Source organism: Canis lupus, chromosome 24 (assembly GCF_003254725.2).
Source record: "Canis lupus dingo isolate Sandy chromosome 24, ASM325472v2, whole genome shotgun sequence".
In the NCBI taxonomy this organism is placed as follows: Eukaryota; Metazoa; Chordata; class Mammalia; order Carnivora; family Canidae; genus Canis; species Canis lupus.
Window position 1 is genome coordinate 28428355 of NC_064266.1, and position 72089 is coordinate 28500443.

Sequence of the window (72089 nt, forward strand, 5' to 3'; positions counted from 1 at the left end):
TACCCAAGAGTTAGGACAAGGGCATTGTTGGTTTAAAAAAAAAAAAAAAAAACATGTATAGACTATAGAGTAATCTGCAAGATGTCAGTGTTATCATCACCATTATCTCATAAGGATCCAGCCCCTCCTGCTAACACTGCCGCTGTGTCAGGGGGACTTTGAGAAGGAGACTGGACCTCAAAGAGCCTTCCAGGTCCAATAATTCAGAATTCCATAGGTACACTGAATTCCATTAAAAAATAAGTAAACAAGATGCATATGCAAATTAGGTAAATTTCCATTTTCTAAATTCATTTCAATATCATTTGATTTAAACTTCTCTTGAGAGGCTGTTTGAACCTAGGTGGTATCAATAAAAAAGATGAAGAAGCCCACATTTTGTCAGCTGGGGGCGGCCTAGCCGTTTTTCACCAAAACCAAAAAGAGTGGACAAATAATAATATGAACACATCTGTGAGTCGGCAACTCACTCACTCCGTGCCACGCAGAAGGCTAAACTACTCTACTCAGCTTACCTGTTCTCATGACAGACTAATAAGTGAGTGCTATCATCATCCCCATTTCACAGATGTGGAACCCAAGGCATAGAGAAGTCAGGTAGTTCATCCGAAGTCACAGACCCAGTAGACGGGAGGCAGGATGCAAACCCCTAAAATCTAGTCCAGCAGCATGCTTTTGAATCCTACTCTCACACGTGAATACGCCTGCCCTCGCCTCCCCAGGGCCCCTGCGGGGTGTTGCAGGGATGAGATGCAGCTCGGTTGCCAGGCAGACTCTCCCTGCCACTTAGAAAGCCCATGTCTGGCGCGCTCACAAACCTGGATTTTCCAATTGTGCTTGGCTCCAGCTCCCCGGAGAGAAGGCAGCAAACCGGGAAGGCCAGAGCTGTCTCCTGCCCGCTCCTGCTAATTAAACTCCTCCAACTGACACTCTTTGGCTGGTTCCAAGTGGATATTATTTTTAGTTTGTGAGGGTTAAAGGGGAGGGGAAGCATGCCAAATTCAGGTTGTTAGAGAGGGCGAAGGAGAAGGGAGCTCAGAAGGAGGCCCTGTGATTACGACACCATTTAATAAGAAGATAGGAAAAGTGGGGAGCTCCTGGTCCTGCAGGGGGGGCTCCCGAGCTCCGCCAGCCGCCTCAATGACTGCCACATTGGAATGGGTGGGATATTTTCCTACCCACACAGGCCCAATGCAACAGAAGCTATAGATACTGGAAGGATCCAGAAGTTTCTTTTTTTTTCTTCTTCTTCTTTTTTTTTTTTTTCTTATTCGTATTCAGTGGAATGAAGGAAGAGCAATGCTTTGCAGGCTAGGATAGAAGTGACTTCCCACCTCCCCCACCCGGTTCTCTTTTGTAGCGTTGGGGCCCATCCTCAGATGTAATAAATGATGTACCCACACAACCCTGATGAGGAAGCTGGGCAGTTAATCTGGGGGGATCCTTTTGATAAAAACCAGGTCAGACCCCACAGCCTAGCTCCCCAGATTGATGGACCCTGAGCTTGGAGACTGTCAGAGGTGTATGGTCTACAGTTCTGCCCCCCAGGACTCTATCCACCTAAGACCCGTTCACTCCTCCACCCCTTGGTCTCTGCCTCTGCCTCCGTTCCAGTGATTAAGGATGCACGTTCCCTAGCCAGGGACCCACACTGCCACAAATGGTCCAAATCCCTGCAGCTCAGCCCCATTAAGTTGAGGCATAAACCCTACCAGTGATACAAATCATGAAACCTTAAGACTCAATTCATGGGAAAAGAAACGCGTTTTTTGTTTTGTTTTGTTTTGGTTTTTTTTTGTTTTGTTTTGGTCCTGTTGTTTATGTGATTAATAGCTGTCATTGTTTGGACTGACAGCAAAGGCTCCATTGTATGACCGGCTAAGTTTCACTCCTGGACAGAGCAAAGAGAGAATACTCCTGACACTCAAAAGATCATTTTTCTCAGGCCTCGACGCATTGCCATTTGGTAAGAGCATGCTGGTGGAATTTTCAGCATGTGATAAACATATACTGTAGAACAGAGGTTATGGACTAGTGTTGAATGGCAACTAATGTGTATTGCAAAGGGGGCTGGGAAGTGTGCTAATTAAGAATGGGCAAGAGCCAGGGGACAGAGAGAAGTCTGAGGCAGGATCAAATCCACAACCTCATCTTTGGCATGAGGTAGTATATTTCAAATCTCTATAACCAGCTTCTAATGACCCACAAGTACATAGCACAAAACAATGGGGATCGGTCAAAAGCAACTGTTCATTGTTGATGATGGTAAAAAACAAAATTCATATGAATAAATTTAAAGCTCAAATTGGCTTTATTCAACAATTCAGGAATCAGGCAGTGTTCCTTCTAGCAAATGGAAAGGAGCTCCATCGAGTTGCAGGAAAGGAAAGTTTTTTAAAGGCAGAAAGAGAATGGAAAAAAGGAAATTATTACCAAAGAATGCATTGTTTTAGGGAAGATTGCCCTCCTAAGTGGAACGGAAAAAGGTGGACTACCTCCTAGTGTTGACCAGGAAACTCCAAGTTGGCTGGTTAAAGGTTACATTTCGGAAGGGAGGTGGTTAAAACTGTGGTTAGGTTAGTTATTAAGTCTTGGTTCGCTGACGTGAAGACTTACCATCACTGACTCCATGTTGGGCATGTGGGTTTCTTTTTTAACAATGTCTCACTGTTCCTTCAAAGAGTAACTGCTTATTTAAAATGTGCTCCCCCAACAGTAAATAATGATTTTTTTTTTTTTAGGATACACTTGTAAAGACTACAGTAAATTAGATCTTAATTGTGGGCAGTGTGTTAGCATGTTACAGATTTTATAGTAAATGAAATAATGGTTTTATTCTATGTCTCAAAAGGGAGTGAGAAAAAATGCTGTGACTTGAACTTTGTTTTTATGATTTGAACATTTTGAATGATGCTAAATCAAATGCTTAGTGGTTCTCGATCTGGGGTGATTTTAATGCCCCACAGGACATTAGATGATGTCTGGAGACATTTTTGGTTGTCACCACTAGGGTGAGGGGCGTTTCCTCTGGCATATACAAGGTAAAAGCCTCAGATGCTGCTAAACATCCTACAATGCCCAGGATGTCTCCTCTCACAACAAAGCATTATCCAACCCCAAATGTCACTGGTGCTGAGGTTGACAAAGCCTGGTCTGAGCAAACTTGTGGGGTCCTGGGGTGGGGTATCATAAATAACTTTTTACCATGAAGGAAATTCAGCTAAAATTCAAATCAGGGGCATTGAATGGAAACAAATTTCACCTAATAGAAAATTGAAGAATTATTTGTAAACATTATATGTAGTTCTTGATTAATTTCATTTTTCACATTAAAAATATGTTTCTCCCAAATACAACATGCAGAGGTCTTTTGGATTGTCATTGTTTCCAAGGTTGCTTGAGTTGGTTTTTATGATCCCCTCTTCCAAGGAAGGAATGGAAGTCAGAGGCTGAGCTAATGTTGTGTCCATCATCACGATGGAGCTTGTCCCCACAAACTCCTTCCCCTGTGAGAAAAGCAAAGAAACAAACTGCGAAGATTTACTTATCTTAACTGTACTTGAAAGATTTTTCTCCTTCAAGTTCACTGCTCATGGTCCCTCCTCCAAGGATAGGATTTCCCCAATGGCTGCCAAGGTAGAAATCAAAACATCCAAAAGTACGAGGAAGAAGGTAAAGGTCCCATTCACTGTTTCATTTTCTTTACCTTCCATGCCCACAGAATATGGCTTTGCCCATCTGAGAAAGTCATTAGTGGGGGAAGAGACTATATAAGCACTTCCTTGAAATTGGGGCAGGTTTGCTGTTTTTGGAAACTATCAGGCTGGAAGAAATCAAATTCAATAAGAGGGAAAAGCTACTAAGGTAAAATTACACGATTCTCTGATTTCAGAGGCTCTTGGTTAGAATTTGGCTCTGCCCCTACCCCAAGGCTCCCCTCAACTCGCCATGGGTCAACCAAAGCCACAACATGGTCCTGAGAGGCGCAGAGACAGCCTGAGTTCCACAGGGCACAGGCAGGTCAGACCAGAACACGAAGGGAAAACCTGGTATTTATTAAGTGTGGATGGCAAGCCAGGAACTGTGCAAGGTGTCTTAAAGATGTGAGATCCTCTGGAGGAATTTCAGAAGCCATGGTTAGGTTAGCATTGAAAAAGATTCTTGTTTAAACTAACACAAATCCAAATTTGGATTGATGAACATACTTTAAGAAAAAACGTCAGTGCGGTCAGGAAATCACTGTCTTAGGTACATATTATCCGTGGCCTGTTCCCTCCTTCATGAGTCTGTGATTCCCTTTGAACCAAGACTTCTTAAAGGCAGGGAATTTGTCTGCACCTATTTATCTCCACACAGAGAAGAATGTCTGACTTATGCCAGGTCCCCACAGATTCGTGCTGAATGATTGTATTTTAGTCCCAACATGGGTACAGGTTTCACATGATGCCAGGTGCATAGCATGAACTCCAATACATAAAATATTTAAATTGAATTTATCCACAATGTAATAAGATTAACAACAGCCATACCATAGGAAGGATGCCAAAATGTAAATGGACTAACAGCAGAGACAGTGCCCAGCATGGTAATGGTGGATAGAGGGGATTCATTTAATGTTTGCAAGGGTGGCATTAGCACAGGGAGGGCCTCCTAGCAAAGGATTTTCCTTTACGATGCAAAAGCTATGTATTTGCACAGGGTGCCAGCCAAGAGTTGCTGGCACTGTGTCTGCTCTGAAAAGCTCTCTGGGATGCGGTCGGATGTCCACCAGGGAACCCAGCACTTCACCTGAACTCTGTATGGCTTTGACGCATGACAGGTGCCTCCGCTGTGATGAGACCTGCCAGATGTGGGCAATTGAGCCTTCTGAAGTAGTGCGTGCAAAGCGACCAGTAATACCTGATTCCCAGGAAGTAGAGAGCAATATTAAACACACTTTTAAAAAAATAATAACTTGTTTAAAAATCAGGGGGAAAGCTTGTGTATGACTTTCCATCCCTTTGACATCTGGATGTTGCTTCGGTTGAGTCCCCACATTGCACACTTTGGTCTTCAAATTCAACCTTCTCAACCTCTCTTCATCTTTACTGAGCATCTCTCAAGTTACTGCATTACTGGCTGAGGCAAGCCACCCCCTCCTACCTGGAGGAAGAGGCTGGAGGAAACAGTACTTACCAGTGCAATGTGACAATGACAATGATAATAGCAATTGCAATATAGCCAGCATTTAGTGAGTCCCTACCATGTGCCAGCCACTGTGATGGGGTTGTTTGGAACAACCCTTTGCAGTCGAGATCCTGTGATGAAGGTTCAATCCTGACTTGATTGGTGTTCTTTCTGAAGTCAGAAGTTACTTCTCCTTATGACCATAATGGTTGTGGAAGACAGACCAAGCACCAGTGCTGTGGCAAGTAGTTTGCTAGGAGCCTTTCCCTATGCTACGGGCTTCAAATAAGCTCTTTGAATCATACAGATTGGGTAAGACAGCAAGAAGAAGTCCATCCAAGCCTCATAATTAGAATACTAAATAACTACATTGATTATGGTGGTCCACTCACTCAGTAAATATTTATTGAGCATGTACTATGTGCCAGACACTGTTCTAGGCCTCAGATTCCTACAGAAAATAAGACTTAAGAAGAATTCTTCCTTCAGGGAGCTGATGGCCCAGTGGCAAGAGATATGAAAGTTGGAAAGAGAGAGGATACATGAGCAAGATTTTTTTCTGATAACAATAAATTCTGGAAAGGCTGTGAGATAGGGCCATGTGATAAAAATTGCTTAGGGTAGCAGAGGGTAGGGCAGAGCCAACTGAGAAAGGAACATTCCAGTTGGAGGGGCCAGACATGCCAACATTGGATGGAAGAATGAGTAAATGGAGAAGCCTAGAGGCAGGAATGAAGTTGGTGATTGAGAAACAGAAAGAAGACCAGTGTGGCTAAAGCACCATGAGTAAGGGGACAGTGGTAGAGATTGAGGATAGAGTGGTCAGCAGGACCCAATCACACAGGGACTTGAGGACCATGCTAAGAAGCTTATAAAAATCATGGCAAGGTCTAAATAAGAGTGTGACCATGACTCTGTTGACATTTCAAAGAGATCACCCAGGATGCCTTGTAGCTGCTATCCCAAGCGGTCAAGTCAAAGTTACCATCTGTTATCCTAAGCCCATCCTTCATTCAGTGACTTCAGAAGCAGAAACTGTGCATTTTCTGTGGCCCAGGCCCCCAGCCAGACTGAACCTGTGAGGGTGAATAACATAAACAAAGTCCTTGCCCTTGTGTAGCTAAACATCTTGCAGGGTTTACGGCCCCATCAATGGGTATTTCATTAAAGTACATTGGTTGCCTCCCTTGTGGGGATTCAAGGGCTATTGAAGACAGAGCCGGAACAAGGCTTTCTAGAAGAACTGACTTCCTGACTGAGCAGCAGGATTCAGGGCAAAAAGTGTTTGTGTCAAAGAAATGTTCTTTCCCAAATCCAGAGAGGAGAGGGGAGGTATCTCACTGGGGCAAGGGCCAGCAGTCCGGGAGGGCGAGAGTGGAGCTCAGGAGTGGCAGGAGAGAGGCTAGAGAAAGAAGCTGGCCCACAGCTTGAGAGCATGGTGAGCCAGGAGGTGGGTTTATGCTGAATGCAGCACTCTGTAAAGCAGGGTCCCAGCAGATCCTGATTGAACAGGGCCAGAAGGCAGCTTCCAGAAGAGAGTTCAAGTGCACGAGAGCACAGCAAAGGGTCCCTCTGGCTGCATATTACTTTAGCATTCAAGGGTGCTCTTCTTCCAAGCACAGTCTCTGCCTATCCTGCAGCCCTTCCCTCCAGGCTCTCTGGCTTCCTGGTCAGTGGGAAGAGCACTCCCTGCCACCCTGCTAGTGTGGAGAAGCCACTCACACTCCCAGGAACCTGTGGCGTCACCTCCATCAGGCTGAACTCTGGCGGCTCTGTGTCAAGCGCCCCCTGGAGATGCAGGAGTTGTGATTGATGCTGCTGCTCCCAAAGCTGCAGGAGAGCTGTTTGCACAACTCAATGGGCCATGCCCCAGCAGCCCCTCGGAGCCAGGAAGCAGCAGCCAACACTGCCAGAAAGGCAGGATCGGAGCTCTGACTCAGTCGGACAGAAGAACCAACAGCAGCAGCAGCCTCTATCCATTAGAGGAGGCAGAGGAGACAGGGTTAGGGTCCTTGGGACTGTATATTTCACAAGATGGCAAGAGCGTATGCTCTTTGCAAAACCCATGAGGCTTTCTGCTCCTGGTGATACAGCACAGTAGGCAGACAAGTAAGACCGGCCACGGAGCCTTGCAGCCCGAATTCCAATCCTGGCTCTGCCACTTCCTAATTATGATATTGAACAAGTTGCTTAACCTCTCTGCATTTCAGTTCCCTCATCGATAGGTTTGAAGCCAAAACAGTATCCAGTATGAGGTTGTTATAAGGACTCGGGAAGTCAGAGAACATAGGTTCTGAGACCAGTGTGTGGGTCACTGGATGTTAGCTATCATCATTCCCTATTCTGCTAAGCTCTGGGGAGTAAGAAATGGATAAACCTAGTCTTTAAGAACCACATAGCCTAGAGAGAGAAAGAGATAGCGTTTATTCATCACCTACTATGCATCAGGTGTCTTTTTGCCTGTGTTAGCTATAAGGCCTTAGAAAACACACTGTTTATTTTTCTCTGATACCAGAGTGGGGAACATTTCTATTAAACATCATAGAGTGAGACAAATTCTATCCTAGAGAGGGAGAAATAATGATATCTGGATAGAGGTGACTGGGGAGAGGGAGTGAGGTGTGGAAGGGCACTGAGATCACAGGGAAAAGAAATGTGCTTATAATTCCTTACTGCTGTCCTTTAGTATTTAATTATGTATTTAGTATTAGAATTAAGCTTTCATAATTGCCCTTAGCTTGCCCCTCCTCCCAATTCCTGATAATGTTTCAGGCTTTTTCTACATTTAGATTTCATCTGGGGGGTTATAGTAGTGAAGCCAGTGGAAAGCCCACTGGACCGAGCCCTGAAGCAGAGACAGCTCAGGCGTGGGGTTTTAGGCACCTCGCTCGGCCCCTCCACTTCTTTCCTCGCCCGCGCAGCACAGCATGGCCACACCTACCTTGTGTGGCCCTCGGACAGTTAAAGGACATGACATGGGGAGGGCCTACAGCATACCGCAGCCTGCCTTCTTCGTTGGCGTGTACTTTGTTCATGCTCACAATTGTGCTAGACATTCAGCATGTGCTATGCGCACAGACCACCCCGTGGACACAGACTCTCCAGAGCTAGGTCATGTGGCTCTGTTCTGTCCTACCCCGAGGGCAGCTGGCCATGTCTCTGACCCCGGGCCTCTGAGAGGTGGAGTGCAAGAAATTCCACAAGGGAAGATACAGGCCCATAGGATTCTCCCTATTATGAAACTGAATCAGAAAATGGATACACAACACAAAGGTGAAAGAACGTGCAGTTCAAAGCCACAAGTTAGGGAAATGAAGACAAGGAGCAAGGTGGCTAACAGGTAGGTGGGAGAGCATAAGGCAGACTCTGCAGCAAGTGGATTTCAGAAAAAGTGCCAGAGCCCCAGGTCCAACACAAGGCCTGGTCGTTCACCACCCTGGAGCCCGTGAGGCCCAGCCACAGGCTCAGATGCCTGGTGAGTCACCCCCATGGGTAGCCAGAGAGCAGTGTCCTCAACCAGGGACATTTTTGCTCCCAGGAGCCATGAGGCGGTATCCAGAGCCAGTTTGGGTTAGCATAACTGGGGTGGAGAGAGTGCTCCCAGCATCTAATGGAGACAGGCCCTGGATGCTGCCAACATCCCGCAATACACAGGACGTGCCCCCGTAACAAAGAACTATGCAGCCCCAAACGTCAAAAGTGCTGGTGCCTTAGATTCAATTTTTTACGTGAAGGAACTGCGACAATTCTGTCCCTTGAAATCTAAAGAATCCATGAAATGCAATGCGTTTTCACTCCTGCTGTATTCTGAACATGTGAGGGCACTTTGGGGAATGAGAGGTCTGTATCCTCCACAGTTCATTGCTGGGGCCTGGTGCAGAGCAGTCACTTAAAACAGTGGATTTGCCTTGTAATTGAAGTTGGATTTTAGCCTATAGTTTAAATATTATAGACAGGGGCACTTGGGTGGCTCAGTCGTTGAGCGTCTGCCTTTAGCTCAGGGTGTGATCCCAGGGTCCTGGGATTGAGTCCCACATCAGACTCCCTGCAAGGAGCCTGCTTCTCCCTCTGCCTGTGTCTCTTCCTCTCTCTGTGTCTCTCTCATGAATCAATCAATCAATCAATCAATCTTGTAGACAAAGGCACCTTCAGAAATCACTCAAATTAGGAACACTACTTTTGGGATCCCTGGGTGGCGCAGCGGTTTGGCGCCTGCCTTTGGCCCAGGGCGCGATCCTGGAGACCCGGGATTGAATCCCACGTCGGGCTCCCGGTGCATGGAGCCTGCTTCTCCCTCTGCCTATGTCTCTGCCTCTCTCTCTCTCTCTCTCTCTGTGACTATCATAAATAAATAAAAATTAAAAAAAAATAAAATCTTTAAAAAAAGGAACACTACTTTTTACACGTGATACACATGGTTTGGGGTATGGACAAAAGGCTAGGCTTGTGTTGGTTTTCATGTCTAAAGCTATAAGGTTTAGCTTATAGCATGGATGGATGCATAGCTCAGAATATTGAGAATATTTCACAGGATGAGCTACACTAGGAAATGTGGGACTTTCTGACGTACTAGGCACTAAATGGAAGGGCTAGGGAGATTTCTGTATGAACTACCATTTGTCCATTTCCCATTTGTTAGGTGGAGCGGTAACAGTAGCCACTACACAAGGAGCTGTCTGGTTGAGTTGGCGCAAGCTACAAGTGGATGCTTTGTATTCTTCAAGCTGCTATTTCTAGTTCTGTATGCTGATAGTAATAGTAATACCTCTTAAAGCCAGACAGGGGTCCCTCAGATCCAGTGTGATCTGAAGCAGAAATGTTTTCCCTATAGCACAGAGTTAGAACTCCAGCACCCATATTCTGGGGCATCCCCACAGCTCTTCAGAAAGATGCTGGGAAAATGAGCCAAGACTAAATTTCTCACATCCAGAAGGAAAAGACTCTTGCATTAAGAGAAAAAGAAAGACCTTCTGTGAGATTTGGGGGTCTGCAACATACTCTAAAAAGAAACGAGGCAGATGAGATTCATAGATTCAAAGAAGGAAGACAAGGGGCACCTGGGGTGGCTCAGTCAGTGAAGCATCTGCCTTCAGCTTAGGTCATGATCCCAGGGTCCCGGGATCGAGCCCTGCTCATTGGAGAGTTTGCTTCTTCCTCTTTCTTTGCCTCTCCCCTGTTCCCTCTCTCTCTCTCTCTCTCTCTCTCTCTCAAATAAATAAATAAAATTAAAAGAAAGAAAGAAAGAGAGAGAGAAAGAAGAAAGAAAGAAAGAAAGAAAAGAAAAGAAAAGAAAAGAAAAGAAAAGAAAAGAAAGAAAAGAAAGAAAGAAAGAAAGAAAGAAGAAGAAAGAAAGAAGAAAGAAAGAAAGAAAGAAAGAAAGAAAGAAAGAAAGAAAGAAAGAAAGAAAGAAAGAAAAGATATAGGGGAAGCCCTCCAAGAAGAATTAATCTCAGGGTGGGACTGTAGGTAATGGAACCTGAAGGAATTTTTTTAAACCGATGTATGAGGATCAGGAAACAGGCAGGAGCAAAATTTTTAAACAAAACAGCAGTGAAAACTATGATTAAAATTATATTTAACTATAGTTTACTCCATACCCTTAGGTTTGGGGAACCAGATTAAGTGCTTCACATTTATTATCTCATTTAATGCTAATAATGCTGGGGCTCTATTTGGAGATCCAAGGGGCTCCCCTCATCAGCTAGTCATAACATTGGAGCACAGAGCCAAGCATCTTCACTCCAAAACCCAAGATAGGATCTTTACCCTAAACCTAAGCCTTCCCCTGCCCACAGCCCAGAAAACTCCATGTAAAATCCATTATCTCAGCGTGGTTGCTAGGCTGTCTGCGCGGAGGAGGAGAAACAGATACCTCCCTGTATCATATTGATAACTAAACATCAGGAAGAAGTGACGAGTATTCTTGAATATTCCAAGCACTCCTAGATGCAGATCTCTGGCTGTCATATACGTACGGGGCTGTGTTCTTCTGCAGCAGCCGATCAGCTGGGAAACATTCAGAGCCAAGCTTTCGTCATTGTGATGTCAGCCTTGCCAATGACATGTGGACTTCCCTCAACTTAGAGATAGCTGGATATGGAGAAAACAAAAGGAAATACAGGGACCAAAAACTACACCTATTTTCTAACGTAATATTTAACCAAAACTAGCCCTCAAAGACTTTCTTTTTATAAAAATTTCCTATACCTTGGGAGAAATCTTCATGAATTCCCCTCTGCCTGTAGGAGGAAGGCACATCATTAGCACGGTAATTTGCCCTTCAATTGTAATAAAGTTTTAAATTGTACCTGTACCTTTCCAGATATGACCTCTGACCTCGAGTTGTCAAGCTGACTGCTCCTCGCTCCCTTCAAGTTGATGGTCATGCCATGTGCTTCCGCGTTCAGAAAATCAAGCCTTAGGTCAAATTCCATACCTCTGTGCAACTCTATAGAAAATTACCTTTCTCAATAACCAGGGAATTAATGTTTTAACTCTTAAATGACTGCTACTTCCTATCAGATGTGGAACAGGAATGAGTGTTTTCAACACTTGCCTGGATCTTATATAATGAAGTGTATTCTTTCTTACTGTAGCAGGTTATTAAAATAGATGATATAATATGTAATCTGTGATATATTAAAGCATATGTTATAATATCTTGTATTATTAAAATTATATTAGTTATAAAGTGATTTTTTAAAAGATTGCTAGGTTTTAGGAAAGGGGTTGACAAAGTATGTTCTACAAGCCAAAGCCAGTCCGCCAACTTGTTTTTGTAAATAAGTTTTAATGGGACACAGCCACACTCATCATTTACATATCATCAGTGGCTGCTTTTGCATTACAACAACAGAGCTGAGCAGTTGCAAAGGAGGCAGTGGGGTCCACTGAGCCTGAAATATTTATGATCTAACTTTTTTAGAAACATTTGCTACTGCTTGCCTTAAAATAACAGGAGAACTACAATATTGAAACTCGGTTTCCTCCTTATTAAGCAAGAAGACTTGACAGGGTGACAGCTAAAATTAAGATCACTTTCCTGCACTCTGATTGTCTGATCAAGTACAAATTTAGAAGCTATCTTGTGGTGAGTTGTCCAGTAAAATGTTAGGGCTATGTCCTCAAATATCCTAATATCTCTAGTGATGCTTTATGGAACCTTACCTTCTCGAAGGCTTTTGTAGGTGAAATTATACCTTTTAGATTATGACCATTATACACTGCTTGGTGTATACATCCCTCACACCACTAAACTCTAGGCATTAAACCTCTGTTCCCCTCCAAACACCCTCACCCATGTCATGGCGACCTCTCCTCACTCCCTATGTGAGCCATAAATCCTAATACCCTGAGACGGAGCAGATGTTTCTATTTGCCAACACGCTTGTGTCATCCACAAGCCAGGTTTGGTGTGCTGTTGCACAGGATAGAAACAAACCCAGTGTGTGCAGCATGAACGGGTAGGTCCACTCCATGCCTACACCTTGCCACCCCCAAGGCTTCTCTATGGGCTATGCTGCCATCCTTCCATTTCTTCTCTGTCTTGATGGCCTGTGCCTCTGGTCTTTCTTAGAGCTGACACTAATGCATAACTAGATCCTGGCCATTTGGTATCTGGACTGACTGCATGCCCCCTGATTGACCTTGATGATCTTACCTCTGGGATTATCCCTACGGAAGACTTCCAGCATGGCCTCATCTGACCCAGCCCGTCTCCCTTATGGTTCTGGCTCCAGTGGGCATGGGGTGAGCAATGCAGAGGTGCTGAGAGGCCAGAGGGTGTCCAGGGCAGCTAAGTAGAGGCAGGCCTCCATATACATAGGAAAATAGCTTTGCCAACAGGACAGAGCCTCAACTTGGAAATATGGAAGTTACAACCTTTTGGCAAACAAAATATAATCTGTTGAAGTCACCGCCTCACTCCTGACTTCAGAAAGGCTAGAGCATATGTGTTTGAAAGACACAATCAGGAAAGCTTATTATGTGGAGTCTCAGTGGGAAGAAGATTGACAAAACAGACCGAGATGGAATTGCTACAAGCCTAAAATGCTAAACCAAAGCATTCCTGAAATTTCTGGTCAGCTAACATGATATGTATTTCATCTTGAAACTTTTAGGTAAAAAGAAAAAAAAAAAAACACAAAAAATCCCACCCCTTCACTTTAATATTTAATGCAGAAGTATAAGCCTGGTAGTTAGGATAATGAACTTTGAGCCAGACTACCTGGTTCCAAATCCAGGATCCATTTCTCATCACATACAATCTTGGATAATTTGGCTTGACTTCTCTGTGGCTCAGTTTCCTCTTTTGTAAAGCAGAAGTAATAGAAGTGCCCCCATCAGATGATCGTGCAGAGCGCTAGCTGTTATTATCTGGTGTTTACCATATGCTAGACACGGAGCTGGGTAGTCCCACTCACCTAACTTTTCACAAAGGGAAGGACCAAGGTAGGAACTATGAGCATTCCTGTTGTACAAATGTGGAAACTGAGGCTCAGAGAGTTTGAATAATTTGTCAAGTACAAGACTGAGGAAATGGCAAGATCCCAAAGCAAACTCCAGTCTGCCCAGTCCCCAAGTCAGGTTTTAAATTTAAATATTTCCATTCTCCAGTACCACTCTTTGCATCCTATGGAGCCTTTTTCCTGGAAATTGCCAGCCATGGCCTGAGAGCTAAAAGCTGGTAGAGTCAAGGGCCAAGGTTGGTTTTTATTGAGTTTGCAACCTTCTCTTGAAAGAAGTCAACCACCAATAGCAGGCACACAAATCTGGGAAACTGAGATTTCTTTTTGATTTTTATATTTTTAACGAGGTACTTGTCATTATGTATGTTTTGCTAATCTAGTGTATTTACCTTGTTCATTTGCTATTTCTCCTCCTTTATCTTCTCACTCTTTCCCCTTAGCCATTTTCCATAATGCCCCTTTGCAGAATACCAGCTATTGTTTGATGGTTGTTACATAAAGAAGAAAATCTGCAAAATTATTAACAGAATCTCTAAGAGAAACCTAAGAAAAGACATACTAGATAATATATATAATATAATATATGATATATATGCACACATTCTGTATATACACACTATATTATACATCACACACACACATACACTTTGGAGGAATCTTGTGGTTCAGCCCACAAGTAGGTATGGATACATATTATTTTCTTATTCCTACTTACTGAAAAGTGGATCCCTATCACAAAAATTTTGCTATTAGATGATATTGAAGAGGAACAATTGAATCATTAATTTATCCATATATAAATCTCATTTTGCTTCTGATAGGGAAGGATGAAAGCATGAGTCACAACCTCTATGGATTCACTTGAACCCATTCAACACTTCTGCTTGAGTTTCCCTGAGAGAGCTTCGTTTATTGCTTGGCTCTGTGTTTGGCTCTGTGCTAAATTCTTTACATAGATTAGCAGGTCACATCAACCCTTTGAGCCAGGTATTATTGTCACTCCCATTTTCCAGAGGAGAAAATGAGAAGCTAAGAAAGGCTCTGTAACTTCCCCAAAGCCATGCCGTTCACCTCTGGCAGACTGAAACAGTGACCCCTGGCTTGCTTGATTAACCTGGGAGGTGGTCTTAAGGTCTTAAGCTCCTAGAACAGGGATTCTCTGAAGTGTAAATGTACACTAATTGGAGTCTCATCCTAACCAGGATTAGCATCTCTGTGTGTCCACATACACGTGTGTGTGTGTGTGTGTGTCTGCTATGTAGGAGCACTTTAGGGATCAAGCAACAGCAATAGTGTAAATGTGTGCTCCATTCATCTGGATCCGAACTAGAAAGAAGGAAGAAAAGGAAGCAAGGAGCAAGGGAGTGGGATGTCACATGGTATTCAATATCAGCAGCAGATACAGTGAGTTTTAAGGACATCTTCAGTTGCAGGAGAAAACCCAATGGAGCTAAATAAATAAATAAGCCAGAAGTATAAGACCCTACATTTGGTTAGTTCAAAAGGTTAAGTCACTTCACCAAAGACCCAAGTGCTCTCCATTTTTCTGCTCTGCTACCTTCAACTTACAGCCTTTGTCCTCAGGATGGTTCCTCTCAAGGCCAGGTGGTTTGACAATATAACCCAGCCATGAAAAACATTCTGAGGATGAGGAAGTACCTCGTCTATTCCAATGTGTGCTTCTTAAGGGTTAGGAAGCCTTTCTAGAATCTTCCATCATTTCTCTCATTGTGTCAACAAAAACCCATCACAGACCTACTTGTGCACCAGCCCCTGTGGAGGAGTTTAAACCTCCATGGTTTAAACTGACTCTTTGACGTTTAAACCTCCATGGTTTAAACCGACTCTTTGACGTCGAATCCATCCTGGAGAGTAAAGCACGTGACCCTCCAAGACAAGTGACACATTTGTGTCACACTGTAACATATTTGTGTCCCATGCCAACAAAGGCACTTTCAGCTCAGTGTTGAGAACAAGGACCCAATGCTCAGCCACCTAAAAGCAGAATCTCCTTGAGAAAGGATGTAGGGCTTGGGAGAGCACAGCTCTGTGTGCCTGTGCCATGTTCCCTCAATACTCGGGCTTTTGCACACTTATTCATACATTGGAATTAGCAGGATGATCAATATGGACCAAGTCCCCGACTTCAAAGATTTTATATTCTTGTGGAGGTGGAGCAAGAAATACAAAAAATAATGAATAGACATAATTTATAAGGCAGCACAGTGCTATAAAGAAAAGTGGAAGGAGAAAAGGAGATAGAATAGAACAGAAGTTGTGCATCCTTCCTTCTAATGGGGAAGACCTCTTCATCCCTCCATACTGTCACCCGCCCAGCTAACTTAACTCCTGTTCTTCTTCCAAGTCTTAGCTCATGTATCATGCTCCTTTAGTGTCTGCTGGACTTCTGAATCTCTCCTTTCTCTCTCTCTCTTTTTTAAGATTTTATTTATTCATAAATGAGAGACACAGAGAAAGACAGAGACATAGGCAGAGGGAGAAGCAGGCTCCCTGCGGGGAACCTGATGTGGGGCTCCATCCCAGGATGCCAGGATCATGACCTGAGCTGAAGGCAGACACTGAACCACTGAACGACCCAGGTGCCCCTCTCCTTTCCTTTTTACAAACTTCTGATCATCAGAGTTGTAATTTCATATTGACTTGTGTGATTGTTTTAGTAGCCCTTCTCTAGATCACAAGAACCATAGAGTAGAAAGTATAGCTATTTGTTCAAGATTCTATCTGCAACACTGAACACATTGCTTAGCACAGAGTCGGTACTCAATGCATCCTTTTTGAGTGGTAGAATGAGAAACTGAACATGTGATATTGGCTTTTCGTGGGGTCACAGAAAAGAGACATCTTTCCTGGGGACCACCTGCCACTCCCTAGTACAGCTCATCAAACCCCAGGCTGTCTCCAGCCTGGTTTGCCTGCTCTGGACTACTTTCCTACATTTGTGTGCTTTCTCTGCCAATAAATGATTTTAAGGTGTACAGAGTAGTTATTATTCTTATATCCTATTCATCACCGGATAGCAGAGTATTTTTTTTCCCATGCAGCTGTACAAGGGGAGGGCACAGGGAGCAAAAGAAAAAAAAAATCTTCTCTTTCCCTGGGGATGCATTTTAAAAAGGCTTTAGAAAATAGAATTGATGGGCAAGACTTTGAAACATCCCTGATGATGAAAACTGTATCCACATATTGTTTATTCATATATAGCAGGCCAGCAAAAATAGTATGGCATACAGGGAAAAAAAACATTGATTATATTTATTACTCTTGGATCTCTTTTTTCTCAAGCATAAAAGGCAGAAAAGAAGTTGTATTCCACGTGTCTCGACACTTTTAATAAAAATACTAATGATAGAAAATAAAATTATTCAAGTACTTGCGGGATGTCACTTAATCTTTATAATGCTTTGACACAGATCTTATTATTATACCCGTTTTACAGATGAGAAAACAGAAGCTTGGGGCTGGGAAACAATTTGCCTCAGATCATATGGTCAGTGAGGAATAGGAAGAGGAATAAGCCTGGAGGGTCTGTCTTCAAAGTCTTACTTAAATCCTTAAACTTACTGCCTTAGTTTGGGTTCCCCAGCAGAAGGCAAAGAAAGAGAAAGAGGTTGGGTGCAGGTGGTTTATTTGGGGAACTATTTCTGGAAGCAGGTATGGAGTTGCTGAGAGAACAAGTCAGGAAGAAGGAGATGCCAGCTACAAGGGTACTTTCTGGGGTATCAGGTCCTAATTCCCTGGACGTCTGGGGAGAAGGAGCATTTATCCATTTGCTTCAGTTCCCAGTAGTAAATGATGACTCCTGAGAGCATTAACTCTATTATTCTTTCAGGTTGTGTCTAAAGAGGACTGAACAGGCTCCAGAGGCTTTGACATAATTTTGAGTCAGAAAAGCAGGAAGAAGTCAGCAAGCATTCAGGAGAGGTGCTGGCAGCATGGGTCTCATGAACTGAGCTCCACAACCGTAGCCGAAATCATAGGTGGGCTTAGCGATGTGGTGTTTGGCCACCTGAAACTCTGCTACGCTCACTACAGCTCAAGTTCAATTTCATTTTCCTTTTTTCTTCACCATGACCTTGTGAGTTAGGTGTTAAAGTTTCTACTTTCCAGTGGGAAAAGATCAAGGCCATGAATTGTCAATGACTTGCCAAAGGGCACACAAATGGACAGTGCCCTTCGAGCCTCTGTTTATAGGCAGATCTTTACATTTGGCTTTCTTTCTACTGTTCCATACTCGGTTCGGCCAAGTTTGAACAAGGCTTCATGCACAAGGATGTAAGACACCAGATCAGAGAAAGCCCTGCCATCACCATCAGGACGGTAGAGAAGGGCATGAGACAGGGACATTGAGACTCTACCATAAGACAGTGCTCATTTAAGAAAGAAAGTGCTAGCCAGCCTTCCTCTGAGCTGTAATCCGCCTGGGTAAGCAGGAAGACATCATTTTCCTTAGAAAAGGCAAGATCACAGTCTTATGGATACTTTATTTTTAGAATATAAACATCGATGCTTCATCAGTCCTCAAAGATTTGCTGTGAGTATTGAAGAAGACACCAGTTTTTTCATTTGCTTTTTAATCACTGAATGGCTCCAAAATTATATTTCTATATAGAGACAACAAGAGTCTTTGGGTGAGGGGCATCCTATGCATAATGTTTGTGCATCTTCAGCATCAATTTCTCCCCCAACAAATGTGCAGAAAGAATCAAGCAATCTATGACCCTGTAGGTTTCTGGGTTTTGTCTTCACTCCCTAAACAAGAAAAGAAAAAAAAAAACAAAAAAAAAAACAAAACAAAAAAACAAGACTTGAGGCAACTCCCTATGTTTCAATCATCCAGGAAGTGATTCTGGGTGATAATAAGAAAGGATAGCTAAGAAGGGAGACGGGGGAAATTACTGGCTCGGTCAAAGCTTGCAAAACGACACCAGTGATTAAAACATCTTATGCTGTCCTTGGGCTGCAGAAGCCGTCACTGACAAAAGATCTCATACACACACACACAAAAGGAAAGAAATTAGCCATTAAGAAATATTTCAGCATAATGCAATTATTACAGCTGTATAATTGAATGGGGAAACCATTGATCTGTAGTAGAAAGGAAATTGCTCTTCTCATTGTGTTCCTATGAATATGTGAACATTAATCTCCATCTATAATCAACGTTCATTTCAAATCTGATTGCGTGCTACTAAACACCCGTAGCTATGCTAACATTATGTTAATATGGTTCAACATCATAGCTCCCAGCTTCACAGCACAAATATTTTTCTTTGGCAATCAATAGTAATTTCAGCTGAGTGGATGGAAGTCACGTTTTAATGGTAATCTTTCCTCCAAGCCTCCAAGTGCAAACTCAGTTGGTGTCTTAACATGGCTGCAGTGCGTTGCATATAATCAGATAAATTAACCTGAAAAGAAATGGAGGAAGGAAGGGAGGGAGTATGGGTTAGAAATAAGAAGCAAGCTGGGCAAGACTCTAAATCTACCTAATAGATGAAAGTGCTCATTAGGGAGGGAAAAGTGAGGCTGGATGATGGGTGGTTGGGACTGGATGAATGTGTGCTGGCTCGGGGAGAGGTATGCAGGAAGGGGGCTGCGATTGTTGAGAAATGAATTATTCCTTCTGGCTGAGAGCCAATGGGATGGAGCAGCCACGTACTTGGGCAACATGGGTTTTGCCAAAGCAGTGAAGAGGCGTGGGGAAGGAGTAGGGAGCGTGGCAAACCTGGGTGGATGGTACATGCTTGCTTCTGAAGAGACCACTCAGGTGCCTCTCACTCATGCATTGATTCATTCACACACTTATAGAAGGCAAACTTTCATAAATGTACAAGTTTTGATATTTATAGAACAGAAAAATGTTTAAAAGAATTCATTTGTGAACAAAGAGTCTACATTTCCAAGCACGGCCACTGCCGGGCACCAGGAATGTAATGACGAGCAAAGTCCATCTCCTGTCCACAGGGGGCTGACTGCCCAGAATGGGGGGCAGATGCAAAAATAACTCGCAGTGTCAACCTGCATTGCTTTGGGGCTCTCCATCCACTCCCTGCTCCCCTGGCCATTAGGATTCTCTTCTTCCTTGAGGAAGAGAGGGAGAAGCAGAGAGAGGGAGGAACATTGGAGAGAGAGAGAGAGAGAGAGAAGAAGAGTTTTGGTTTTCAACCCCCAAAGATCTCACTGATGACATTTTTGGGAAACTCACTTGTTCTGCTCCAACATCCAATGCTGCAATCCCCCCACTGCACCTCCTTATCTTCATACCTCATGCTGCCACAGCTACTTAAATCACAGGCTCCTTTTTTGACAAGGATCAAGGTCATGATCTCCAAGGGTGTGTGCTGTTTAGTACAATGCGAAGAAAAAGGAGACCAACACAAGCGGGTCCCCAGCCTCTTTCCCTTGCCCTGCTCCAAAGAGAGTTCTGGTGTCGTCCCTTCCTCTCGCTGCTCCTCATCCCTCCACCCTGTCCTTCCTGGGTCCTTCTTTGAAGCTCAAAGGAGGAGACCATTTTCTGAAGGATGGCAGGGCATACACTGAGGTAAGAAGGGAAATACAGAGAAGAAATGACCATGAGCCAAAGAGAAAGGATGAGGAGGACACTTTGGGGTAAAAGGCCATGGATGTTACCTGTTTGCTTTTTTTGAGGAGTTCAGAAAGAGGAATAATTTAGAAAGAGAAACCGCCATGGATAAAGGAACCACTGAAAATGTTAGATAAAGAGAACAGAGTTTTAAAACCTTTGCCAGGATATTTTGCAGCTTATTTCATTTTGTCAGCCTCCGTAGAGACCTGGGTAAAGAAATTAATATCCTGCGCCTATTTGTTTTCTTCTTTATAATCCTAAGGTGAGTAAAGATCTAAATTACTTTTACCTGTTTCGTGGAGTCTCAAAATGCCTTTTTCAGGATGGCGTTAATATTAGTATCATCAAATATATTTTACATAACACTATCTGGAACTATCAGAGATTTTATTCTGGAAACTCTCACCCAATTTCAATTTTATCAGCTTTGCTTAGTGTAATTGCCCCTGGCTTCCCCAAACCTGGGTTCTTTTTTTTCCCTTTTAATCTCTCACCTACAAGATAGCCAATAAAGCTGGCACCATTAGGCACAATTTTCAAGACATTTGGAAACTAAGCATCTAGAACATGGAAGCAAGACTATATATTTTCAGCCATGTTTAAAGTCATGCAATACCCAATGATGTACTTGACAAAATTTCACTAAACTTCTCGTTAAATGTTTAGAAGCCTATTTTGAGTTTTACTGCATATTAGCAAAGCCCAAAAGAAAAGTCATTGGGGAAAATACTCAATCTTCCCAATGCCAAAAAAACAGCTGAAATAATATACGGAAAACAATATGGCGACAAATAAAAACGTATTCCTTTGTCAGCAGATTCTGCTGGAAGATACAGAGAAAACCTCGCTGAAGATCTGAAAAGTCAAGTGTTAAATTACTTGGTGTGTGAGTTTTGCTATACAATTGGGTAAAAGTACAGATGCTTCTAACGTTTTTTTCCTTATGGAATTTGCCATGAAATACAGAATGAACTTTTTTAAACATAGTAAAGAATGTATGTAATGGAGAAAAAATATTTCAGCAATAAATGACTGTTAGGAAACCAATATTTTATGGAATAACTATAAGTTACTAGTAGAATTTAGTTTTAAAAAATTCCAAGTAAAATCACAAAGATAGCTCCAGACACGAAATTCATAGAGTAGATTAGGATGTTAGCAAAACCATCAAAACTTGAAGCCATAGATGTGCAACAGCATTTACAGTTTGTCATCAGCATGCTTAATTTTATAAAAAGATGCTTAAAATACAAAGTAATACTTTTATGATGAAATAGAGACTGTCAATAAAAAGTAATTTTTATAATATAGCAAAGAACGTAAAGAAGCTGCTAGATTTAAGGTTATTTATCTTTCTTTTTTAAATGACAAGGGCTCTAAGTTTACTGAACATTTTCTTTTCTACCAGGGCAAAACCTCTCAGTATAATGTCACCTACAAGATAATCAAGTAATAATGACCATGATGCCAGTAGTACTGATAAATACAATCTCTCACTTCAAAATTAAGGCAACATTTTTAAAACGAGGAACAAAGTATCTGAGAGGTGAATTAAACAGGCTATGGGGAGAGAGTTTTGAAAATGGATGTTTGAAAACATCTCCTTTGTTAGAAGATTTAGCTAATAAAATAATCAAATAAATTAATAATAAGAATTCTCACAGCTACGTTCTCTGACATACATAACAGAATTGTTTAACCTGTATAAAATTTTTCTAAACAAAAATCTTCTGTAGTAGAATTTGAAGTGTTTATGTTAACAAATGAGGGCAACATGTTTCGATTATCTCATAAAGCTCCTAGTTGGCATTAGGGAAGGCGGATATTCGGTAGTTTGGGTCCAACACTGCTGCACAGTTGGTGAATGAACTGAGATTGAAGAAATGAGTAGGAGCATGAAGAAAGCAGAGGCCTGGGGGCACCTGGGTGGCTCAGGGGTTGAGCGTCTGCCTTTGGCTCAGGTCCTGATTCCAGAGTCCTGGAATCAAGTCCTGCATCAGGCTTTCTGCAGGGAGCCTGCTTCTCCCTCTGCTTATGTCTCTGCCTCTCTCTCTGTGTCTCTCATGAATAAATAAATTTAAAAATCTTTAAAAAAAAAAGAAAGAAAGAAAGAAAGAAAGAAAGAAAGAAAGAAAGAAAGAAAGAAAGAAAGAAAGAAAGAAAGAAAGAAAGAAAGAAAGTAGAGGCCTGGAGTGCCTCTTTTTTAGCTTGTCCATCTATGTGCCCATTCCCTTGAGCTATTACTTTGTAACAAACCACTCCTAAACTTTGTTATCATCTTGGGAGGTCCTGGTGCTGAACTCAGCTAAGCAATTCTTACTTAGGGACTCTGGAGCAGCCGCAGTCAAACGCATCTGGGCCTGGAGATATCTGAACGCCTCTCTATTCCAATGTCTGATTCTTTTTTTTTTTTTTTTAAGATTTTATTTATTTATGAGAGAGACAGAGAGAGAAGCAGGCTCCATGCAGGGAGCCTGATGTGGGACTCGATCCCAGGTCTCCAGGATCACGCCCTGGGCTGAAGGCAGGTGCTAAACTGCTGAGCCACCCAGGCTGCCCCCAATGTCTGATTCTTGGTCTAGGACCACCGGGGTGGCTGAAATGATTGGAGGTTGGTCAAGAATCTCTCACTCTCCAACCAGCTCCCCCACTATGACTAGAGAACATGGCTCCCCTACAGCATGGGAGCCCAGAAGAGTCGGGCTCTCACATGACATCTGGCTTCCCCCAATGTGAGTGTTCCCAAGGACTCAAGTGGAAGCTCTAAGCTTTCCCATAACATGGTCGCTAAAGTCCCATAAAGTTGCTTCCACTATATCCTATTGGTCACAAAGATCACTAGGGCCACTCCAGCCAGATCCAAGAGAATGGGAAATAGACTCTACCTCTCAATGCAGGGAGCACTGTGGTACAAAAAGAAGGAACTGAAGGCGACCGTCAACTTGTGTACAAATTAACTGCCATAAGGCACCTGAAAGCACCTGGTACTGTTGCTAGCATATTAATCAGTGCTTAAATAATGTAAAGATCTCACGAACACTTCCCTTTCTTCAGTAAAATAAATTGTTTATTAACCTTCATCCAACTGACAGTCCTGCGTCTTTACCTGTAGGTTGTTCATTATTCTGTCCTCTGAATTTTCTTTTTTCTTGTTGGGAATTTTATTTATTTATTTTTTCTAATTGAAGTATAGTTGATGTACGAGGCAAGAATATACAAGGGGAGAAAGTCTCTTCAATAAATGGTGCTGAGAAAACTGGACAGCCAGCCACATCAAATGCTTCTCAAAACTCGATCACTGTCTCTGTGGTTATGATGAATGATTCTCCCATTTTCTTTAACACACGTAGCCTGACAAAGGCTGTTTGGGGAGTATAATACTAACAGCTAATGTTTTTGAACATTACTGATATGCAGAGCTTTTTTTTTTTTCCACAAATGATCTAATTTTATCCTTTCCAGAAATCTTCTAGGTAGGTACTCTGTGTATTTGCATTCCCCAGATAAGAATAAGGCTTAGAGAACTTTGTGACTGATCCTGGGTCACACAGCATGTCAGTAGCAAATGGATGAGAGCAATCCAATTTAGCTAACAGCAGTAACTATGCTCTGAACCGCCATGTAGTTGGAAAATCTGTAAAGATAAACATGTTAAATTACATTTTATTGTATACTTTATGAATTACTTTCATTCTAGTTTATTAAAACAGACCACAAAAAATTATGTATGTCTTTTCTATGGAAGACTATGTAACTATCATAAAAAATGAGGTAGATGCCTGCATTTATTTTTGAAAACAAAGATGTAGGAGTACATATATATAGATAGAGAAAGAGAGAGAGTATATATATAACATATATATGCTACATAAATATTACACACAGGCATGCATACAAATGCACATAGAAAGAGAGGGGGCATTTCCACAAAAAAAAAAAGACACATTAAAAACATTTTCCATGCAGTTCATACCAAGAAACAGGAGCTGGGTTTCTTTGACAAGAAGAAAGAAGAATGTTTTCTTCCTCTTCTTTATTATTTATAATCATAGCAGGTGCTGCTCCTGGCCTCTGCCCATATTCTTTGGCCCATCCCAAAGATTACTAGCAGCTTTGTCCGTAGTTCCTATATAGGTGGCTTTGGCTTTCCACCTCTCTCTCTGTCTCCCTTACTGTGTGTGTATGTGTGTGTGCACGTGTGTCTGTGTCTCTGCTGCTGGCTTGGGGCAGGTCAGAAGCCCCTGGAGCAAACCTCCCTCGACGTGGGAAGGCAGTGATGGAAAAATCCTCTGACCTCTCTGAGGTCAGTCCCCGTGGGACTGTGACCCACTTACCTGGAACGGAGCCCCTCCTCATTCGCACCTCCTTTGCTGGCCTTTCCCCTTTCCTGTCTTGCTTCCCACTTCCTCACCATGCCGCCCTGGATCTCCTCCCCAAGACACCTGCAGGCGTTTGTGTCCCTGTCTCCGCATCTGCTTTGGGGAGAACCCAAATTAAGACAAATACTATTTAAAGTTTTCTTTGTGCTTGTGTAGCTTTTACCTATACAAGCAAGTGAGCAAACAAAAGCCCCGCTATGTTCAGATTGATAAAACCAGGAAAGAGCACATTCTTTGCAGCCTCCAATGAGGGCTGCATTGTCCCCAACGCGCCCGCTGGGCCTGCGGCAGAGGCTCTGGCTTCTACCCATGCACAGGAGCGTATGCTGAAGGCCACAGTGGAGTCTAAGGAACCCCGGGTGGGGTGGGGGTCCCTCTGGTGAGGCTGGGAGCAGGATGCCCCTCACAGCACCTCGCCCATAGGGCATGACCCGCTCCTGCGTTCCCATGCCCACCCCCTCGCACAACCATCTGTGGTTGAACCCGGCTGCATGTGCAAGCTCTGAGCGGGGCCTCTGCTGAAGGCTGCTCAGCTCCCCCAGCACAGGGGCTGGGACCAGAGGCCCCGGGATTCATTGTGTGCTTCTGACACCGCGCCCTGGGCCCTGGCCCTGGGGAGCTGAACAAAGTCGTCTCAAGATTACAAGCCATTTCAGCCCGATCAGGGGTTACGGCCCCTACTTTTTAACATGCTGCTTTTATTTGCAGGCTATGAAGTGTAATAGTTCACCATTTTGGTTTAAGTATCACCATAAAAGTCAGTGAGATGGAACAGGCAATAAGTGGTTCTTTTACATAGTGTGGCTGAGGCTGGGAGCTTACGTCTTCATTAACCCACAGAAACGGCTCTGAAAGGGAAAGCCGGGGTGGGCGCTCCCAGCCTCAGGGATCAGAGTGGTCCCGGCCCCAACCCGGGTGCCTCCCTTGGTTCCTTCCTCCGCTGATGCGGAGCCAGGGGGCAAATAGGAGGGCAAAGAGCTGATGAACTTCTTAGGAGCAGTTCTCAGCCTGTGGAGGAAACATGCAGCTTCGGGATGGAAAGTGCAAAACTCTCCCCGGTGGGGGAGAGGTAAAGGGGTGTCTCCAGCAGGATACGCCACCTGACCATCATCTGGGCATCAGGTATTCTGAGTACAGTTCCCCGTAAAACTCCCCAGTGCAAAAAGTGCAAAAGTGCAAAACTCCCCTTTATGGGCTTTCCACATAAAAACAAAGGCACTTTAAAAAACGATTTTATTTATTTATTCATGAGAAACACAGAGGGAGAGGCAGAGACACAGGCAGAGGGAGAAGCAGGCTCCTCGAGGGGACCCCGATGCGGGACTCAATCCCAGGACTCTAGGATCACTCCCTGAGTCGAAGGTAGACACTCAACCCCTGAGCCACCCAGGTGTCCCCAAAAAGGCATTTTTTGATGGGAAAAAAGATAAGCTTTCATACCGTCCATCTACAATCTGTCCCATAAAATTAGTAAACAAATGCTATGGTCCAAACATTTGCATCTCCCCTCAAATTCATGTGTTTTTTGCCCAAACTGCGAGTATTAGGAGGCGGGGCCTTAGAGAGGTGCTTAGGACATGAGAGTGGATCCTCAGGAATGGGATCAATGCCCTGATAAAAGGCCTCACAGACCTCCCGCACCCCTTCTGCTAAGTGAGGACACAGTGAGAAGTCTGCCATCAGCCACCCTGAAGCAAACCCCTCGCCAGAACCCAACCAGCCAGGCACCCTGATCTCTGACTTCCAGCCTCCAGAACTAGGAGCAATAAATGCACCCTTATAACAAGACAAGCCATCCTATTTCCAATCTTACCCAACATATCTTATTTTTCTTAGAATAAAGATAGCCACCCTTCTCTTATAAAAGAGACCATGGAAAAAACCATGACCAGAGCTTGGTAGATCCTCATTACCTGTTGGCACCTTTTTTCTCTTCTTTTTCTTTTTCTTTTTCTTTTCTTTCTTTCTTTCCCTTCCTTTTCTTCTTTCTTCTATTTTCTTTTAAAGATTTTATTTATTTATTCATGGGAGACACACAGAGAGAGGCAGAGACACAAACAGAGGGAGAAGCAGGCTCCATGCAAGGAGCCCGATGTGGGACTCGATCCCGGAACTCCGGGATCACATCCTGGGCCAAAGGCAGATGCCCAACCGCTGAGCCACCCAGGTGTCCCTCTTTCATCTTTTCTATGAAAACATTTCTTAAGGACTAAAATTCCAGATTCAGTGAATCCAAGCCATGCAGTGAAACATACACAACTTCTCATCTTCTTATTCTCACATTCATGCCAGATAACGCCGGTCGGCATAGGCTAGTCTACCTCTCCAAATAACAACTATGGACCTGTTAGATTTGCCCCAAGAGATAAAAAATCTTTTGCCCCCTCTGTCTTAGATCCTGTTTTCTTAGAAGGCCAGTGCTCTTACCCTGTCTTTCCAAGTATTTCTCTTTCTCATAAAGGTGAAGTCATGGCTGTGTGGTTGATTATATCTTAACAAAGATGCCTTGTTTAAGCCAGAGAAGCTACTCCTCTGTGAAGTCTTCACTTTGCAGAAATTCCTGTTATGTTCAGTATCTTTCAAGTTGTAGAACATACCCCTTTCTGGTCCATAGTTACCATTCACCTGTCTCATTTGTACATCATGAAACCATGGGGTAAGAAGGAGTATCCTTCACTGGTTCCAGAGTCTGAGCCAAGTGATAATGGAGAAATCCCTGTTCTATAAGTCTCATATGGCTATGAGAAGACCATTTCTTCATAATCCAAAAATGCAACAGGACACTACAGAAAAGTCTTTGGATACCCAAGAAATAACACATGTTCCCTCATCCATAAGCCAGAATGGATCAAGTCCAATCTTTCATATTACTCATTACAAAATTAGACTTAGTTTATCAATGAAGGTCTTCTCCATAACCCCGGACTTTGTACTCAGAAAGGGTGTAACTTAAATTTGCCTGTCAGTAGCCCTCTGGCCACTTGGAGTTAGGGGATAGAACTAAGACAGTAGCTTCTGTCATCCAGACGTAGAGGATTCAGAACCTTAACCCGCTTGGAGTTAGGGGATAGAACTAAGACAGTAGCTTCTGTCATCCAGACGTAGAGGATTCAGAACCTTAACCCGTCTGTGATGACATAACATCTGAACACACCAGAACCAAACATTCTGCTGCACCAACATACACCCAACATTCCAATTTCCTGCAGCCATCACTCGTACCCTAAAGTTCCCATCCCTCTGTGGCTCTGCACCTCTAAATGACAGGGTGAGGATTGCAAGCAAGCCCAGACACTAAACTCACCACAAAGGCAGATCTTATCATTTGCTCTGCATAATGTATTTCTGATCTATTCTCCTCTAGACCTTTATTCCCATCGATTCCACTCTCCCAATGTCTCAACCACAATTTTACATTTTCTCCTGATTTTGCCTTTACTCTGTTTCTTTGCATTAAGTTCCCCATTATCTTATCCAGTATACTCTTGACTTCACCCCCATTGTTGCTTTGACTATCCTCCCTAGCTCTGGTGCTTCCATCAAGCGTATGCCAGTGTCCCCCTGAGCTTCCTCTGGCCGGCGTGCCTGGACCAGGGAGCTGCTTCTTTGCCAGCCAGCTACACACACTTCCAAGGATGCTGCCGCAGTGTTATTCCTCCCGCCACCTTTTTGTCAAGAATAACATTTTTAATAAATGAATAGCTGCAGATTCTCTCCAGAAAAATTATGGAACTCTCATCAAAGAACCATCTCGTAGTGCTTTTGCCTGAAGGTTTGCCTCTGCGGGTGCTTGTGTCACTTACCAGTTTCCTCTGCACTTGAGAAAATTTGGCTTTCTCATCTTTGAATTATGCCTCTGGAACAGTCAGACGTGCCCTGGGCCTCACATGGGCAGCATTAGGGTGGCACATTTTCCCACAAGATTAAGGATTCGACTTGCCACTACACATCCCTAAATGACTCATCATCTGCTTTATGTCCCCTTAGTGTAAGATGTCCCAAGACACATTGAAGTCCTTTGAGATGTGAGTAAGCTTTAGCTTATTCTGCATCCTCCTACATCACAGGACAACAAAGACCACCCTGAACTGGTGGTTCTGTGAGTGGGAGCCATCGCCAGGGGCCTCAGACTATAAAAAGGTGTCAAGACCGACAGGGCAGAGGAAAGGGCGGTGGATGTCCAGACCTTGAAGCAGGCCCCAGCATCTTCCTCAAGGTAACTTCTGGGAACTCCCCAAGGAGATGGACCCCATTCATTCCTGGGACCCGGTCATCCCCTACAGTCCTCTGTAATCCCACCGTGCCCGGGCATGCTGCCACACCAGAGCCGATGTCCCGGCTGCTGCCTCGTGGATGCTTTGTCACTGATGTGTTTCCGTATGTATGCATCGATCTGTCTCTCTGTTTCCCACATTGTTTACCTGTGTGCTCCTCCAGATGCTTGCGATTGCTGGAAGTCTGAACTCTGATTTACAGAGGGGGTGTTATTTACTTCAGCATGATTGAAAGTGTTCCACAATCTGTCTATCTTTGGATATGTCTACTCTCCTGGCATCACACAGAACCAGACACAGCCTAAGGCCTTATGTTTCCTGTTAACTTAACAACCTGCACAAATGTCTCTTCTACACATTATCAATGTGTCCTTCATAGCCGTGTAATTCGTGAAGCCATCTCAGCCTGATCTGAATAAGCAAAATCCTGCCAGCTGTGGGACGTGAGGACCCAACTGGTTCGCACAACCAAGCACAGTATCAAAATACTCGTCCTAGCCCAGAACGGCAGCTGTTATACCTTTTGAGGAGTGCCCATTCTTGACTGTTGTGTTTTACATGTGTTTAAGAATCGTGGTCTGATAAGGGATCTTCTCATTTGGTTTTATGTTTTTGTTTTGACCTAGGACGGGCCGTGGGGTGTGACTTAACTGAGACAATCCAGTGAAATATCATAACAAGAATGCACTTTCTGTTTTGGCAATGTCCTATTATTCTCCACTCTCTATCAGTAAACTATTGGATACAAAAAGTTTTTACAACCCTCCTTGAAGGCTTCCAAAAACGACACAGATGTATTGCTGCACAACATTAGCTGTGGAGAGAATAACTCTGTTAAAGAAGGCTTTTTCCAGTTATAGGGAGAAGCAGAGTCGTTCTTTTAGGGTGAAATTTATAAACTGTGAATCTCATTGGGACAGCCTTGTTGAGCCCCCTACACTAGAAATTTAGACACCCATCTGTATCATATCTGCCATGTGGATGGGGTAGTAATGAGAAGGAATGTGAACGGAGGCTGGGGAAAAAAATGGAACAAAGAAGCAAGATGTCCAGAATTATCCTCAGACTGGATAGAATTACCACTGAAGATCACCTATCCCCAAGTTCACTGAACCATTTTTTAATACCTGACTCAGCTTTCATGGAATGTTGACAGAGAGATGCATGATAATAAACAGAAATTATCTATTCACCTGGAAAGTAGAGATGACTCTGTAAATTGAGTCTGCTATCTGGTTTATACATCTACTATTTATGAGTTTTATTACTGTGAGTTGGTTCCAAGAGTCGGATCATCAGAACAACAATCAGTCAAATCATAATTCAAGATACACAAAGTTGAAGGGGCTGTCACTTCTTTAGCCTAGCCCACGGGACTCCCCCTGTGAGGGAACTTGAACCTTGAGCCATGTATTAAAAAGTCATAAATTACTGGAACTGAGTAGTTCTAGAAGAACTTTTTGGAGACTTTCCCTGAGTTCCCTCAGGCTGTCCTGCTTTCTGTCCTTCCCAAAGCCTGGCAATTCAGCTTCTTTACTTCTCTGAACTATCCACTATATACCTCAAAAAATTTTTTTTTATTTGCTTCCTTTAGCCTGATGTGGATTCTATTTCTTGCAACGTCAGGACTGTAAGTCATTCAGGAGCCATGAGGCTGTTTCTATTCGTGTACAAATGGAGGTACATGGAAGCCATGATTTCTTTAACTGGATTTCAGGACCCAAGGGCAGGATAATTAACCTTTTATTAGGGAAGCTGTGAACCCTTGCCTCCTCCTCCCCAGGCAGAGACAAACAGTTCTCCACCCGGGCCTGACTGAGCGATGTGATTGTTCGAGCCCACGTGCGCTTGCACAGGAAGGGAGCTGCTGGAACTTGCCCAGGAGGCCCTGGCTAGCACCAAGTGCTGGAGGACCCAGGAGGAGGGCTCCCCCCTCACCCTGGGCGGTCGGGTGGAAATAAGCTGTGTCTGCCGCCCGGTTCTGGCAGCAAAAGCAGCACCAGCACCAGAGAGGGTTCGGACTCCAGACCCCCCAAAACCAGGAAATTCCATGCTGGAGCTAAAATTGTAGCTGGCCTCCCTGGTCGTGCTCTCAGCTCACACGCTCTGCAGCCTCAGCACAGCGTGGAAGCACACACGCTACCCACGTGGGTTGAATTATGGAGGCAGAGAGCTGCCGTCATCTCCTGCTCTCACAACCTCAGGGCGAGGAGGATCCTTCACCCTCCATGTGCTTGAGCCCTGGGACCCAGCCGGCTGTTAATTTTAACCGTGGCAGCAGAAACAGAAAACTGACATCGGTTGTTGCAGGCCAGGAACCGAACTAGAGATTTAATGAGTATTATCTCTCTACTCTTTCCAACAACGTTTTGGTTGAAGTAATATTATCCCCATTTTACAGAGGTTTCCCTGTGTCTGTACATGTGCCCAGCGTTTGGAATCTGATCTCCAGGTCTCTTGTGTCTGAAGCCTGCGTGACTACTTGGCGTGTTCTATCTGATGCAGCTGAAGAGTTTGAATTGCTCAATTGAATTGCCCATGCTCAAGTGCCTTCTTAAAGTGATAAAAACCAGACCCCCACCCCTAGATGTTTCTATTGAAAGAGCCAGGAAATGTGGTCCTTTAGGCCCGGAGATTTTCCTCTGCCTCTTCTGGCCAGGTCATTGTCATTAAGAGAGACAGTCAGCTCACAAAGGATAGGACTTGGAACAGAGGGCCCTGGATTAAGAATTAGGAAAGCCAGTTCCAAGCTCTTCCACATGACATGGGTTCCAACGCTTGCCTTCTTTGTGTCTTCAACCCATTTATGAGAAGACAGGGCATAAGAACGTCTACCAGAACAGCAGTGTGCCCTATGAATAGGGCAGTGATCTACCAAAAGGTAGAGGGAGGGGGCAATCTGCCCCAGTGAAGGCATGTTTTTTTGTCACTAACGTTGTTTAGACTTGAAAAAGAGGGTGAGGAGCCTCAGTGTCCATTGAAAGATGAATAGATAAAGAAGATGTGGTCTATATATAGAATGGAGTATTACTCCGCCATCAGAAAAGATGAATATCCACCATTTGCTTCAATGTGAATGGAACTGAGGGTATTATGCTGAATGAAGTAAGTCAATCAGAGAAGGACAATCATTACATGGTTTCACTCATAACGGGGAATATAAAAAATAGTGAAAGGGATCATAGGGGAAAGGAGAGAAAATGAGTGGCAAAAATCAGAGAGGGTGACAAAACATGAGAGACTCCTAACTCTGGGAAACGAACAAGCGGTAGTGGAAAGGGAGGTGGGTGTGGGGATGGGGCGAATGGGTGGTGGGCACTGTGGGGAACATTTGACAGGATGAGCACTGGGTGTTATACTATATGTTGGCAAATCAAACTCCAGTAAAAGAAAAAAAAATATATATATATATACACACACACAAAAAAAAGGAAAATAGAGTGGGTCTTTAAGTTAATTTTCTGATTGTTTTTTAACTGTCTACAGACGATGCAACCCTTCCGACCTGCAAGAGGGAGCAGAGTGGGAGGAGTTGGAAGGTTATCCTAGATCTGTGTGCTCCTAGATCAAGGAATTTCCCTCCCAGCCCCCCAAAAAATTATAAGGCAGCTGCTGGAAAAGAACTTATAAACCATGAACATCAATCCATCACTTACAAATCCAGAAACTGAAGCCTCTAAAAGAAAAGTCAGTTGCCCAGGATCGCATAGTAAATTGGTGGCAGAGATAAAGCTAAAGCCAATTTTCTCAATCTAAAAAGGAGTCTCAGCACAAATGTAAAGTGGTATGAGACCAGTGTCCCACGGCCAGAAAAGGCTCCCTCCCAATAATTCCAAGGAATCCAGTCACTTCAGATTCTGGCATCAGAATGAGGGATCATTGGGTCCCAAAGACTTGTGCTCAAGTCTTTGGGTGCTGACAACCTCACTGGGAAGGGCAGACGAGCCACGCTATGGAGTAGAAATGACTTCCCAAGGCACAAACACAAGCAGTGTCACAAAGCAGCACATGATGAGGTGTCAGTTTAGGGGAACAAGATGGTGATGCTCCAACAAAGCAAAGGCAAGCAACCATTTGGCGCTTCCATGAACTCTTCCCAGCTCACCTCACATCCTCTCTGGTTCTCTGAGCCCTTAATCAGTAACTTAAACAGGAGATTTGCTGGGTAATTATATGTTTATAAGAAATGATGGTTTAGGGGAAACAATAAGAGACAAGGAGCCATTAGACCTGTGTTTATTGCTTGTCCCTGCTGTGTGCTAAGTGAATGGTCTTGGACAACTCTCTTCACCTTTGAGACTTGCTCTCTTCTGCAAAGAGGGAATAATAATCCATCCTTCTCATGACTGGTTGAGAGTTGTATGAGAAATGAGGCAGAAGAGTCTACCATTATGTTTGGCTCATGGTGACTGCAGAGTAACTTCCTTTTCTTCAATTGGACTGCTAACTCCTTGAGTCCTTGTATGACTTAGCATCTCTCAAAGCTCCTTCTTTGTGCCATCACAAACATTATTGATTTAAACTGGCTTAAGAGTGATCAGGATACAGAAGAAGGATGTCTACCTTGTTTTCACAACAGAAGAGAGTTGGATGTGCACTGCTTTCCACTGAACATCTGTTGGAAACTGAGTTGAATTTCTGGACAATTCTTCATGGTCCTCGGTCCATGGTTTGGGTCCATCATCAGCTAGACACAGAATCCTGCCAATAACCAAAGAAGAAGAATTACTTCCTCAAGCATCTAACAACCCAGAAGATTTTGCTGATGATCTCTTTAAAGTTTCTATATGATGATCTCTACAGCATATTCATTTTCCCAGGAAAATGGCAAGTTCAGTAAGATGAATCAAATCTTCATGATTTTACCTCCCACCAAAGAAAACTATCACTTATATTTATGCCCACACAAGAATTGTACCAAAATTAGTTAAAAGTACTGAGTGGTTTATGAAAAAGATTACTTTTATTATTTTTAATCACTGTATTATTTGTTACCATAAAAAGGAATGCTTTATTTCATACAATAAAGCAGAGTTCTATATTAGAGGACATGCACATATACACACACTTATGTATAACATGTCTGTGTGTATATTTACCATAAAAGTATATATTTGTGTGTATATATTTATGTATTACATTATGTTATTTTTGTATTGTTTATATTTGCATTTTTTGTACATTTATATTATTATGTTTATATGATTTATATGTACATATAATCATATATGTACATCATGGTCCTCTTAATAAGGGGAAAATAAGCATTAATTTACCTTTTGATTATGATAGGAATTGTAGACAATGTGGAAAATACAATATACCAAACAGTCAGGGTCTAAACAGTAGACAAAAGTCATATAGCACTCTGAACAAGAAAAGTTTCACACAAAGAATTACTAACTATAACATGGAATAACCTACTACGGGGTAAAGAGAATTCCAAGGAATACAGTAATGGTGAGATAGGAAACAGCCCCTAACCATAGGGTTGAGGCAGAGAACCCAAGAGAGGAACAACTTCGGAAGATCCATCAACTTCCCAGAGCAGAGATCCAAATTTGGTTTGCGATGATACTGCTTTGGCCCAAAGGATGGTGGGGAAGTTCCCCGATGTGTGTGTTCCTGGAGTAAAATGTTGATCCCCAGTAGGAGTGTGGCTGAACATCTCTGGAGATGAGCATCACTGGGTGACCCACTAGCCACACCCCTGCTATGGAAGCAAGACTCAATACCAGAGTCAGAAGAAAAGCACTTTTCTAGACCAGGGTCTCTCCAGCGCCCTCTACTGATACATTTTGCCATTATGTCTACCGCAAGAGAATGGTATTCCAGTGTGGCAAGCAGGACACTGATTTATGGATGTGTAGTTGAGAGGTATAAACTGATAACCAACACATACAACAAAATATAAGAAAATAAACTAAGATCATCAATAGGCCAAGCAACTGAAAAAATCTTCTGTTGATAATATCAATAAATATTCTTCTAAAACTTTTATTTATTGTGTGTGTGACAGTGGGGGGATGTGTCTTTCCATGGTTTGGGTTTTTTTTTAATATAATCAAGATTATATTTTATGCCCAATGTATCAATATTGGTTTTTAACTTATAACACAGATAATGTTTTATATCATTAAAATTCCACTTAACATCATTTTCCTGGATGCATAATATTTCACAATATTATGTGTACAATAGAGTACATACTAAAGTAGCCTTCCAAATCAATGAGAAAAACAGCACGCTAATTGATAAATGGGCAAAGGACATGAACAAAAGAACTGTTTACTAAATATGAACTACACTTTTTAGGCAAAGATAAAGAAATGTTAAATCTCTAACAACTAAAGAAAGCTATGATGAAAAATACAGCAAAACTGGGCATCTGCTTGCAGTCATGCTACATTTCCTTGTTGGAACATCTGAGTTACTACTCAAATCAGTTTCAGACAATGACAAATTCTTCAACTCCAAAACTTGTTTTTCTTCAAATGAGAATGGCTGTAAATCATAATTTTTCACATGCATGTATGTTGTGTGAGTGTGACATTGCTAAGTTTTAAATAGGCGCCCAAACAGATGGGAACCAGAACATGACCTTCATCTCTCCCAGGGTTGCCTCCAGAATAATGATTGGGGTTTGTTTTGAAATGTCTTCCTTGGAGAAGGATTCCCCAGAGGCATCTTATAGACTAAACCTTTGGCTCTGTTTGGCGCAGTGCCTGCAGTGGTCAGGCCCTGGGAAATGCTCAGGATCCCTGCAGGGGGATGAGGCTGCAAGGAGGGGCCCAGCTCCAGACCCGCTCTTCCTGATTTGTGTCTGCTCTGGCCTCAGTGCCGAGCATGGCCAGTGTTGCTACCTCTGTGGTGGACCATGAAAGAGTTGTGACATTCTTTTATGGAGTTGCCACTCCCCTCGCATCAAAGGCCACCTACCTATTAGAATAGTGGAAAGAATGCTGGATTTGGAGAACCCAGATCCTTCACCAAATAGCTGTATGATCGTGGATAAGTTACATAAGCCCACGAGTGGTGACCTTCTCACCCAGAGCATTGGGCCAACGCCTGCTCTGCCTGTATTACTAGATCGTTGGGAGAAACACAACTGATTTACAGGCCATGTGCAAGACGGCCTAGACTCTGAGACAGACCAGACGTTTTGGATTTAAATATTGTTTCCATAGCTGGGCATCCCAGAGAAAGTTTACTTTTCATGCTCAGTTTTATGAACTGGAAAATGGAGATTTCTCATAGAATTATTATGAGAGGGGCACCTGGATGGCTCAGTGGTTGAGTGCCTGTCTTTGGCTCAGGACATGATCCCGGGGTCCTAGGATCGAGTCCCACATGGAGTTCCCCTCAGGGAGCCTGCTTTTCCCTCTGCCTATGTCTCTCCCTCTCTCTGTGTGTCTCTCATGGATAAATAAATAAATAGTTTTTTAAAAAAGAATTATTATGAGGATTACCTTGTATAAAACGGGTAAGCATTATAACAAGACCTAGAACCAGTCTTGTAATTACAGTAATCCCAGTTTAGAAAGTCCTACTTTTCAAGCATTCTTTCCTACCTTCTCTTCTTAACCTCCTCCACACTCCTTCTCAGTTCAATCAAGCAGTATTTTGAAACCTGCACTTTTAGTATTTTTGTTATCATCTGACATGGTGAATGACATTTTCCTAGCCTGGATCTCATCTATCTGAAGTCTAGGACGACACTCCCAAGCCTTTCACATATTCCATTATTCATTCAGTGAATGTTTATTGAGCAGCTACTAGATCCCAGCGCTTGTGGGGGGTCCTTGAGGTATAATTATGATTTAAACTCAGCCCTGGTTATTGAAATTCTGGTGGTCCAGTTCCAAATTGGGAGGCAGGCAAGTAAACAAATGATTTCAGAACTGAGTGATAAGTAGGTAACAGAGTCAAGCACAAGGTTCTGTGGGAAATTGAGTGAGATGGGATTAGCTCTTCCTTCTGGGATTAGGAATGCCCCAGTGGGTTATTCAAGCAGGGCTCTGAATGTACTCGGCAGGCAAAGAGGAAAAAGGTACTCTAGACCAGGAGAACAGAATGTTCAGGAGCATGGAGGTGTGAACACACATGACCTAACAGGAGAGACTAAAAAATTGACTCTGGCAAAAGTAAAAGGAATGGCTGCAGTAAGTTACATGGGGGAAAGGGCAAGAACCAGAAAATACTGTAACATGAATGAAGGGATTTGGACATTTTCCTAGAAATTAGGAGTTTTAAACACATGGCCACCCAGCAACCCTGATTTAATGAGGTCAGTGTCTTTAAATTTTGCATTGAATATGGAGCATGTACTACTTATTTGGCCACAGAGCCCACTGTGCCATATTGTCTTATACTGCACCCCTTCCCAGGTAGCCCTGATGGGTCTGAGTTGGCAGCCCTGCTTGGGCTTAATTAGTTGCTAAAGACTTTATACCAGGTATTGACCTCATCAAGTCCTTCTGGAGCCTGGAAGGAGGAGGTGTTGCATGTCCCGGGGTACAAGTTTGTATGAAGAAAGAATAGCTAAAGAGCTACTGCACTAAAATGAAAATAATAGAAAGTGTTTGCAAGGACATGGAGTAACCAAAACTCTTGTACACGACAATCACTGCAAGTCTCAATTGGTACAACCACTTTGCAAAACTTCTTGGCAATATCCAAGTTTAATACTGAACATCTGCAGGCCCTATGACCCAGCAATTCCATTCCCAGATACATGTCCCACAGCTCTGTGCATACACGTAGACCCGCAGTCAAGCACAAGACTGTTTACAGCAGTGGTATCCACAATAGCCCCAACCTGGAGACTACCCAATTGGACAGTACACTGTGGATAAACAAACTGCCACGTGTTCATGCCAGAGGTTACTATACAGCTGAATGCTCTATGTCTATGAAAGCAATACAGAGAAATCTCCTAACAATATTGAATGAAAGAAGAGAAACTCAAAAGGGTATATATTGAATGAGTCTGGGTATAAAAAGTGCAAAACCAGTCAAAACTAAGATTAACTGTTAGATAATGATTATTCGTGGCCGGGGAAACAATGTAGGTCTGCAAGAATGCAACAAGGTGACTTTGGGAGAGGTGGGGAGGGCTAGCGGTGTTCTATTTCTCCATCTGGGAACTGATTTCATAGGTGTGTTTGGTTTGTAAAAATTCATTGCTCCAGAAAAAGCACACTTACAATATTGTGCTTTTCTGAATAGACTTCAATAAAAAGGTTTTTACAAATTTAAAAATAAGTTAGAGGTCACTGTAAGGCTATTGTGGTAGACCAGATGACATTTTTGTGAAGGTTCTACTGTAAATCAAATGCTCTCCTAAATGCCGAGGACACCAGGCTACAGAACCTGGAGGAGAAATTAAACGATCAAACACTTGAGAATATTTTCAGTAAGGAAAGGCAAGGGAATGAGCTACAGCTTAGGGGGTGTCACTGAAGGATTTGGGGCTACTTTAGACCGCATAGTCACTGCTTTCCTTCTTCTCAGGCTGCTAGGATTACGTACTTGTGCACCATTATATTAATCAGTGGTGTTAAAACAGGATGTTGGTGGATCCAAAGCCAGCAGATCTTGCTCCATCTTGGCAGGGAGGCGGGATTTTGACAATGCTCACCTAGAGGGGCCATCATGTGCAAGAATGTGGCACAATCACCATGCCATAGCAGGCAAGACCTGTGAGCACAGACTGATGATCCAGGGTTCAGAGTGTCATCACTGGGCAATGGGAAGTAAAGTCATTTGCTGTATCCATGCACAATTCCCAGGAGACATTCTCCATCAGTCTTTGGCCTATTTTGCAGAATCCTCTGCTGTTTGCCTCCAGGGTAGACTATCTCCCAAGGATACCATGACAGCATATTTAACATACCCTTCATCTCAACATTTTTTTTCCTGAAATGTTTTTTCTCTCTGACTCCCCGGCAATTCTGAACATAATCGGTGTTCCCTTGTTACCAGGGCTTTTTCAGCACACTTTATTTTTGAAAGGTTTCTTGAAGCTCACTTTTTGCGTGTTTAATATCCGAATAATTTTAGATTTCATAGCTAGTCCCAACATCTCACTAACTCTTGCATGAGTTAGAGAGCTCATTGGAAGAAAAGGTATAGGTGTTTTTTTTAAGCCAGACCAACATTAAAATGGAAGGTTTTAGTTTTTAATAATATCACTGGAGATTCTAAAAATAAATGTGCTGTATACATGTAAAATCCTAATCACAATTTTCATAGCAGAATATGAAGCAGAGACAACTTGAAGATATCTCAGCTTTTCAGAAGGAGTTATTGCCAGATTTGATTCTGTTTCAACAGCGTTGGCTCTCCGGTATGTCCCTGCATCTCCAGAGCCTATATATTTGAGAATCTGCCTTAGATATTGACATTCCTATGAAGGCTTCCCTGAAAAGCTTAGCCAGGAATGCCTTCTACAGACATCTGTTGTACCTTCCTGACACAGGACTACATGAGGGCATGTCTATCAATCTCCCCAACTGGCCTGCAGGGTCTTGAGAAAGGGGATTGTGTCTGAGTTGGCTATGTATCTTCTATCACACAGCATCATCGCCATCATCATCATCATCATCATCACAGGTCATATCAGCTGAGCATGCACACTCCACCCTCCGCTGCCTGAATGGGCTTCTTTCATTTTAATTCTCCCAACAACCCCAGCAGAAGGTATGATTACCACTCAGTCTTATATGAATAACACAGGAACATGGAGGAATTAAGTCACTTCCTTCACATCCCTCAGAGCTAGAACTAAAACCCCAGGGAGCCTGGCTCCTATCTTCATTGCCACTTTTCCTCTTCCCTAGCACAGAACTAAGCACAATGGAAGGTCATAATGGTGTGTGGAGCAAACTGGCCCCTAAGTTTGGCAGTGTCTTGGAATTGGTTTGGACAAAAAAAAAAAAAAAGGAAATGAATTCCAGTCTCACAAGAGTTTTATGGAAGACTATGGATCATTGTTCCAAGACTGCTAGTGACCAATTTGCTAAACTGAGATCTGTGAGCACCCCAGCCTTCCAACAGTCATACCACCATTGTCTCCTAGAATCTCCATCCAGCTGCTGGGAGGATTCCTCAGGAGGCATGCTGTGAGGACAGGTGAGGCTCTTGGAGTAGAAGGGAGACATACTTAAGCAGTTGGCAGCGATGTGCTTTTTCCATTCCTTTTATTAACTCCCATTGACTTCCATTAAAAAAATGAAAATGCATTCCCATGGGACAAAACATTTGGCCTCACTACTAGGCAAGAGTGACCTGTATGAAAGAAACAAATCCTTTTCAATCAGCTGTTTAAAGGGAAAATGATAATGGATGAGAAGACCTGAAGGAATAAAGATAACCATCTCCAGAAAGCAATGTTGAACAGCATAAAACATGAAGCAGGAAGAAAAATACCTTTTAGCAAAATAATAATAATAATAGTAATAATAATAATAATAATAATAATAATAATAATAAAGTTGAGAAAGGAGGCCAAAGGAGTCCAAGCAAATGTGGAGATTCATTTAGTTATTTTATGTTTCTCAACCCATGTATTCATTTAGTCAATACACACCACTCATCAGTGCTGTATGCACCCTGCCTGACACGAGGGAGAAAAAGACAAACTAGAAAGTGCTCAGGAAGTGGCACTGGGGCCTTGTGCTTGGTAGGCGTGCAGATGCTCTCCCAACAGTAACGCCATGGACTCGGGCCTGGAGAGTCAGCACAGCACAGACTCTGGAACCAGGATCTTGTGGGTGAGACTTCTGTTCTACGGTTTACCACCTGTTACCCTGAGCAAGGCATTGAACCTCACTGACCTCATTTTCCTATCTATAAAGTAGGGAAGATAGCCTCAGACACAAAAATGTTGCTAAAAGGATTAAATGAATTAACATTTGTAAAGCCCTTAGAAATGAAATACAAATGCAGTTGCACCATTTGTTATCTACAAGAGTTTGGGGAATCAGTTTATTTATTTGTAAAATTGATAAATTAAACAGCTAAGGATTATAGATACGAAAATCACACAAATATATATATACGTGTATGTATCTACATCACACACAAATACATATATACTGCATATATACCTACATACCTATCTAGCTATACAGGTGCACATACACACATATATGAAAATGTATATATACACACATACATATACACTATATACCTAGATATGTATGTATAACATGATATGTATATGTATAACATGAAGGTATAAAGTGCTTGATGGTGCCTGACACCCAGAAGACACTCAAGTAGCTATGTGGTAAGCACTTTGCAACCCTCATCTATCTATACCTATCTCATATAATTTTGTCATTTTATTATTATTTAATAGGAAATGAAGCAGAAGGAGATGCTGAAGCTTTTATATATTAAAAAAGAAATTTGCTGAACCTCCATTGTGTGCAAGGCACTGAGATTTCATGGTAAACAGAGACAGATGTGGGGGCTGTGCTCAAGGGCGCTTGTAGTTTAGCCAGTTGTCCTGGCTTGAGTGGATGAGTGGATGGTGTTGTCCACTCAGCTACAGAAAATTAGAAGGAAGAACAACTTGGTAAGGGAAGTTCATGAGGTCAGTTAAGGACAGACGAGGGTAACAGAAAGAGCTGGCAGGAAGACACATGGGTTTGGAACTCAGGGGCAGAATGGAGTCTGGGTTTCTCAGGAGCTGCCTCAGGAGAGTAAGATTGCCAAACCGAACGAATGGAGTGAGAAGCTGTAGCAGGTAAAGAGGACAACTGTTGATAACTCTCAATATTTTAAATGCAAGTAGAGAGAAGGTTGCAGTGATAGAGAAAGGAAAAGTCAGAAACGTAGGAGATCCAGGATTCTGCAAGGGAATGCAGAGAAAGGCGGCATCCATGGGATCCTGTCCTTGCAGCCTAGAAAGGCGAAGGCCACTCACACAGCGGCCAGAAGGTCAGAAAGCGACATAGGTCCTGTGTTGTCCGTATTGTGACAGCCGTTTACAAAGCCAAACTTTGAGACATTGCGTGCATGTCATGAGGCTCTTGCCATCCAGGGGCTTCTCCTTTCTGGAAAGTTGCTCACCTTCTGTTCTTCACAAGTCTTTACAGTTTAGTCAGAGCTCTCGCCCATCTGGTCGGGGCCTCTCCACCGTGAGTCAGGCAGGGCTGTCGTCACTATGTCCATCCAGAGGAGGAAGGAATGAATGAGTTACAGAGGCTCAATAGAGTCAGAGGGCTTGCAGATTTATTAGCATCCTGCAACATGCTTGCTGTTCTCTACCTGACCCTGGCTTTAGAGAATTGTGTCTTCTGAGACCTATCTGCAGGAATTAAGCTCAGGGTCTTCAAGGGGCACTTTGGATCCACATGACCCTTGACATATGGAGAGCTAACTTCCTTCAGTCCTTTGGAAAGTGAATAAAGAAATACATAGGGGACTAAACCTGTTATTAGAGTATTTTCACAGTGACAGAGAAAAAACGCAGAGAAACACATCGCTGTGTGTCACTATACCCCACCCTCTCTCCCCATCCCCAACCGATGGAGCAACCAGCCTGAGTCCCTGGGGATGGTGGAGGCAGCAGCCTGTGCCTGCTCCCCTTCCAGAGGGGGCCTTATCTCCTACTGCTGGTGGCTCAGCACTCGGGCCATCCCTCGTGTGTTCACATATTGCTGCTGCTGACTTGGGACCTCAGCTCTGACTCTGCTTCCCTTCCTCGTGTAGTTTAGCCAGACTTTCTTATTTCTGAAGCCAGCAGCTTCCCTAGGCACAGTGACACAGGATGTCATAACTCAGCCACCAAACAGGGAGGGGAGGAAGGAATGAAATGGTGCTGAGTGGCTGAGCTGAAGAAGCATGTGTGCAGGGGAGCCTTAGAGGCTGACACTGAGGATGTCAGACACAGAAGCCAACTGGGGGTCCAGTTGACTCTTCACATTCAAAGTCCCCGTCATATGCCAAAGAGGTGAGACTTGGAATTGGGACTCTTGAGTGCTGCTCAGCAAACCAGGGCTGAAGCACTTGTGGATGAATGGAGCCCATCGGAAAGACAGGAGTGGGTGGGATTTGCAAGGTGCATCCCACCATCCCAGTATAAGGAATGCTAAGCATCTAGCCGTAGACCCCTTTCACATTCCACAATCTGGTGGGTCTTCGAGGTTGCTCAGGTCGGGATTCATGAATCCAACCATGTAGCTAACAGCGGCCAGGACTCCATCCAGAGGAGCCAGCACCAAAGGGGCAGGGCCCTAGAGAAGGGCCCCAGAGAGGGCACAGGGTCCCTGCCGCCAGACACACTGGAAGGGAGTTAGCAGATCCTACTGCAGCTCTCAGCTCAGTGTATTAACATGTGCTGAGCTGTCGATCCTGTTTCACAGAATCTTTAAGTTAACATGGCAGACATTTGGCTGACTGTGTCTTTGAACATTTAAATTATGTCAGAAAATTACACTGTTTTTCCTCATAAAAGCTTGAGTTTTAGATAGCTTGCTTCATTTTTAAAAAACATTTTGCTATACATGGAGAAATATATATACATGTAGCATATGCATATAGAGAGAAGTATCACAAACCTAGAGAAAAGTATAACATACATACATACTGCAGAGCTCACTGAGTATCACAACTGAACACACTCATGCGACCAGCATCCAAAACCAGAAATACAGCACACCAGTACCCCCAAAAGTCTCTGTAACTCTTAACTCTTCCCTTAAAAAAAAATTCTAACTTAGCAACTCTGACAATTCCAAGAAATATCTTTCTGATTTAAGTTGAAAACAAGCAAGGAAATCCGATACAGTGTGCAGGCGCTCACTCTCCCGCATATTCTTTGTACAGATCTTTCCTACAAAGGGAAAGACGCCTTGTCTCTGGCTTACCCAGCAAGGCCAGTGGAGATTCACTTGGACTCCACGGAATGGACTTATAGCCCTTCGTGGTGGCTGTTGGCTATGCAGTCACTCAGAAGTTGGCCCTATGCCTGGATGAATGTCCTGAACCCTCCTGACTGACTGATGTTCTGCACGTCATCCTTCTAAACTCTGAGGCAGCAGCCAACATGGAACAGGTGATTTCCACAACCAGCACTTACTTATTTTCCTGTGGGCTCCAATAGAACACTTGGAACCGTTTCCTCTACAGGGAAGGCACACCTTGGAACTGCTAAAGAGCCTGCTTCCAGGATATTTTGAGCCTTAGAGTCTTTGCTTGGGATCGGGATGGGGGAGGGGTACAAATATTCCTCCAAAACTAGATGCAGAGTTTTCAGTATTGTTCTGGGAAGATGCTGCAGGTTAGGTAATATTTCCACACTCTGTCCCTTTTCCCTAAGAGGTTAAGAACCTCTTTATTTGACTGTGAGTTCACTGATGGAAGGCATGTTGATCTTCCATCTTCACCCATAATGAGATGTTTTACCTACCTTCCCAGCCGCCAGCCTGTGTGATGGAAAAACATGGGAAATTATAGTCAAGCACACTGATCCCTGTCCCCTGCCCCCACCCATGAGACACTGGATAACTTTTTCAAACTCTCTGAGCCTTAGTTTTCTCAGCAGTGGAATAGGTATAATAATGCCCACTGCATTATTTATATAGGTATGTATATGTCTGCCAGGGCATTTGTCTCATTGGAAGATTTAAAGAAGTCCAGCTACCTCTACCTGTCTCCCTGATACATCCAGGACAAGTTGGAATACGGAGGAAGGTTGGGTTCAGGGTGATATGGATATTTTCAGACTGATAGCTAGGATGAGCTTGAGGCTGGCCATGAGACAGTAATGCCACCCAGAAAGGTCATGGAACAGCAGAGAGAGCAAAGTATACTGTGTGTCTTGGGTGATTAATAAATCTCACCACCTCCAGCCAGGAACCTTTTCTCTCCTGGGGATAGCCCATAGCCCTTTAAAATGCCCCTCCCACCTGGGTCTACTCAGTTCTGGCTGTGGTCCGAAGTCCATCTATCAAAGTTCATGATTCACTGCCTTAAAGCAATGCTAATGAGCTTTATTTGCATCCACCAGTGGAACTGGCACGATGCTAGGTACTCAATAAATGCCAAATGAATTTAAAGTTTGAAGTCTATGACTGAGTTTAGTTTGAAATTATAAGTGAAACAGTATACATGAAAGCCTATATAGTTCCTCTATCCCCCTCCTCCCCCCCCAGAAGAGAGGACAGATAGCTTTCATCAGATTATCAAATGTAAGAACGTTGAAAGAGGATCTACCCCTTAGTCATCTCTAGACGTCCTTATTCACACCAAATACTCAATGAACATGCGTTTCAGGGGAATCATCAGACCTTCCTGATCGCTTTTCTGAACAACTGACTTACAGCTGCTAAATGGACTGTGCTCAGTCACTGGCTTTCTGTCCCATTTAACATCCACCTAAATTATCCATGGTGCAATTGCTGAGACAAGTGATGCTTTCCTGAGGTTCTCTCCTGCAGAAGGGGAAGAAAGTTTATCTGTTAATAATACCTAGAATTTGATTTAGAATAATCAGATTTGCAAGTATAGAATAATCAAGATGGCAGCTCCAGCTGGTACAGAAGACCAAAGTAATAGCCCATTATGAAAGTAATAAGTCAGAATAATAATATCAATAATATCTACCATTGATGAATACACATAAAGAGCCAAGCATTGGACAGTTTGCTAATTGTGAATAATCTTGTCATATTTTCTGAAGAAAGAAGTAAAATAAGCATTACTTTTATCTCCATTTTTCACATGGAGAAACTTGGTTGAGAAAGGTCAAGGCTTTGGTCAAGGACACAGCCACAGAGCCAAAATCAAGCCTAAGTCTGCCTGATTTTGCAGCCAGTGCTGGAAACTGAAAAGTAAACCTACTGCAGGCAGATGTCTTGTCCAGAACTCAGCATCAGTGATGGTGACCCTAAACTCCATTATTCTTGACTTCTAAACTCCTCTGCATATTGAGATGACGTCTAGATTTCCTTCCAGAGCCCTATAGGTTATCAATTCTGATTTTAAGTCATATTACACAAAACTAGGCAGGCTTCCCCAAACCCTGGAAAAGTTTCCATTGCCCACAAGATGGCATTGAGAGGGGAGCCCCCTCACCTCCAGGTCTGGATATCCTACATACAAAGATCTACCATAGCATAAACACATTGTCATTCTCTGGCAGGACCTGCTAATGGTTTTGAACCACAGAAGGAGAAGGGATCTAGTTAGATATATTGACTGCCTATCGTGAGCCAGGTTACACATTAAGTCCTTTGCATGACACCCAACTCTCAGAAACCTCTGAGGTGTTCTTGGGCAACTGCTTCAGGTGGTTGGTAATTGGGGGCTAAACCAAACTGAATGGTTTGGCCAAAACCTACTTAGGAGTCCTGGTCATATCTTCCTTACTTGAGGTTCCATTCTAGATTGACAACAGTAGGTGTTCAATCTGCTGAAGAACTGATGAATGACAGTCCCTACGATCCCTTGAATGCTGACCTTCTCTAGCTAAGGGTGGGGTAGATTTTATATCCAGAAAATAGTGAAGTTGCCATTGAGAGTTGAAATTCTGGGGAGGAAGGAGCAGGGTCTGCTCGAAGGATGCCTGGACCATGAGAATCCTGATCTGTAGTTCTAGATCCACTCCTCAGAACTCCTGAACAATCAGTGAGCTTCAATGTCCCATCTTGAAAATAATGGTATTTGTCCCCAATTTATACTATTGAGATAATAAAAAATGCTAAGGAATGCAAATTATTATGCAGAAAAAAGTCACCATGCAGAATATAAAATGCCACATGCATGAAAGGAGCATTTATTACCTTTGGTAGGTAACACCAAATATGGTCATACATTAAGATTCTTGAATCACATGGTCCTGAATCTCAGCTCAGCATTTATAAGCAGTGTGATAATAGATAAACCATGTAACTCCAGAAGCCAGAGTCTCTACATCTTTAAAATGGGATACTAATGTGTACAAACTTCTCAGAGTTGCGAGAACTGAGGTAAATATAAAGAATTTAGCATAATGCCTAGCGTATGGTTAGTACTCACAGTGGTACTATTACTAATATTAATATGTATACAACTCTTAGCTCATTTATATTGTGAGCAATGATATGCCAGACATGGTTCCACAGACTGGCATGAACCAGTTGTGTGCATCTCTTTCCAACCTTGTTTTCAATGATACCATGCTGGTAGCTTGAAATTGGCCATAGTGGGAGTTCCCTACACCATGAAAATTGGCAAATAGTACAAACCAGAGTTGTTGTTTGCTGGTTTTTCCAGAGAGTTGGTTTACCAGTATCCCCTCGGTTATAAATATTGCATGTGCTTTAGTTTAGATACTAGAAACCAGTCCTGAGATATTCATATGCAAATGAGTTATTAAGGGAGTGCTTTCAAATTCGATCTGTGAGGGGATGAGGGAAGCAGCATGTGGCAAGACAGAAAGGCAGGCAAACACGTGAGTGACCCTGATGACTTGCCTCAGTCTGGACAGTAGCACACAATGTTACCACCTTGAGGCCAGGGAACCAGGCTTTTCTACCTCCATATTATTTGGCCATTGGCTACTGACAGCCTTCTGGGGGAACATAGCTTCCCAGGCATTTCTGGGGGGCGATAGCTCCTCATCTCAGAGTAATTCTCTAGAAAAGTGCTCAGCACCACTGAGAGACAGATGTACCAGCTCAGCAGGACACCAGCCATATCTCCTACAAGATGGAAACAGATCGCTGTCCTAGACATCTGAACTAGAATGGATTGGGGAAGCCACTTCTCTTGTGTGTATGGTGCAATACAGAGGGTTGTCTACCCAATCAACAAATGTTATTTAATGTGAACTACATCTCTGGTAACAATGCTGTGGATTTAAAGGCAAACACCATCAATGTGGCTTCCCTGCACCAAAGGAGTTTACTTACATTCCAGCTCTGGACACTGACATTAACCAAATGTTCCCACAAATAAACATGCATTTACAACCGTGATGGTTGCTGTGAAGGGGAGAAAGGGACACAGTACTCCTGGATAAAGAGAGGAGTTTGATTGACAAAGAGGCCCCAGAGGGCTTCCGCTAAGAAGTGACAATTGAGCAAAAGTCTGAAGTTTTGAGACAGAGTTTTCTAGATGTGGGAGTGGGGTAGATCTGGAAGTGGAAGAAGCTGATATCAGGCAGGGAAGTGAATCTTCCTTTGGGTCCAAGGCGAGGGTGCACTTGTGTATGGAGATGAGTCCCTGAGGCCCAAGGAGTGGGATGGCTCTTAGACACCACGGGAAGTGAGGAAATGAGGAAGCAAAGAGACTTATCTTTGCTCTTTTGAGAACAGTATTTAGTAGGCAGGCCAGTTTTTCTCTATTTCTACTGAGATTCTAGAAATCACTATTTTGAAAACATGACTATTTTTATATTTTCTAAGATTGGTTACTTTCTGTTTTTCTTTGATGTTTACAAAAGTGCCTTTTGAAAATCCCTGCCTGATTTAGCTGTGCCAAGGAGGAGGGTGGGGGGTGTTTCCTTACCAAGTCCTGGAGCTAAGAAGAGGGGGAAGGATAGGTATATACATATACGTGTGTGTGTGTGTGTGTGTGTGTGTGTGTGTTTGTGTCAGTGTGTCTGTCTGTCTATCCGCCTTGCTGACCAGCGCTGGGAGGTAGAGAGTGGAGGTGGGAGAGAAGCGTGGATGGGGTAAGCCTCAAAGGAAGGAGGAGGAGGGGAAGTGCTCATTGCTGCTGCTCAGCCCATTATTAAAGAGAAACAACATTCCCAGCAGGAGGCAGAAGGGTAATAAAACCAGTGGCTCTACAATTTATGATGCTAACTGAGATTCCATAGTTTGAAGCTCAACTATCCCCCAGCATCAAGGTCAACAAGCCGGCAATGCTCAGGCTCCCAGAGAGCTCCCCCGTGCCCACCTATTAATCAGCCCATTGCTGAAAATGCACCAATGAGCTCTGCTCTGGAAACATCATTAATAAGCAAGGACAGGCCAAATTGCTAAGAATTCCAGGATTAGGGCAGGAAGGCAAGGAAAAAAAATATTTATATACACATATGTGCGTGTTTGTGTACGAGGTGTAGCCTATTATGCATACTGGGCCATCTATTACAGAGGTCATATATAAGTGTGTCTATTCATTTTCTGTATACTTTATATTATATGAGAAATTTTCAAGCCTTAGAACCTTGCCAGATGGAATTAGAGCAATTGTTCTTCTGCTGAGACTTTGGGAAATTAATGAGGTCCGCACACAGAGCCTGAGAAAATAGAAAATTTTTCTTTTTTTTTTTTTAAAGTGCTTGGTTTCCAAAAATACAGCAGCCACAATCCCAAGGAGAGTGATCAGTTTAGTGGCTAATCTTGAGGCCCATCAGTGGCCCTGGCGTATCTTTTGGGTTATTGCAATTCTGAATAGAGCTTTAATCAGCTTAGCCCAGCCTGGGCGCTAGGGGCCTGCAGGCAAAGGGCATTTTCCTACAAATCCTCTGGAAACCATCTCCTCTGCTCCAAATAAATGGATCATTCTCTCCCTAGCTCCATCCTGGAGTGCAGAGCTTAACTTTCTTTTGTGTGTGTTCGGGAGAGGGGGGTGGAGGGGGGGAAGCAGTAATAGGGAGGAAATCTAGGCAATCTGAACCCCAAAGAGCATTTTCTTTACACTAAGACTTCACTATTTCCTGGGAAGTTAGACCCCAAGTTGGAAATCTCAGCCCCAAAAATGTGTTTCTGTTTTAATGTTCTATCGTCAAGACTTTTCCTGCAGTCCCTGTTCCCGTCAGAGACCACCCTGAAAAAGAACTCTGTGCCACTTTTGTCACTCTTGGGGCCCAAGGGAGGAGCTCTGGCCAATATGGCGACCTCCCATTCTGATGGCTTCTCTCACAGAATGCAAGGCGTGGGGAGAGAAAGGCCCAGCGTTGGGTCCCCGCCTCAGGAGGATGAGCCAGCTGGTCCCAAACAAAACCACTGCTGGCTTGCTTCCTCCCTGTGCTCCAGTCTGCGCCTCCAGTTTGGAACAGGAAGGCCTTTTTGTCAGCAATAACCCCCAAAGGGTGTTTTCCTATTGCTTAACAGACCTCAGGATCAGAAATGTTGCCTGCTTGGTTTGAATAATAGAAAATGGCTCTAGGGTAGACTCTGAAGGGGTTTTTCTTGCTAGCAATGTAGGTCAAGGAATATATATATTCTTACTGAGCATGTATGACACAACAGCACTGTATATTACGCATTTACATCCATCACACAATGTTCTTTGATAAAATGGAAACCCAACAGGTAATTTCCCAAGATCCCAGGACTAGTGAGGACGGCAACTGGAGTTTTAACCTAGGTGTGTCTGATCCAGAGCAGGTTCTGCATCCCCATGAGTCCTAATCCACAGTCACTGACTTTCAGAACTTTTCAATAGACAGAGTTAAGCTTACCAAGCTTTGAATATTATGTAGCTGGACAATTGAGCCTGTCAACTGGTAAGTAGCAGAAAAGAGACAAGAACTCAAGTAAGACAGGACTCTTTGTTCTGTGTCTCTGTGTGATGAAAGAGATGGGAGAGGGGCTTCCTTCCTCTGCCCCAGTCTTTGCAGAAGGTCCCTTCACCTTCCTCATTGAACTGACCCAGAGGGCGCCTACTGAACAACCAGGAACAGAGCTCATTCATTCATGCATCCTGGGCAAGAATGATGGCAGGATGGCAATTGGAGGACCAAAGGCAGCTTCCACCCAAGAACAAAGCTCAGGACACAGCCTAAGACCAAGTGCTGTTCCTCAGAGTCCCTGAGGACCAGGTCCTCTGCACAACATAGGCAAGCTGAATGCAGCTTCCAGGGCTGACATTCCTGGAAACAGATCCTGACTTACAGACTTCCCAGAGAGAAAGAGACACGCAGTGTGGAGCCAAGGGAGATAGGGAGGACAGTGACTAGTGTTGTTGTTTCGCTCTTGACCTTATTAAGGCTAGGGGGAGGACCCACTATGCCCCTAATGGCTGCTGAGACATGAGGTATGTTCATAGAATGGAAGCATTTTGGTTTTAATTAAAAACACAGACTCTGTGACCTTGATATGATAAGCTACAGAATGAGGAACCCAGGGCCAACTTTCCAAGCCGCTTTGGGGAAACTGAATATGTCTTTTACCTAGCCATTTCGTGACTTTGAGCAAGCTACACTATCATACTGTGCTTCGGTTTCACCATTAATGTGGCCGGCACTTAATACTTCTTGTTTATCTAAATTGTGACAAATATGGGATTTTCCAACCCAGTTCTAAGCATAAGCTTTGCCTACCATGGTATCCTCATTATTCATGTTTCTTCTCAGGAGAGAAAGAAAGGAAAGGAATACTTGCTGAGAATTTACTCCGTACCAGGTACCCTATCAGACACCATACAGGCATTAATCCACATTCATCCTCAACCCACGTATCTTTCTCCCCATATATAGATGAGTTCAGAGAGGTTTCAGATGTTATCTTATCTCAGAAAGCCCTGAAATAAAGAGCTACAGTTCAGACCCAAGTCTATCTAATGCTTGTCTATGCCCCAGCTCTCTCTGACCCTTGGCATCACACTTACACATTTTTACACTCACACCAAAGACAAATGATGAGTCCTCTTGTACTCCATGCATTCTTTCTCCCTCTACATTACTTCTGTTTGCAAATGGACCCTGCTCGCTCAACCAGGTCTCTTATTTGCAATTAGTATCTTCATGTCCAATTGCTTACCCATTCCCACTCATCTAAGTCTAAAGGAATGCATCGGACACTTCTGCAAACTCCTTTTCACTTGATGCGAAATGCCCCAAATCCAATCTGTCCTTGGGTCTCTAGCTAAAGCCATGGAGTAGAGTAGGTGCCAAATGATGTTAGCTGGGTGCAGAACATGAGCACGTCTTACCCCACATTCCTAATTCACTTCCCCTCCTGACTTCCCATTTTGGGGTTGATAGAATGATGTTCTAACATCAGACAAGGTTGCAGAAGCCAGTGCTACATAAGTGCTCTTTTAGCCAAGGCTTGGGCCTCGGCAGTTGCCCAAATGATCGCAGGGTCACTGGTGGGGGGTAGCCAAGCAGGTATGCCAATTCAGGGGTGCAGCAATTTCAGGAAGGAAAAATTAACTCAGTGATGGTATATCCAAAGTCATGTGGTCAATTAAAAAAAAAGTTAATTACTCAGCCTTTCAAGATAAACAAACCTCCGGTACCTACAAGAGAGACGGTAAGAGAGTAACCTCTAAGTACAAATATGGCACTTCACCCTTCAGCTCCACACTGCCCCCGTAGGATTCTCATCAGGCCTCCCCACTTGTATTGTCTACCATTTGTATTGTCCCAACTCAAACTTATTTTCATGTGATGGACCATCCTGCTTTCAGGGTCTGGGGGCCTGTGTCCATTCCCTTACTCTTTAACTGAGAGATGACGGAGATGAAGGACTCCTGAGTTTTTAGAATTTGATTTCTTTTTCTCGTCCACAACCACGAGCTCAGGCTGTGTCTGGCTCTACCCAGTTCTGTCTGGCTGTGCTCTGTCCTCTGAAATAACTTCCCTGCTTCAGTTCTCCTTCTCGTTTCTGACCCAGTCCCTTCCTGCTTCTCTTCTGGCTTTTTGAGCTAAGCCTCATGATGTCTGGTCCAGCTGTTAGCAATCACCTCCCTCTGGCTTTTTGGAGGGAATGACTCAGCACTCTGCCTTGTTTTCTGTTTGCTGGGTTGTTGGTTTTTTTTTTTTTTTTTTTTTTTTTTTTTTTTAAAGAAACCAGATATTTGTTTTAACATAGTCTCTGGAATAGCATGGCCATGAGATGCTCACTTATGCTTCCCTTATATTGGCAGAACCCACTGTTCCCAAGTTGCTTTGTGTGAAGAGGTTAGGTTCAGGAATTAGAAGTTGCTGGACTTGCATTCCACCTGTAACCATATGTGCTAGTCACCTTGCCTCCCGGAACCTCAATTTTCTCTTCTGTAAAAAAAGAGGTCATGGCACCTCTTTCACAAGGTTGTTATGAAGGTAAAATGAGAAAATGAATTGAAAAGGCCCAGCACAGTGCTATTCACCCATGGGATTATTTGTCCTCCAGATATATTATTTTCTCTTTCTTTCTTTCTTTTTTTTTTTCTTTCTTTCTGTCTGTCTGTCTCAGATACCCAATCAGCAATTAAATCAGACAATTTTTTCCTTCCAAATGTTTTGGCTATGCTTGCAATCCTCTTCCATTTTTGCTGCCCGGTTTAATCAAGGCCATAGTGCCAGGTTCTACACTTTTATGATGATCCCCCAGGTGACTTTTTCAGCATCTCACCTTTGCCTTTTTTATATCAGATTCACTCTCCTAAACTGGACCTACTATCCCCAGTTGAGCATCAGGACCCAACACTTCAAGGTTACTCTTAGCTGCAGGTCTAAGGTTCAGCCCTGTGATTCAGTTCCATGCACCCAGTCTTCTGCACCAACTTCTACCAAAACAAGGGATCCAGAAGTGTTTTGCGGCTAACCACATCTCAGTCATAGTGGCAGAGGCTCTCCATTGCCACAAAGACTTCAATTCACTCTAGCTCCTACATTCCATGATCTTGCCCCCACTTCTGCTCTCATTACCTTCCGTTTCTCTAGTCTTGTCTTTGCAGTCTGAAGTACCTTCCATCTTTCTTTCTTTCTTTCTTTTTTTTTTTTTTTAAGATTCCACTTATTTATTTGAGACAGAGATAACACAAGTAGGTGGAGAGGGGCAGAGGGAGAAACAGACTCCCCACTGAGCAGGGAGCCCAACATGGGACTCGATCCCAGGACCCCAATATCATGACTTCAGCCCAAGGCAGAGGCATAATCATCTGAGCCACTTAGGCTCCCCACCAGAAAAAGTGCTTGACTCACAGAGACTAGGGTTTGTAGCTCATTTCTGAGGAGTAACTTCTGTGAAGTCACTTATCCTCACTATTATCAGTTCTTCTGGGTAAAAAAGGAAGCTTTGGACACCCATCTCAAACACTGGGGCCAAAGTACCCAGTGACTCAACAAATACACAACTCTCTTTCTTTCCACTGCCATGTTATATTTTATCCATCATAGACAGGATAGGATCCTCATTGTCCCTACATTTTGTCACCTCTCTGCTTTAAGACTCCCCATTTGTCATGTTGGGTTTTTTGTCCCCATTAACTGGGAACAAATAGAATTCAGATCAAACACTAATATACATTTGGATGCCAAGTAACATAGCACCAAAATGTACAATGAGGCAACTGTAGAAATAATGAGACATTTGTAACACATCCATAAAATGAGAAGACTTAATCTTGCTTTTCTCAGCTCAATATGCCTTAGTAGGAAGTATACACAGGCATAAAATGGAAAGTAATGGACATATAAAATGTTCCTTCATATATGCATATCATCCATATATTAGCTAACAGAAAATCTCACTAGGTTCCAATCTCAAAAACCAATTAAACAACAAAAAGTTGTTTTCCCTACTCAGAGTCTATTTCAGATTCTTCCCCTTTCAGAGATCCTTCTCTGAGAGCTCCATGCAATATGGTCATGATTATGTCTCTGAAATCCAACTGGCTTTGTCTCTCATTTAGACAGCTTCCATGATCCCTAAATCCACCCCTCCCTTATACCCTATCCTAAAAAAAAAAAAATGCAGTTTTATTCTTTCATTAATCCATTTGTTGCTATGGCTATTTACTCATATATGCATTCATGCATCCATTTAAGGCATTTACCTATTTAAGAAAAATAACCATCCTAACACATCCCTGTTGTAAATGCTTACTTCAGGAATTGTTCTGGACCTATCTCATGGATGGTTTGCAATTTAGCAACTCCGTGTAAGCAACCAATATTGGTTGGGGTGTTCTATAGGTTTTAGAATATTAACAAAAGCAAATTAGGATATGTGCTTCATGAAGGAGGTGAGAAGTGTTAGCATCCCTTCTCCTACCTGATTTGAAGAGCACCTTGATTCCTGGCCTCTTTTTTAGAGCTATAGGGACCCAAATCCCCCATGTTGCCTCTCATCACTCAATGCATGAATGAAGCCCAGTGGCCATGCGTTCTTGCTTGGTCTTCCCATGATCCCGTCTCACTTCACTTCACCCTCCTGCCTCCTCTCCTTTGGCTGCTCTTGCCACTTCAGCTTTGTCTGGAAGGAGGTTCATCCTCTGGGACTCTGAGAGGTCTCCAGAGTCTTCTGTGTTAGTCTTGCAAGTCCTTCCCAGGTATTGCCTCTGACACTCACACCTACAAACACAGACTTGCCTCCTCTGTGTCAGTACTAAATGAGGCAGGCTCAGCCTCATGGGGGAGTAAACTCTCAAATGAGTGTTGCACTTTAGGCCTGGTTTTTGCCATTCTGGCATGCCTTTATCCATTTGACAGATAATTAACCATCATCTACTGAGCATTGGTTGTGATGAAGGAACTTAAGTTCAGAGGTGAATAAGACACAACATATGCCCTTTAAAACATTATATGGTCTCAATCATTTGGGGAATATAAATAATAGTGAAAGGGAATAGAAGGGAAGGGAGAAGAAATGGGTAGGAAATATCAGAAAGGGAGACAGAACATGAGGACTCCTAACTCTGGGAAACGAACTAGGGGTGGTGGAAGGGGAGGAGGGCGGGGGGTGGGGGTGAATGGGTGACAGGCACTGAGGGGAGCACTTGACGGGATGAGCACTGGGTGTTATTCTGTATGTTGGCAAATTGAACACCAATAAAAAATAAATTTATTATTAAAAAAATAAAAATAAAATAAATAAAAAATAAAGAATTTTATTTAGATGTTTTGTTTAGATGACTGGGGAAAACTAACTCTTCAAAAATACTTACATAAACATAATCCAACTTGAGGAGGGCTCAGTTAATGAAATATACAAGCTCTTAGACTTCTTCTGCCAGTTAGGAGCCATATATGCTCCAAACTCTCACTCATTCTTTCACACAAGTATTTATTGAGCACCAAATGTATTCTAGGCACTGGGAATGCAGTTGAAAGCATAGACATAGTTTTATTTCTCACAGAACTTACCATCTAGTCAGAGAGATGGATAAATAAGTAAATAATTACAGATTATGATAAATTAATTCATTAATTCAACTAATATTTCCTGAGTGCCTGCAAGGTCCCAGGCACTGCTCTAAACACTATGGACATAGTGACAAAACTACATACACTTCTTAACTTCCTGGACCTTCTAGAGAACAGTCAAGAAACAAGGTAAAAAGGTAATACACCATGGATTGGTAGTAAATGCTAAGGAGAAAAAAATGTACACAGAAAAAGGGGTTCATAAAATATCAGGTGAGGAAGAGGCTTTGAAATGTTGAATGACAAGTCAGGAAAGGCCTCCCTGAGATAGTGACCATTGTAAAAAGTCCTTGAAGTAATGAGGGAAGAAGGAGGAAGGCATGAGCAGGTCTGGGAGGAGAGTATTCCTAGAAGGGGAAATGGGAAGTGTGAAGAACTTGCAGTAGGAGTGTGTCTGAGTAAAGAAAGATACAGCGTGGAGGCGAGGAAGAGGAGGGAAATCTACCTGGAGCGTTCAGCAAAGACCTCGATGAGGGGGTGATTTATGTTGAAGAAGGAGGTGGAGGCAGTGTTCTATCTTGGTTATGCGACTCTATGACTGTGTTCAATTTAGGATTTGTTTTTCTCCATCCGACTGCCTTCCATGCCTAGAACTCATTCCTGAGAACCAGCCTGCCACAGTGATGGCCAACCCCTCCAATTCCCTCCTCCCCAGAGCCTCCAACAGGATTCTGCTCCAAACTAGGATGTCACACCATATCGTCATGGTCCTCTGATCTCTCTGCACATGCCCCTACCCCACATGCCCCACTGTGGAGATGAGACTAATCTGGAACCTGTCAGAATTTCCCACATCTATCTGGACAACTGGGATCCTTCTCCCCACCAATGGCCAGCTTTCCAGCAGGCAAGTTCCCTCCAGTTGAGCCCCAGCAGCTAGTCCTTTTCCAGATGCCTCATGCTTCTGATATCCCAGCATGCCTCGCAGCCAGTCCTGGCCAAGTTATGACACATTCACACTTCCCTGAAAAAGAAAAAGGCAGCTATATAGCTTCTGGAGACTTGATTATTTATGGGGTTTCAGTATACTTGGAAAGCCTACAGAGAAAAATGACAAAAGAACATGAGTTATGATGAGTTATGGTCAGTTCTCTTTTGCCATTTACTAGCTGTATGTCTCTAGGAAAGTTGACTTCATTGAGCCTCGCTTTTCTCATTTGTAAACTGGGAATTCCTTCCCTACTTCGCAGCTTTTGAAGGATTCAATAAAATAAAGTAATTGAAGTACCTGTCACATAATAAGTGTTTCAATGAATGTTTGTTGAATATGAAACTTCAATCCCTTCTTTGGTTTATGCCAGGGATCAGCAATTTATAGCCTGTAGGGCAAATCTGGGTCCATGGCTTGTTTTTATAAATAAAGCTTTATTGGAATATAGCCACATCATTAATTTGCATATTGTCTATAAATCCTATTGTACTACGGAAGCAGAGTGATAATTACCATGAAGACCACATGGCCCACAAAGAGTAAAATATTTGCTATCTGATCTTTTATACAAAGAGTATGTAAACCCCTGGTTTGTACTATCATGGGACACTGACTCTAGAGTCAGGCTGCCTGGGTTTAAATGCTGGTTCTATCACTTAACTAGCTTTGGAACTCTGAGCAAGTTATTTAACTTATCTGTAACTTGGTTTCCACATCTGTAAAATGGGAATACTAGTTTATCATACTGGGTTGATGAAAGCATTAGAGGAACCACCTGGTAAAGTATGCCACACACTGCCAGGCAAATGGTTAGTGTTAATCAATATAAACTTATTACTGTGAATGTTATATAATATTATTATATATGCTGTTCAAAGAGTTTCTTGATCAACTGGGGCTGGGGATAGTTTTAAAAATCAACCTGAAGCTCAAGGATCCTACCTAAAATGTTATTTGGCATATAAACATCTTACAAAGTGGCTTATGAATGGCCCAGGACCCCAGGATCTGGCCTCACTCTATCTACTTCTCCTCATGTCTGCTTTATGCTCCTTCAGAGAACCTGGTTGGTAATTTGATCTGAAGATTCAATCCTCTAGATGAGGCTTTCCTTGCCATGCCCTTGGCAGGGGTGGGCATGAGTCACCACTAAGTCCAGGGATTTTTGCTAGTGATGATGCACTTTCCTTCAGTCTGGCTTAGTAAGAACACCTGGGACAATCTTTGGCACGCACTGCACACCCTCATTTGGCCTTGGTGTTGATCACACCAGGGGAGGAGGAGCATCCTCTAGTGGCCCCAGTGTGCATTGGAAGTTTTGTTGAGCAGAATTTATAGCTGAAGGTCGAGGGCAAAAGTGACAGCTCGAGTGGGGACCAGAACAGGTGCCTAATGACCTGGGTGAGACCACCTCCCAGAAACTGGAGATCCTGGTGTTGGGTACACAAAGGCTCCTGTGAAACAAACAAGGCCAGGCAGATGAGTATTGATAACTCTGAAAGGATTAAGACTCAGACAGTTGGTGAGAGATCCAAAACCACTTTCCAAGAGAAAATAGAGGGCTGTCCAAAGAGACCAAGATGAAGAGAAAATGTGCGCATGCATGTGTGTGTGTGTCTGTGTGAGTGTGTGTGTGTGAGTGAATGTGTGTGTTTGCACATTCATGCATGAACATCCATACTCGTAGCCATTCAGGGATAAGGTGGTGTAAGAAGAGCACAGGTATATCTGATTCATCCACAATGCCAGACTTCTTCATACTTCTAAAATGATTGGCTCCAATTTTCCTCCTTTATAAAATCAATGACACTATTTCAGAATCAACAGAATCTAACAAAATATTCTTTTTTTCTATTTTGAAATAGTCTTTGTATAACAAATCTTACTACGTCATAAATACAATCACACAGATTTACATACCAGTTTTATTGACAAGATCACAACCTCCTGTCCGCATTTGAGCCCCATGTTTTCTGAGTCTCATGCTGCCCACAGTGACAGGACATATACTTGAGCAAAGTATATGAGCAACTATTAGAAATTCCTGAAGAAGACGTCCCATGTGAATCAAAACGAGTTTGATTAAGAGCCAAGCCACCTGTGGGGAGTGTAGCAGAAGCTGCCTCCACCTCACCCTAAATGGATAAAGATATTCATGCTGCACTCTGAGAGCCTCAGCACACACCCCAGGTGTGGCAATATTAGGAAGCAACAGTCTGTCAAGGAACGCAGGTGACTGCTGAGTTGGTTCGTTTGAGCCAAGAAATTGTCTTTAGCAAATGAGGACACCTCCTTGAAAAATAAAGACCTCAGCCACAAATGCCAAGAGATATCTTGCCCCAAAGTAAGATAACTTTCTATCTTAGATAACCAGCCTGGTCCTAGTGAACTTTTCAAACAGGTAATGAAGACATCGCTAAGGGGGAAAAAAAATCAGTTTCTTCTTCTGACCCACTCTTTCTCTGGATTTATTATTATTTATTATTATCCCTCTAGATACAGTATTTGGAGTGGGACCATTGAGTCCCAGTGAAGCATCTTTCAATTCCAGAATAGGACCTGGCATATTGTAGGCTCTCAATAAATTTGTATTGACTTTCTGATTGACCAGATCCCATTTTGAGCAAAGAAACCAAAGTCATTTATACATTACCTGATGCTCCTTCTATGAGTGTTGTTTCAAACCTGTTCCTACAATATTCTCTCTGCTAACAGGACTTAAATACATAAATATAATATTCTGGCAGATGTTTCTTTTTCTGTTATCCAAATCATCCATCCCAACCGAAAGATCAATGAGACTTTTATTGATTATTACAGTCTGTCTCCCTGATAGGCCAGTAGCATGTCTGCATCACACCAGCCAAACCCTTTGCCAACCTAGCCATGCCCAGAGGTAGGGTTCACTGTGCTCAGGAACAAGAGCCAGGGAGAACATTCTGGAAAAGGAAAATAGTACATCCCAATTTAGCAAAGACATCTTCGAAAAGATATCTGATTTTTCACTGGCATGGCATTGATTCATCAGTTAGAAATGGATTATTCAGTGTCTCCTTGGACAGAGACACACCTGCCTTGTTGCTCCACTGCTGGCTACAGGAGCAGGGGAAGGATGGGAAGAGTGTCCATCTGAGGACCACAGTTTGAGGTTGGCCCTTAACTCCTCTCATCCCTTCAGGTCCCACAAATCTAGAGAAGAGAGGGGAGAACATAAGATTTTGGTTCCTGAACAGAGTGATGGAAACAGGACTCCCCAAGGCAAGAACATGGTCTGAGTCAGCATTCAAGGTTCAAAAGTAGGCACTTTGGGGATCTTCACATTCAAGTGTATACAGTGAGTCTGGTCCGGGCATAAACATTCCCCAAGTGCCTGTCGTGAGCTCAGAGTAGGGCATGTGATTTCACAGGGAGCCACCTGTTACCTCAAGTTCTTGATCTCATGTGAGCCTCCTGGAATCCTGTCACACGTGCACTGCACCGAAGTTTCTTACTGGGTGCAGAGCTAGATGGCGGGTATGTGGTGGTGTGCAAAAACCGAAGCAGGTAGCTCAGAATGCAACACTGGAGTGAGTGAGTATTCAACAGAACAATCACATCGACAAGAGTGCTATTCCAAAATGACTTGAGTGCTCAGTGGGAGAGGATGGGGTCCTGGGCAGCTTCCTGAAAGCATAGCATCATGGTCAAGATGAGAGATGTCAGAGCCAGTCAGCTTGGGGGTCAAATCCCAGCTCTGCAGCTCTGCAGCTCTGCAGCTCTGCTATGTGTTCTGGTTCTTGGCCAAATTGTTGGGTCTTTCTGTGCCTCAACTGCAAAACAAGGATCCTAACAGCACTGATATCGTGTGAACATTATAGGATTAAGCGAGATCATATTTGTGAAATTCCCGGAATGGCACAGGGTAAGTATGGAGCTAAGGAACATTTGCTGAGGGCAGCTCCTATTCTATCCAGCTGATGAGGAGAATGGAGCTCAGGGAAATGACATGACAGCCCCAAGGTCATGCACTGTGGCAGGGGGCAGCTACATCTGCCACCCCCCAAATCTGGCCATGCCAGTTTAGCAAAGGGGCAGGTCAGGGAGTCCCAGCCTCAGGCAGGGCTTGCTATCACCTCCACAGAAGCATCCCTGCTATCATAACACATCACTGTTTAAGAAACATAAACCACCCCTTGGCAGCTTCTCAAGCAAATGCCAGAGCCAATGAAGAGCTCCTGCCCCTCACCCCACTTTGCAGCCTGGACTGCAGGACCCAGTCTTACGGGGAAACACATGGGAGCTTACCCAACAGGTTTTCCCAACAGCCACGCCAGGGCGGGCAGGCCCCAAGGAGCCCAGGTGGGAGGGTTCACTCTCCTGGCCGCCAATGCCCCCTCTGACCCGGGTGCGGGCGGCCTCCCTCTTGTCCTGTCTGAACCTGCTGCCTGGGAGGGGCTGATGTCACTAAGCCTGCCGTGTAGCTGCAGGCCACCTCAGGCTCCCGGCAGCAATTACCCACCCCTGCTCGGCCCAGACCCCGCCTCCTCCCTCCTGACATCGTTCCAGCCATGGCAGAGAGCCCAGCTTGGTGAAGGAATAGCCTGGCCCAGTGGCGAGTGTCCTGGCCGAGCAACCTGGCCCAAGCATGACAAGTGGCATCTGCACTTGTCCCTCCTGGCAGGCAGAGCCGAGCCAAAGAGCCAAGTTCCAAAGCTGGGTCTTCAAAGGACAGAAGAGACTCTGGAAACGAAATGACAACATCAGAACAGGCCACAAATCTCTAAGGAGTTATTCTAAGAAGAAATCACACCCAGTTCCCAAACTGTGAGCGTAAATGGCTACTCAGAAAACCATTAACTGTGCTTGCCCTTCCATGTCTGATTAGCAGCCTCCCTGCACCCCTAGACTATATCGGGGACAGATCATGTTCATGTTCTCCTAAGATGGAAGCTAAGGCCATACTGAGAGTTGCCCGAGGGCTCCTGAGGACAGCAAAGGTGGTGAGAAATCAGGTACTTGGCTCAGAATTGGCAAAACAAGCCAGGAACTCCAGAGGGCAATCAGATTTAGCACAAGAAAAAAATTAAAATACGAGCAATCACAATAGCCGACATTTATGAAGCTCCCCCTCTCTCTTAGGAAGTAGGGTCAACATTTTACACACATGAGCTCACAACCACTTGGAAAGCTTGACAATTGATATTTTCTGCCCAACAGTTAAGGAAGCCTGAGTCTGAGAAGTGACTTGCCCAAGGCTATTCAGATGCAAAATGGAAGACCTCATTCAATCTGGTATGCCTTTTTTTTTTACACTTGTTTTTATTTAAGTTCGATTTGCCAACATATAGTATAACACCCTGTGCTCATCTCATCAAGTGCCCTCCTCAGTGCCCATCACCCAATTATCCCATCCTCCCGCCCACCTTCTGCAACCCTTTGTTGACTCCAGAGTTAGGAGTCTCTCATGGTTTGCCTAACTCTGGGGAAGACCCTCAAATGAATAGTGGAGGCCAGGGGTCCCTCCCTGCTCTCCCTTGTGGGCTGTGGGGCATGGTTCTACAAAGGAGAATTAGCCTCTTTGCTTCGGTTCATTTCACCTGGATCTCTAAAGCTTTAGATTCAGAGCCAACATGTCACGTGGATACATCTTCCTTGGGTGGAAGGAAGGAAATGCTAGTCATTGGCAAGATAATGGATCATGTGGGAGTTCTAGAGTCAGATGTGGAAATGTTTCCCAGTCATGCCACAAATGGTCTGGGTGGTCCTGGACTCTTCTTAGACTTTTTCGAGTCAGAGGCTACTGATCTATAAACAAGGAGTAATCATTACATTAGTGAGCAGAGCAGGGGAAAAGGCAAGATGGAGTGCACATCTGAAATGCAATGCTGAGCCAGATTCCACCCTCTACGAAGGCAAGAGGCAATTAAATCCTGTCCCTGCTGTATTCACAGCATCGAGTCCTCCACCTGCTATATACTTTGGTCCATAAATTTCTGTCAAAGAATCTGACAAAATTTTACAAAATTACTTGCAAGTGTACATGGATCTACACATAGGGGGTTACCTGTGTGCAACCCATGGGAAGCAATGCCTATAACCATGGTTGGAGCGTGGTTAACCCAACATAAATCCTTGCATGAAATAAAATCCTGGTTGTCACCAAAAAACGTGAGACAGCTGTACATGTAATCCTGTAAGAGGTAAACTGAGTATTTAAACAGGGTGAGGGGATTGTAGAACAATTTACATGTTTAGAGAAAAAGGGGGGGTAGCCAGGAGCTGAATCCATACTGGTCTATTGAGAATGGTTACTTTCACTTGCGATCAGCACCTCAACAAGGAAGGCTGCGGGGAGAAAGGAGATGTGGTGGCTGGGGCGGGGATATTTTTGCTTTTTTACCCCACGTGCTTTGCAACGCTTAATTTGTTTTGACAAAGAGTCTGAGATACTTTTGTTGAATAAAAATGCAATCAAAATTATCCTTACATCGTAAGTAAGTGAAGAGAAGAACAAATAAACATCACAAGTGCTGTGCAGGAAGGAGGCCCAGTAGACATTCATCCCCTCCCCTCCCTTGCCCCTGAAACATATTTATCACATCTCTGCCTCTCTGTAACTGGAATGAGATGTGCAAAGATAGGCAGAGTCCTACTCACATCAGTTTGTCCATCAGTGTGTGTGGCCCTGCAAAATCTGACAGCACCCGGCCTTTCAAGGTTTACTGGATTTTTTGTCTAAGAAGGACAAGTGGGCTGAAAACATAGCCACTGGTTTGTCCCCAAGCAGAAAGAGAAACTTGGGTGCTTTGGGCCAAATGTGAAGTAGAAGGTTTGGGTGGCCTCCTGGACTCATTTGCTTTAGAAATAGCTCTCATCTGAGGTTTTGGTGTGGCCTTGATAGAAAAGAATATTAACTATCTAAAAAATCTTACCAAACAGTTGTAACTCTAATTGGGGAAGTTTAAAGTCAAAGAGAGAAGTAAAGATGGGCTAAGTGGCAGCTAAGGGGACTCATGTTCAGGGTCACCAGCTAGAGGGCTGAGTTCACAGTCACTTGGAAGAGCTGGGTCTCCTTAAAACTCACATGTCCTCAGTTGACTGCGCTCATGTGTAATTGCATGTAATTAGCCCCATAATTGTACAACTTCTGTAGTTTCTGCTGTCTAGGTCCCTCCATCTTCAGACAGACCCTGAACTTGGTAAAGGGGGGCAGAAAGAACAGGAATCAAGAAGCAACCATTTAGGAAGGACCTAATTTGTTTCTGAAACTACTTTAAATATTGAATATTGAAGATCTCTTTTAAATTTCCAAACATCTCACCTGTACCTCCCATTATACAGATGATTCAGAAAGGTGATGTGAAGCTCCCACAGGATTTAATGACAAGACCAGGAGGGAAATTCAGATTTGTCTTTCTCCCAAAGCCCATCCTCACCCAACACAACACACACAACACAAGTGGGGGTATACATACACACACACACACAGGCACACACGCACACCTCTATTCCTCACTGAAACCACAACCCAACCAGACCAGCTTGTAATGGGAGGTGTTTTGCTCCCAGTGTTTCATATTCTTGGAGAAGAATACAAAGCCCAATGGAAAGGGAGGAATGCCACACTGCCCTGCATCCTGCAGCATATGGCATTCTTAGAAAATAGCTTTGATATTATATTTGGAGGCCCTTAAATGTTCCTCTTCCCAGTTTCCTGGTACCAATAGTCAGGCAACATCCACCACTCTGTAGGGCATGAGCCAGGTATTGACAGAGTCGAACCTGTTCTCCATACAGTTTCCCATACGTTTGCCAGCTTGCTTGGCTTGTGTGGCAAAATAACAGCAGTGATTATTCCTGCTTTTGTTTCTTCTTGATTACTGTAGAGCCTAAAAGTTCTTAAGAAGGCATTAGCCCAAACACTTCAAATTATACATAAAGGAACTTCACACAGGAAAAATCAAGCCCTTTCTTAATATCACCTAGCCAGTCAAGGGGCAGGTTCTGGAGTAACGTCCTCTGTGGCTTCCTGACTCCAGATAGTTAATGTCTTGACAAATAGGCAAGCCTATTGTATGTTTTCAAAATAGCTTTATTGAGATGTAATTTATATAACACTGAATTCACTTATTTCAAGCCCAAAGTACCATGATTTTTTTTTAAGATTTTATTTATTTATTCATGAGAGACACACTGAGAGAGGCAGAGACACAGACAGAGGGAGAAGCAGGCTCCCCACAAGGAACCCAATAGGGGACCCAATCCCAGGACCCTGGGATCATGACCCAAGTTGAAGGCAGATGCTCAACTGCTGAGCCACCCAGGCACTCCAGTGCAATGATTTTTTTAAAATAAATTTATTAAATTGCATAATTATCATTACCATCTAATTATTAGAACATCTCCATCACCTCAAAATAGAAACCTCAAGCCCATTTGCAGTCATTCATCATTCCTACCTCAACTCCAGGTAACGACTAGTCTACTTTCTATCAATGGTTTTGTCTCTTGTGGACGTTTCATGTATGTGGACTTATATGATACATAATATGTGCTCTCACATGGCTGGTTTCTTCCACTTTGCGTGTTTTAAGGCTTAGCCACATGGTTGCACACATTCACACTGCATTCCCTTTTATTGTCAAATAATGTCCCATTGCATGAATTACCACATTTTATTATCTATTCACTAGTTAATGGATATTTGAGTTGTTTTCACTTTTTTGCCTTTTGTAGTGTAACACTCATCTCAACCCCAAGTGACTGGTGACAGCTGCCATGCATACTAAGGATTTTGTGACTACGTCTAGATGTGGTAGAAAGAGTTCCCTGAACAATCCGTGACACCTGCCACTGGTAGGCCAGCAAAGAAGTGTGGTATACAAGTGTGGGCAGCCCGGGTGGCTCAGTGGTTTAGCGCTGCCTTCAGCCCAGGATGTGGTCCTGGAGACCCAGGACTGAGTTCCACATTGGGCTCCCTGCATGGAGCCTGCTTCTCCCTCTGCCTTTGTCTGTGCCTCTCTCTCTCTCTCTCTCTCTCTCTCTCTCATAAATAAATAAAATATTAAAAAAAAAGAATGATGGCACCCTTTCCAAAGAGGTGTGTTCTTGATCTAATGGAATAGTCACATTTCTCCCAAGAAAAGAGTCAAAGGAAGGCAAGATATTACAACTAGGAAGAGTCACTCTCATTTTAGGATAGAACATACCTTTTATGGTACAGTTTATTATTAAACAATCAGTGGTTGGGCTTCTTTAGCATATTTTTCTGGAAAGGCAATGGAGCCACACTGTCATGACTCCTTCAGGCCAGCTCCTTCCCAGGGTCAGGATTGGCACTATTTATGTGGCCAAGGATTGGCAAACTCTGCCACAGTTATGGCCTGAAGTGGCTGATGAGTTAGCATTCCTGGTGATCAGATCAACAGCCAAATTTTGAGGTTTTTTGTTTTAAGTAGAAGTAAGGAGGTTTGTTCTCCACGTTCCTCTTGGGAATGGAAGAGTAGACTTAACTGCTTCAAAACCCAATGGGCTTGGTGGTGTCTTTGTATTGCCGGCTCTGAAAAAAGAGATGGGGGTCGGAATTAGCCTGGTCAAAGAATAAGGAAATTGTGGTTTCTGTGGATATGTCCCAAGCAGTGAATCTGGTGTTACTTTAGGAGAATGCACAGAAAACATTGTTGATGTCAGGGGGAAATGGGTAGAAAAGGCAAAGTATTACAGAAGGACAGAAGGCAGAAATTGATAAATGAAGAGTTCAATGAACCATAAATGTTAAGCTCAACCACAACCATTTTCTTTCATTCCATGCTGTTTCTAAAAAAATAAAATAAAATAAAAAAGTTTTGAATTAGTTCCAATAATTAACAACCAGGAGAATTTATATAAATTTCTGAGTTTCCTGTGAGTTTGAAAAAAAGAAAAAGAAAAAAAGTCTGGCCAATTTTTGCTACAGTGGAATACCACTACTCCCTATGGATGGGGTATGTGTGTGCCAGTTTGTTACAGTCCTCACCACATTCTATAGTATTGCTCATATTCAGCCATTTCACAGGTTTGTGTGACCTTCTGTGTCAGCAACACTTGAAGTGACTGTGTCCATGTTGGCTCAATCATCCCAGCTGTCCTTCTGGGCCACCAAAGAGAGTGGAGTAAAGCGCATAGAGGTTAAGCGACCCACCCAAGACCACCATCAGTAAGGGTCAAAGCCATTTCTCATTTTAACATATCTGCTGTTTTTTGACAGTTTATCCTGCCTTGACAAGCAAAAGATTTGATTAAACATAAAGAAATAATGGAGCAAAAACGAAGGGAAAAGATAAGGCAGAGAAACAGCAGGGAGTTTTCAAAGACCAGTTTATAAGTTCACTGAAAATGGAGCTATAACATGGGCTTTTGCAATGAGGGGCCAAACACAAACCTGGTTGGACATACATATTCCTCGCCCTTGTCTCTAGAAACGAATCCAGGCCTCCCAGACAGAAAACATTTGTTTTTCTTGATTCATAAAGACAGCTCTGAAAACAAACTTGGGAGTTGGCTTAGGAGAAAAATAACTTGTTCAAATTAACAAACATTTCCCAAATATTTCTTAGAGAAAGAGTCTTGGACTTACCATTCCTGAACCCCATTGAATTAGCATGGTGGCCAAGTGGCTCCAGAAATGCAACATAAGCCAAAGTTACTAGCTAGTGGTATAACCATCTCTAAATCAGTGTCTGGAACAGACCCGATGCTATCAGCTGTCAGAGTTTATTGGGGCGGCATAAAATTCTGCTGCCCACTTCTTCAGCTCCTGCCAGAGAACCTGAGATCTCCCCTGAGGATCACCATGTGTACGGAAGTGGAGGAGAACAGAGAAAACAAGCATTTCTTTTTGCAACTTCAAGATCTATTTCTGGGGTTGAACAGAAGCCATTAAAACATTCCCATGACTCTGTGCCAAGCCCCCAAATTACTAATGACAGACATGCTGGCTCAAAGGGAGTCATTGCTGGCAAATATCCCTTTGGTATCTTGTTAACAGTAATAACCCCGAGCCTTTCATTGAAAGATCTCAAAGCACAGTGCAAGACTTAATTGTCTCCCCCCACAACTCTGTCCCCGAAAAAGGTAATTATCATTATATCCCTCAGACAGTTTACACAGGGGTTAAATGGGTGATGGAGGCTGAATGATTTATCCTTGTTTCATATTCTAAGTTGAAAGGAAAAGTCTAAATAATGGCATAACTTAGGGTGACCTCAGCCATACGACTTGCTGGAACCAGTGGGATAGTCAAAGCAGACAGAACAAGGGCCTGGTGAGGCTGACTTGATTAGAAATGCCTCTGCCCAGTGGCCAAGAGACCAGCACCAAGCACAAAGGTGCTGACCCAAACTTAGTTTCATCTAAGGACATTATCCATAATCTCCAGGCCAGGTTAGAGGAAGAAGAGAATCAGGCCCAGGATTCTGGAAGTGGGAGATCCTCAATATTGTGTATGCAGAGTCCAAAGTGAGAGTCCATGCTCAATAGATTGCAGAAAAATAAGGATCTATTTCATTGGCAGAGCAGGACGGCAAGAGCTAGAAGTGTACCTGGTCCTTGAAGAGATGAGGGATTCATCCCAGAAGAGAACTTGAATTCCAGACATAGCATCTGGAGCAATCACCCAGATCTAGAACCTAAGGTGCTATGAAATTGAGCATCACTGACCTCATAAACCTGTTCTTCCTCCTGTAAATCTCCATCTCAATACATGGGACTTCTCCTTACTCACATGCCAAAACCAAGGTCATGGCAAAGTTATCTTCTTTACCACCTCTTGTATCTAATTCCCAAGGGCTGACGACATAGTATATTTTCCAAGCCAGTCTTCTCATCTCTATCCCCACTTCCTTCGACTCATTTGAGATGTCATCCTATCTCCTCTGGATTACTTCAGCAGCCTCTTACCATTCCTTTTGCTTTTAGACTTTCCCCAACCCAAACAATTCTCCAGAATACTGTTCACAGAATATTCCTGAAATGAAGATAAAATCATGGCACTCATAAACTCTCCCGAGTCAACACTTTGATGTCCCTTCCACTGGGCAAAGTGCAAAGTATAACTACCACCCTAGAATTCCATAGTCTAACAAAATTATATCTCAAATATAAAGATGAAATAGTGTTTGAGATAAATAAACCCTGAAATAATTTGACCACAGCAGATCTGCAGTACCAGAAATATTAAAGGAACTTCTTCAGATAGAAGGAGAATGGAAGCTGATGAAAACCTAGATCTATGCAACAGGAATGAAAAGCATTGGAAATGGTCCGGGTGGAAAAAAAACCAAGAAGTTTATATTTCCTGTGTGTTTGAAATCTTTATCATTTAGGTAGTAATCAATAAAGAGAAGAAGAGAAGGAGGAGGGGGGAAAGAAGGAAAGGAACAGGGACAAGTGGAAATAAAAGGAGACGAGGATAAAGAAGAGAATAAATGAGAAGAAGGAAGAAGGGAGGGAGGAACGAAACTCCCCAATCTTAGTGAGAGAAGAATTTTCAAAATTCCATTGGGTCTCTGTTGAAAACTTGGCAGCCTATTTCTTATTCAGCTAAGGATATTAAACACATGAGAATGGCTCAAACGTGTAAAAAATTAAATTCAATTAAAAAGGTGAAACATGCCCTACCAATACCAAAACATACTGTAAAGCTACAGTAATTCAGATGTGGAATAAAAGTAAGATTATGAAATAATTGAAATTGTGGGGCCAGATTATTAAATGAACATGCATGGGTGATTGGTTAAACACTTCAGGGTTGTGCTGGGACAAGCATCTCCCTCCCCCCACCCTGTATAATAGACCCGATTCAATTTACACGAATTAAAAGTTCAAATAGTAAAGATGAAATATTAAAAGAACTGGCCAAAAATAGTGAGGTTTCCTCTCAAGGTGGAGGCATTCTAATCATAAAAGCAAAGAATCCGTAAACAAAATGTTTAAGAGGTTTTCAAAATTTTTTTGCTGTATTCTTTTTTATTTAAATTTTCTATGGATAGCATGTTTATTTTACTTATTTTCATCAGATTGTCAGTTATTAAATTGTGACCTATTCGTTGTAAAAAGTAGAAGTAAAACATTCTTACATTGGAGGTTACTACTGTAAGTGTGGGTTTGGGTGACATTAAATTGTGACCTATTCGTTGTAAGAAGAAGTAAAACATTCTTACACTGGAGGTTACCACTGTAAGTGTGGGTTTGGGTGACCTGGCATTATTTTAGCTGGAGATAACTATTTTTCACCATTGGATCTAAGAGTTTTAGGGAGAAATGTTGCTGCTGATCTATCTACTGGCACCTGCAGATGGCTTCTGGGTAAGCTGGGAGTTTATCTTTGGCTGGACATGCTCACATGTCTGGGGGTTGACTGGCTTCTCTGTGCTGGTCTCAGCTGCAGCAAATGGAGTGGCTTTGCTCTGCTCCGTGTATCTCTTATCCTCCAGCAGCTGGCCCTGCTGTGTTCTTATGATTACAAGGAACTGCAAGAGAGCAACTGAAAACAATACCTGTCAGGCCTGAACTTAGAGCATCTTCATTCCACCTCATTCTATTAGTCAAAATAAATGTCATGGCGAAACCCAGAGTCAGAGTTGGATGGCTGGGCTCTAAAATTATAAGCCAAAGGGTGTAGATACAGATGGAGTTGAAGAACTGGGGACAGCACTGCAACCTACAATACTCCCATAAGTGTACCGTGTGCCAGAACAGTTTGGGGTTTGGAGAATGCAGTGATTCACACATGATGATCCCAGCCAGAGGTCACAGTAGATGTGAATGCAGATAATTCTTTAAGGAGCTAAAACAGAGGTAAGAAGATGTGGGTAGAGAGCTCTGAGCTGGCCTGTGATCCTTTCTAATGATGAACTATGTGGTTGGAGGTATGAGGTTGAGATTGGAGATTGGAGCTTCGAGGCTTAAACAGTAGGAGGTGGAAGGTGGAAGGTGGAAGGTGGAGGCTAGAGGTTGGAGGTTGGAGGGTAGAGATTGGAGGGTAGAGGCTGGATCGGCAAGGGTGAGGGTGGAGTTTGGAGGGTGGAGGTTAGATGTTGGAGGTTGGAGAGTAGAGGTTGGAGGGCAAAAGCTAGAGGTTGGAGGTTAGATAGTCGACCGTGGAGGGTGGAGTTAGAGGTACAAGAAGACTTCCTGGAGGACCCAGCCTTTGATTTGGATACTGAAAAGGAAGATGGACTTTCCAGTGAGAATTTGTCACAGGTCGGGATAGGAAAGGGTACTTTTGGCCTAGGGAAGAGGTTAAGTTGGGAAGTCGAGAACATGATCAGGCTGGTTGAGCCTGGAGATTATGGAACTCATGAGTGAAAGCTAAGACAGGAGAGGTGCTTTCAGGGCAGGTGTTAGGGGATTTGGCCAAGATGTGAATTCTGGATATTAATCTGCAGGGGACTGGAGCCCATTGGTAATTCTGAGCAGGAAGATGCTGCTGCTGGCAGTGAGGGGCAGATGGAAGAGAACAGACCAGAGAGGCAGGGAGGCAAGTCAGGCAGCTGTTAAGGAGACAACAAAGGCCAGAGCTCGGCATCTCTACCAGGCTCGAGAGATGGGAGTGTAACATCAGAGAGACGGTGGTGTGTCTGTTGGTTCTGACGCCCAAGGAGCATGGCCAGAAAGGATGGAAATCATAAGAAAGTGTTTTCACCCCAGTTACATTTTCAGATCTGTGATAAGTGTGATTAAAACGTTTTAAGAAAAAGTTCTTGTAACTTTTTCATTTCCCCTGTTTCCCTACCCATGTCAGAGCCCAGAGGAAGCTAAGAAACATTTGTAGGGGAGGTTGGGGACTGAGGCTTGGAGTCACCTCCAGCTTGGCATGGAAGCCTTGCTGGAAAGACGCAGGAGTGGCTGGGAAAGCAGGCAGGTGCATTCAATCCCTTGACCGTGCTGGAAAACAAAGGTCTGAGAATGAAATCCTCAGAGCTGGGGTCACATAAAGGGCCCATATTTCCTGTGTGAACAGGTTTCCGTCTATATGCCTCTCTCCACTCTCCATTCTTGCCTGGACCCCTCAGTGGTGGCATAGGTCACAGTTAAAGGGATGGATATTGTCATGTTTTGGTCTTTGGGAAAAAAGAGGTCTGAGGCACCTGGGTGGCTCAGTGGTTGAGCGTCTACCTTAGGCTCAGGGTGTGATCCCAGGGTCCTGGGATCGAGTCCCACATGGG

The 72089-nt window shown here is 43.3% G+C and overlaps 3 long non-coding RNA genes across 3 annotated transcripts; 2 read left to right on the top strand and 1 right to left on the bottom strand.

The window, feature by feature from the left end:
- Positions 1 to 11084: 11084 nt before the first annotated feature.
- On the top strand, positions 11085 to 18361 carry LOC112673392 (uncharacterized). Its single transcript, XR_003144772.3, has 2 exons — positions 11085 to 11434; positions 17485 to 18361. It is a non-coding gene; the product is annotated as an uncharacterized LOC112673392 (long non-coding RNA).
- Positions 18362 to 23582: 5221 nt separating this feature from the next.
- On the bottom strand, positions 23583 to 27627 carry LOC125753552 (uncharacterized). Its single transcript, XR_007405659.1, has 3 exons — positions 27048 to 27627; positions 26534 to 26618; positions 23583 to 24713 (listed from the first exon to the last, which is right to left on the bottom strand). It is a non-coding gene; the product is annotated as an uncharacterized LOC125753552 (long non-coding RNA).
- A 170-nt stretch (positions 27628 to 27797) lies between these two features.
- Positions 27798 to 29526, top strand: LOC118352262 (uncharacterized). Its single transcript, XR_004809129.2, has 3 exons — positions 27798 to 27888; positions 28146 to 28836; positions 29058 to 29526. It is a non-coding gene; the product is annotated as an uncharacterized LOC118352262 (long non-coding RNA).
- Positions 29527 to 72089: the final 42563 nt, after the last annotated feature.